Source organism: Haemorhous mexicanus, chromosome 2 (genome assembly GCF_027477595.1).
Source record: "Haemorhous mexicanus isolate bHaeMex1 chromosome 2, bHaeMex1.pri, whole genome shotgun sequence".
Taxonomy (NCBI): Eukaryota; Metazoa; Chordata; class Aves; order Passeriformes; family Fringillidae; genus Haemorhous; species Haemorhous mexicanus.
The window spans coordinates 74,142,927-74,215,015 of NC_082342.1; positions in this window are offsets into that span (position 1 = coordinate 74,142,927).

The window sequence follows — 72,089 nt, forward strand, 5'->3', positions numbered from 1 at the left end:
AACAAAACATCCTGAAATCATTGATCCTCTGTGGAGGGATGAAGTAAGCAAGGTATCTGTCTTCCAAAACCTCTTTCACAAGCCCTCTTTGTATACTCAGAAAGTGTATAGTAATACAGTAGGTATAGATGAAGACTCAGTTTGTAGCAGTAAAACAGAGAACACAGAAAGGCAAAAAATAAAGCAAACCACAAAGAAAGAGATAAAAGGTAGGAGCAGTTTTTTAGGTCCTCTCTTCATGTCTAGAGCAGAAAAATATATGTCACATTTCTTTTGTGCTGATGTTTTGGCCAGGGGGGAGAATGGTGGAGATAGAGAGACTTTTTTTGTATTTCAATATTCTAAGAAAAGCAGTTTTGAATAAAACTATGGGAAGCTGTTTTATTTCTGTAGACTGGTAAATGTATGTTGCTATTAGTTGTAGCAGGTCAGAGGTTTGTATTTAGCTGCAGGTTCTGAAAAAAATTATCAGCTGTGATTTGCCAAATTTGTGAAATAGCCTGGCGTTCTTTTTATTTTTTTCTTCTTATCTTTAAGGCCAATTTCTTACCAACAGAAGACTAAGGATTTTTGTTTAAATGGTTTTGGTTTTGCTTAGCTTTGAGTTACTGTTTGGTGTAGCACAGTGTTATATACTTTTGATATAGTTATGTAATAAATTGATAGAGAAACATGACTCTTCTGTGTAGTGCAGATTGACCTCAGGATAACGATGTACAGGACTGCAATCACAGAATAACTGCAGAGGCTTCACAAGAATGGTGTAGGATGACAACAGAGATTCCAGGGCTATTAACTAATTGACAACAGTCAATTATTTTTTTAAAGGAACGCAACTCCAGGACCTGGGTAAATTTAGTCCTTTTACAAAGGACAAAGGAAAAATAAAGAAACAGCATAAAATGCAACATGGAAATTCTGGTGTGACATGGAACGGCAGGCCAGTGAATAAAAAAGTGTGTAGTAGATGCTAAAAAGTATGAACAATTATGCTAAAAAGACCATAGGATGAGGAAGAAAACTTCACCATCACTATCATCGTCATTCTCTTGGTGAAGAGCTCCAAAAGCTGATGACTCACCCTAACCTTCCTTCTTGTTGAGGAAGAGTGCAATCATCAATCTTAGATGAGCTGAAACTAGAGGGGTACTTAAAGGAAGAGAACAAAAATAGATACAAGAATAAATACAATTTTGCCCATCCTGATCAAGAACTCCGTTCATTACAAAACTGGCAGTTCCTTTTCCACAGAACATTGAAACAAAATAAAAAAAAAAAAAAATAGTTTTCCAAGGCTCTTAAAAACAAAAGTATTTGCAATACTCCTGGAATGAGGCCAGTAGAGGTCTAAAAGTTTATAGGAAAAGATGTTTAGGGGAGGCAGTGGGGGAGCACCTCTCTTATGAGAGCTCAGCCCTGAGAAGACTGAAAGGGGACCTTGACAATGTCTACAAGTATTTGAAGGGAGATTTCCAAAAGGGTGGAGCCAGGCTCTTCCTGGTGCTACCAAGCAATAGGACAAGGGGTAATGGGCAGAAACTGATACACAGGAAGTTCCATCTGAATATGAGAAAGAGCTTCCTTGCTCTAAATGTGGAAGTACACTGACCAGATTGCTCAGTGATGTGGATTTTCCCTCACTGGAGATAATTCAAGACCCATCTGGTCTCAAACTTCTGCAATGTACTCAAGCAGGATACCCTCCCTGAGCAAGGGGAGTGGACCAGATGACCCACTGTAGTACCTCCCAGCTTTATGCATTCTCTTGGTCACCTTTTGCTTATACGCTATGTCTTCAGAACAACCACAAAGAACTTTAAAAAAACCCTTGGAAATTTCTCTCTGTACCCTCATTGTACATATTTACTTCCAAGTTTTTCATCTAAACAATTTTTTTAATCAATAGGAAGAAGGAGAAACATCTAATCTGTGATCTGTCTCATATCTTAAATCGATCAATTATATTGCACCAGGAAAATGTCTACTTTTTATTAACAAAAATTTCATAAAAATACAACCAAACAAAACTCCCAGGTATTTTGGTATTGCAGACAATTACAGTGATGAGACATGACTTAACCAGTGTTTGTGCACTGTGAACATGAGCAAGCCATAAGGGTCATAAATATTGTATCATTACAGACAGCCGGGGGCAGTTTGCATGTAGTGCTTTAATTTGAAGGCTTGGAAGTTTGTAGCTGTAGAGAGAGGTTTCAATTTTATTGTTCTAGCCTAAATGTATATATTAAATAACCTCTAAGTATATACATATATTAACTGGATTCTTAGATTCCCAAAGGAGTTCCTTTCTTGAGTAGATTTAGTCTTTATAAACCCAAAGCCCCTTTGTACAGATTGGTGAGGTGCCAGGGAACAACAAATTAAAAATCAGAGAGAAAAACCTCGCCCATAGAATTTTAGAGTGCAGACATCTACAGCTGAATTAGTGATTCTAGGTGGTCTTTGGAGACAATGGAAAGAAATAGGTGCTTTTAGGCTTCTTCTTATTCTAAAGTATATGTTTAAAATAAGTGAATTGAATCTTAGTCCACAAGACATATTTAATTCCTCTTTAAACTACAAAGAATATGTAATGTGACCACTGAGAAGTGGAAACTTGCATTGTAGATGGCTGAAGCCATTTGAGATGAATCCTGTTGCTCTCCACTAGTAATCAATTCCCAAATCTTTTCCACGATTTCTCCAGTGAAGAAATAAATATCATCTTGTTAGGCTGTGCTAACATATGATAGTTTTTCACTTGCTACCTTCATTTGTGTGCCTTTTTCAAAAGCTAGGTTTAGAACCCCAGCTTTCACTATGAATATGTTCTACTATAAAATCAGTCTAATTTAGAAAATTTCAAACTAACAAATTATTAAGGAGGAAAATAGTGCATTAAAATATTCTTTGTTGATTTTATAAAGAAGGAAAGATTGAAATTAACTGCTGTAAACAAAGAATCCAGTTATAATCAGAGTACTACAAATTATTCTACTTTAAAAAATGATTATCTGATACTTATAAAACTATGTTATAAAAAATCCCCTAACATTACTGAAAAAGTTATATGTTCAAGAAAGTAAATATTATGAAAAATTATAATTTCCCTTTTAAATATTTTTATTAATTTACAATCATAGCAATTTTAACGACAATAAAAAACAATAAGAATTTTTTTTTGAAATATGAAAGCACAGAAATATAAAGTACAGTAAGGTAGAACATAAGAATGGAATACTCTTTCAGAAACATGAATGGTCTGAATTAGTATCCTATTTCTAACAGTGACTGTAGATGGATGCCGTGGAAGAGGAAGAGCAGGGCAAATACTTCTTCGAGGAAAACGTCTCCTAGGAATGTTCCAGGTTTTATCTAATTTCACCTCAACTGATTTCTGCAGCTGATTTCACCTCAACTGGTACTACCAGCTCAGTAGGAGAGTAAAAGTTTATTTGTTCTGAACCTGGTTTGTATTACCTCCATTTGACAGGCCATATTTCTATATTCTTTCTCTGGAGGTGGCTTCTGGCTTCTCTGAGATAGTCAGGTTAGCAAAACTGTTAAAAAAAGAAGAAGCATGCATTTAAAAATTCTGACCATAATTATTTTGCAGCTGATCACCAGAAAGGCTGCCTAATATAAGTGATGTGGAGGCAGAGAGCGGAACTGTGAAACATGTAGGGGCAAAAACATTTGGTATTGTGTGTATTGGAGAAGGGGTTACAATACCTGAAAATTCCTGTGTGCCATAGTGCCTGTCGTTTTTCTTCAAGGACCATGGATTTTTTATTCAGTAGTTGGCAGTTTTGTTAGTAACAGAGGTTTTATAAACCAAGATTTTATTCCTGCAATAGCTGCGTCTTTCAGGCACAGGACAAATTAACAGAGATATAACATCTCACAGATTTCAATCTCTCCATGTGTGTTTTAACAAACTAAATTTCTCTTCTGGGGCCCTCCCAGAAAACTACTGATATTTGGAGGCTCTGCAGCATTTTCAGACTAAAGCTTTGCTTTGATAGATTGCTGCCTGAGGGAAGGTGGAAAGATAATGAGCCAGAGAAAAGAGTGATCTGAGGGAAAGAATGCAAGAGAGGAAAGCTGACAGTAAGTCTTAATTTAAGGCTAAAATCTGAGAAAAAATTTAGGTTCAAACTATTTCTTTATGGCAACTGAGACCACCAGTCAACCTTGACTGTTCTTGTGTTTCTGCCAGGATGATTTCAGTGTCTGTGTTTCCACTAAGGGCATGAGCTACACTGTTCAATTTATTCCTGATATAATCCAAACACTGCTTCACAAACTGGAAATTGGCCTTTACTGATCACACCTGCAGGATTGTAACTCACATATTCCAGACTGATCCTACTAAACAAGCTAGGTGTGAAAGATCCCAAATGCACTATAAGATATTTTGTTATGCTTCACATCAGGAAGTTATCTATCTTTTTTAAAAGCTGTCACTCTTATTCTTCCCAAATTCCCACAACAGAGCAATGTGAACCCAGAGGTCTGGATTTACCTTGCTATGAGACTATAAGCACCAGCCTTTGTCTATTGAGAGGATCTGTTGCAAATGAAAAGAGAGGAGAGAGTGAAACTAGTAAAGAATGTTTTTTGATTTTCCAGCTTGATGAAAATAAATGTGTCTATGAGAAGTTAAATAGTGGATGAATATTAGGGAGAAAATAAACTGATCCTCAGAATTAAATTTACTCCATATTGGAACTGTTTTAATAAACAATGTTAGTATCCTCTCCAGTCGGTGAGACAAGAAGGTTTAGGAGATGTCCTTTGTGAGTCTATACTATATAGGAGGGCATGATCTTTTATGATTCATAAAAGATCACCCTCACTTCATAAAAGATCACCACTCACTGGTCCTCTGGACTTTAGATTTTATAAGAAAAATCCCTGTTCCTTGTCTAAGAGCTAATTTAGGAATGTTCAAATGTGCTCTGAATTTAATGTAATAAACTGGAACTTCAAATTTTATTTCATGTAGTAATCTTTTATCATAATTCATTTATTTAAACTGTAAAAAATCCAGCAATAAGCATTTCTGAAATTATTAGAACTGATTTTATTGAACATGGATATGTCAAAGATTATGAACTTCATTTTGAGGCTGAAAGAATGGAGAATTTTTCAGTGACACATTTTCCAGCAAATATGCACTTTAAACTGACAATTTAAACTTTTTGTTGTTCTAAAATTGTGATTATATGTACTTGTTTTAAGCTCTTTTTCATCCTTTCACATTACTTAACAGTCCACAATAATAATAAAATTATGGAGTGAGAGAGACAAAACCACTTAAAATTACAGTTTGATAAGCAGCAAAGGAAGTGAAAGGAAATAATGGAAGATGGGAGACATATGCCATCATATTATGAAACATCTTGTGTAACAGCTGCAGATTTGCTTTAAAACTGAAGAAAAAATTGTCCACTAAATATGTGTATAGATTATATAAAATGTACAACCAATAGTTGTAGGTGAGGTTTTCCTGTACACAGAGTATCTAGTCTTTAGAGGATTTAATACCACAATGAAATGAGTTGCTGCGAATAGAACTGCAATGTAAATGACTAATTTTCAATATATATCAGTTTAAAATGCTGTCACAGTTAAATAACTGCCTGAAACTATGACAGTATCTCTCCAGCTGTCTCTTCATATGATACTGGTGCTCATGTAAGACTGTCTTAGCTTCTTAAACACTACATGACTTCAAAAATATTTCAGTTTATCCTTTGAACATACCTGGCTCCTAGAAACACATTTTTGAAACCCATGATAAGCTGCAGAGACCATTTTATAAAGACCAGGAAAGCAAATGGTGGGGCTTAAATGTAATTTTTAGGTAGAAGGTACTAAACTTGAAATCTGACAACGTATTTCTTTGCAGTTGCTCACTGGACATATTGAACTTGGTACATACTAAAATGCACATAAGACATCTGTGAACAGACTGGAATTTTAGGCAGGTTGTTTTATTCCTGACACAAATATATGATGGAAAAACTTACAAAGAATGACTGTGAAATGCAAAAGAATTTACTAATACCTAGAGAGGCTGTTAGTGGGCCTCTCTTCATAGAACTGTGTGTTGGACAAGGAATGCATCAGGGCATGGTAAATTGGTGCACACAATGACTTAATGTGCTTGAAAAAACCCTACAGTCTTGTACAAGTAAAATTCTTTTTTTTACAATTCATAGCCTATACTAAATTTGTAAAAAAAAATTAATAAGACTCAAAGAAGAATTGAGTCTCTATATTTTGATTAAACAACGCTTTTAATTTTTTTTTATAAAACAAAGAGACCATGCTGCTCTGTACATTACAGTTTTCTGGGATATTTTCAGTTGTTTAAGTGCCTTATAATAGTACTTTTCTTACATTGCTAGCATGCAAAATAAGAGAGTGCAAAAACAGAACGATAATGAAATCTATCTGTAAGTGTTAATTTAAAAAAAAGAAAGCAAAAATTACTGTATTCTAAAATTTGTATTCTTCATTGTCATAATCCCCTTGTTACAAGCATCTTTCTATTTTTTTTTTTTTCAATCCTTAAAATCAAGACTATAGTAAGACATGTCAAAGTTTGAGTTGTCATTTTATTTTCTGGAGCGCAGATGCATATGGACTTCAAAGGGGATTTAACTATAACATTAATTTCCTATTTAAAGTGTCTTATTTACAGTAAGAGACTATTGCTAAGGAAAAAAAATAGGGAAAATGTTCTTGAAAAACAATTTCTGGGAACTGGTATGGTGTGCACACTCATTTTTATTGGGTAGCAGTACAACAGTACTCCCAAGCAAAGCTGACAATTGGTCTCCAGCATGGATCTATAACACTAGTTATCCATCAAGACTTTCACTGAGAGACTCCTCTTATGATTTCACTGGTGAGATTCTGTATTCTATTTGCTTTGAAGTCAGTTTATTTCCCTACTTGACTATCCCTGGTCCTCACCAAAACTTTAGGCTGTCATTTGTCAAAGCTTCCTAAGTCTGGCCAAAGAAGAACCAGTTGATAGCAAAATTTTATCTCAGTAGAAGTTCATGTGAATTGCTACTGCATGTGTCAAAAATACTTGCTATAAATATGATTATTCACACTTTTATTCCATACAAATCCGTAACTCTCTTCCAACTCTCTTATAAGTTTCCAGGACGTTGACCAGAAGGAATGATGGAAAAAAACCTGACACAAAAATTTAGGAGAGCACTAATGAAGGGAAAAACCTGTGGCCTCTATTGCGCACTGGGAACCTTTTATAAAAACAAACAAACAAACAAAAAAACCACAAAAATAGAGAAAGCTCAGCATGTCTTAAGTGCCTCCCACCTCTGATGTTATTGCTCCAAGACTGAAGTGAGTAGTCCATAACATTGAAGTCATTTGAGAAGACTTATATTGCATACTTAATTCACCATGAACGAGAAGAAATCAATCAGAACTGCTATTATATAATGATACTTAGGTCTGAAAATAAATTTGCTTGCACTCTAGATCACTTGAGGACTCTGGGTACCTCCAGAGTGGTTTTTGACAAACTCTCCATATGTCTCTACACTCCCGAAAGGACTGACAAAACATTGCAAACAGGTTTGTAAAAATAGTCCTTCAGAGGAGATGTTGACAACAGGACTAAACACCTACAGTGGTAAATGTCCCAGTGCAGTAGTGTGATTTACATCTTCACTGTGAAAGTAGAATGGTCTTGTCAAAATTCCATACCCTTGGCAGATGCAAGTCCACGCTGTTTTCTGAACCACATTTTGAGGTGGTCCAGGAAAGTAACATGGCAGTCAAAAATCACATTGTGAGGGAGGTTTAATAATTAAATAGTGAGGTCCCTGGCTTGCTATGGATACCTTGAGGAAGATAAAAAGAATGTGAGCATTGTCAAAATAACCCACATCATCTGATATTTACTAGCTGTATGAGTTTAACAGGGATTTACTGGTCTCTTCATATTTAATGCCACCATATAGTTTTCTCTGTAATATTGTTCAAACCTTTTTTCAAATGGTTTTAGTTTTCAGTGTCCACAGCTACCACAGCAAGCCTAACTCCACATTGAATGAAAAAGTCCTGTCTGTTGAACCAGTGATCTGTCCATATCATCTGGTTCACTCCGTTCCTGATGCTAGAGAATTGAACGAGTTCTAGAGAATTTTCCCTGTGGCACTGTGCAGCTCCCATGGGTTGGATCTGATTTCAGCCAACAGGGTGGCTGTTAAGGGTAAATGATCAGGGAGAGATCTAGAAGAGACCCCCAGAGAGCCTGCAGAGAGAACAGAGGGGACTCCACACCTGGCCCCAGGCCCACACGTGGTACCCTGGTGCTGTCCTGCCTGACCATGTTGTCAGCCTTAAAGGGCAGAGGAGTCAACTCCCTCCTGAACACCGAACTTACCTGTGACTAAGTGTTTGGTATCTGAGCATTGTAGTACTCACACTACCAATTTAGCTCAAAACTGTGGCTGGGATGCAGGATTTAGAGTCCCTTTTGTAGGCCACTTCAGTCATCTGTCTTCCATGCTGAACTACCCTAGTCTAATGTTGTTTTACTTATATGAAAACATTATAGCTCATAGATCATTCTTTATGATTTCTTTATACCTCTTCCATCTCTACCTTATTTTGAGAAATACTCATGGGTCATCACAGAGGTACACAATGGTTTGCTTTCTATTCTTTTACTAATAATCATATATTTTTGTTATTTCTTTTTTGAATTGGGTCAATAATTCACAAAATTATCTGTAACAGCCCTACAATAAGCTTACTTTCAACAAGTTCAGAGACAAATATTTATAAGATTGAGATTTATTTTTTGTAGGTGTTTGCTTTGCATCTATTTATGCATCTGTTTATTTATGTTTTTCTTTATGTCTCTACAGAAACCTATGAATATCTCTGTGAATTTTATCACTTTTTTCACCATTTCCTTTTCCATCAACATAAAGAGAAATTATTCTACTACACAGAGATAATACTCCTGTAACAAGAGTAAAGCAACAACTGCAAAACCTGGAAGTGTGGTAAATTCTAGGTTACATTCTGGAAGTATACACACTCTAAAATGTGGTATGTTATCAGACCTTAAAACATATAGTGATGTGTTGAAAGGTTTAGTTTTGTGGCCACTGTCACTACAAAAATGTAGATAGATTTGGATCCTCAATGTAAACTAGGAAATTACCTTCCCCATGAAATGAGCAGTCATTAATGTTCTGATGCTCTGGACTATTACTTTCACTAATATGGTAGAACATAGCCAAGGTCATGCTTAATAACCAGATTGATGAGGCAGTAGTGTAAGCAAAAGGTGTTCTTTTGTATAACCAGAAATCTGGAGCATTTAAAAGAGTAGAGGCAGGTAAGATTTAGTAATCTAATTGTCACAGATTTGGAAGGGATTAGAAATGAAGAAGAATAAGATTACCTAAGTATATGGAATTTCTTATTCATAGCTAGATTGTGGGTTGACAATAAAATTTAATCAATGGTGACCTCAATTTGATTTATATTCATACAGTAAAGAAGGGTTTTGAAAAAAATCCTTCTTTACTTAAATAAAATTTGCACTACTGTAACCTACACATTCTATTAAAAATCTCCCCTATCTATTTCATAGGTAATTCCTTTTCATAATTGCTGTTTAAACTAGAAAATTCCTTGTTTTAATCAGCTTTAACTAATTGTTAAGTTTACATTATATCTGTTATCAGTTACATCATGTAGTCTTTACTAAAAATGTCTTTTTTTGTATAACTCAATAGGAACAAGTAGAGCTTTAAGAATAAAATTGGAAGTTATGTCCCTACTCAGAGAAGCTTAAAGTCTAAATGAGATAGAAACCCAATGAGAAGTGGCAGAATAGAGGGAATGAATAAACAAAATGGAACTGAAGCAGGAAACTGTCCTTGGGAATGATATTTAGGAATATAGAAGTAGTTCTTATTATTTTTTAAACATTTTTTCACCTTATTTTTTTGTTGTTGTTTCAGTTATTGTAAACATGTAAATTCAGACAAAAGGGTCTCACAGTATCATTGGAACATTCCCCCTCCTTCCCCATGCATCCCAATTATCTCACCTGTTTGAAGGATTTATTCTTAATATTAGAAGAATGGAAATAAAGTTCCAGAATTCCCACAATGAGTAAAAAATACATAACTATAAAGATAAAAAAATGCAGTAAGGCAAAAGAAGAAGGCAAGAAAACTGCTTAGAACTATGGTGTCTCAACTTCAGGCCACTGCACTGAATTCTCAAGATTCCCGTCAGGAAAAAATTCCTTGCAGGTTGTTTTCAGTCTGGAGGAAGAATACCAGGTTCTCCTTTCCCATCTGGGGTGCCAGAATAACTGTCCCCATTTTCCCAACCTGGAAATGAAACTTGAGATAATTTTAGTAAGGAGATGGTATAAAAGGGGATCTTTATTTGAAGGCCTTCATGGGAAGTTATGGAAACGTGTCCACGAAAGCCCACCCCTATACGGATGAATACATATTTGTAGTATATATACCTACAATACCTACAATATAGGTATTGTAGGTATATTTTTGTCAATTATGCTAATTTCTTAATTTTAGGATATTAGCATAATTGACAAAAAGCACCAATTAGGAGGACAAGTGGTGTTGCAATTCCTCCCCAGGTCAGGCTCCTTCCCTGGAGCCCACACTTCAGCAGTAGCTGTACTTTGTCCATGAGAATTTATATCTCCAAGAGTTGTTCTTGGCTTTGGTTCCCAGGAAGAACCAAGATAGCACTGGGGCCTTGTACCCCCCAGGGTCTGAAGCTCTGGAATTTGTTTTGTCTTTCTGCCTAGGGGAAAGGCATGGAAAAGTGCTGGGAAATCTAGTCACTAGTACAATAGGTGACAGAGTTACAAATATATGTGTCAAGAATACAGAGAACATATAAAGGAAAAAGGCAAAATCCAAATGGCATCAGTCCTTCGATGGAAATGCAGAGGTTCATGTATATGGTACACATTACATGATTCCGTCCTGTGTCAAACTGACTGCTTCAGCCATATTCATTACGTCTTGTTTTTCAAAGGCATAAGATATGGCAATTCTAGAAATAATAATAAAAAACAATTTTGGCATCAGTATTCGCCTAATATGTTAAAATATTACAATAAAGAACAAGCAAAAATCCTCTTCAGGAAGCAATAATTTTACTCTTCATATACTGTGTTGTTCATTTTGTAGTTACATAAAATATGAAATTTCTTCCGTTCAAGTATGAAACCCTTTTATTTTTCTATTATAATAGATATATTTTTAATATTAGTTCTATTCTATAATTTCCTGCATTTTTTCAATAATTATTTTTTCCTGACTGACATATTTTTATCCAGGAAGAAAAATGTAAGGAGAGATTACTCATTACTCCTCTTCCAGCGTGTTGCGGTATGGCCAGTTGAGTCTACTCAGTGTAACATATTTATATGCCATACAGGCACCTAAATAAGGTAAAAAGAAATAAAAAATTAATTATCCGGTAAACAGGACATATGTTGAACATTCAAGGTCATTAGCCATCTTTTTTTTTTTTTTCTATTAATATACATAAAGGTCCCTTACATTAATCAAAAGTATAGCAAACCTCATCAGCATTGATAAACTAGGATCATTTTTTAAACTGAAATGAGAAAAATACATTATGAATTAAAATTTATGCTTAAAAATAAAATCATACTTATAATAGCTGAATAAATATGTGTACTCTGTACATAGACCACTGTCAAAACATATCAAGCCATAAACAAAATTGTAGGAAAATAGAAGCTGATATCAAGCAGTTCATTCAAGTATTTCTGAAGATATTTAAAGATAGAAAAAAAGGGTTCCTCTAGTTTTCTGCCTATTTATATACAATTATTCATCATTTAAACTTTGAAACCTTTCATTCCTTTCCTGATTCCTCTAAAAAAAGGAGCTGTACTATTTTTTACTGTGGAGGGATAGAATGTAAGAAAATAAAGATAGTGCAAAAGACAATCTCATACCTGAGGAGTTTCAGCTGTACTAATCACCAAAGATCAGGAACAGGCCTGCCCTTAATGGGCCACAGCTCTGTCCAATAAGAAGAGTGTTACAAAAGAGTGGGTTAGCTGGTTGAGGGGAGAGATGGAGTTTGTTGGCTGTGCTGTGAGGAAGAAGGAGTCAGTGCTACAAGGAGCTGCTCATGAGAAATCACCAAGGTCTGGAACTTTTGCAATATGATGACAACATTTTACTGGATGCTGTCACAAAATGAGGTTGGCAACATCAGATGGACGTTGACTGAATGAGGAAATATAGTAACTTTTCAAATATTTCTAAGTCCAGCTGTGAAACTATTAGGTTAGCCCCTTTTCTGGTGCTTCTTTTAAATATCTAGCCAGGAATGAGTGTAGGCACTGTTCTCAGTTCTTCAGAGATGCAGCATCTACACCAACTTTGTTTTATGGGACTGCAATCAGAACACAAGTTAATTTGAAGCCTTGTAAATGATGAAAAATGTGTTAAATCAAAGAAAATACAGGGGAAAAAGGTGAACCAAACATAAGAATCATTCAAATAAATATTGTCTTGAAAGAAAATACAGTATTATCAAGCAAATAATAATAAAATTATAAAAAATATACTGTTTTATATATACTAGTTTGGTTAATTTTTTCTTCTCCTTTCTAAACATAAAGTATGAAATCAGTCATAATCTGTTGAGATATATAATATTTTCTATTAGTTTGACATGTGTGTCTTAAAAAGAAAACCCCAGCCACCAGAACACTTTGCATTAAAATTCTTGTTTATATTAATGAAACACTATTATATTTTATTAATGCTGAATAGATGCAGACAACGTAAAGAAATCTTTTCTGGTAGGGAGAAGTGTCTTCATACCAGTTGTGATAAACTGATGGTCTGGGAATACCTCCATGGAAAAGTGTGAATAAAATGTTGGCTGTGATCTCTTTTCAAATCGAGGTTTCTGGACTTACTGAAGTAGAACTCAGGAAAGCCCTCTGTACTTCTTGCTCCCAGAGATGAACAGTGACTTGCAGACCCCACTGGAGCACTAGAGGTCAAGATTATTCCCTCAGTTGCCTTCACAGAATCATAGATACCTCTACTCTATCTTCACTAACAACAGGGAATGCCTCACAGTGCTCCCAGAGCCAGGTGGTATGGATAGGCTCTCTTTTCAACTCACAGCTTTCCTGTAGATTATCCTCTGTCATAAAATCAAGTTTTACTGCTAAACAACCCAGCTCATTTTACTCTGAGTGTAAATTAATGCACATACTGCCAACTCCAAGAATCATGAGCTGGAATGAACTGGGAGGCAAAGCCACATTGTCAGTTTGAATATGCCAATAGGAAGTACATCTAATTTTCAAAACTGCACAGAAACTTTTCCACTCCTAATGCTGAGTTGAGAGTTAGCTTCATCATTAGCTGATAAGCACAGCTTTTATTAAGGATTTGATGTTTGAGTCATTTGAAGGCTCCAAAGCTGATTTTAGAAAGAGTTTGGAGACACTAAGCAATATTGTATAAAAAAATTACTGTCTAATTCGTAACACTGTATTTCTTACTTGAAAGCCAGCTTCCCAGGATTTTAAAAAAGCAATTATGTTGCACTTGCTGAGTATTCAAAACTTAAAAATTTTAACTGGATAAGTATAGACACATAATGGTTACATTGGTTTTATTTAAAATTAAGTGAATTTCCAGATTTCAAGCTTTATAACAATGAAATTATAGACAAGGGTTGTTCAAGTTCTTCAAGCAATGTCATTAACACATAGAAATTAAAAATCTTATAACAAACACATACATTTATAAATTATTATTAAGTAAGATTATGTTGATAATAAACAATACCCATAAATCCATAATATTTACTTTACAGTATTTTATTTTGGTTCATTATATTGGCTTGTTAATTTAGCAAAGCATAGCCCATCACAGAGCTGTTGGCACTCTGGAGCTGGCACAAAGACAGCTGTGTTCAAGCTCAACTTCTCAATCAAGCAAAACAACACTTAAAGCATCCAATAAATGAAGTGCCATACTTGCAATAGTTTAGTGATATAAGCCTGATATTTGCAACCAAAGTTGTATTTTCATCTGTCTTCTGACAAAGGCTTTGTCAAAACTATCATACTTTTCTGTACTAGATTTCAATTTGAATTTCATGCTAATTAAAATGACGACAGCTTTTGCTAGCTTTAGCTGGCTCTTAATGTACAATTAAGACAGAAGCAAATTAGTGTTATACTACTGAGGGACACAGAGAAATACCCTGATATTAAGGCCAGGCTGGATGGGGTTTTGAGCAACCTGGTCTAGTGGAAGGTGCTCGTGACAGGGCAGCCGGAACTAAATCACTAAGAACCCTTCCAACACAAACCATTCTATGATTCCATAATTCTATTTTAATAGTCTAGAAAGTAAGCAGTTCCCTTTTTAAAAATTATTTTTTAAATTAGAACTAGAGAGCGAACAGTAATGAGTAGTGTACCTCAATACTCTATACTGGGACCAACACTATTTAAGATCTCCATCAATGACATGGACAGTGGGATTGAGAACACCCTCAAAAAGTTTGCAGATAACCCCAAAAGTGATATGGTTGATCCTCTAGGGGGACAGGATGTTATCCAGTGGGAACTTGACAGAATTGAGGAGTGGGACCATGTAAACCTCATGAAGGTCAACAAGGCCAAGTACATGGTCCTCTGCCTGAGCCAAAGCAATATTCAGTACCAACAAAAACTGAGGGAGGAATGGATTGAGAGCATCCCTGCCAAGAAAGACTTGCGGGTGCTCGATGAAAAGCTGGATATGACCCATCAGTGCGCACTCACTTCCCACAAAGCCAGCTGTATCCTGGACTTCAAAAGAGGTATGGCCAGTAGATCAAAGGATGTGATTCTTGCCCTTGACTTCACCTTCAGTACTGCATTCACTTCTGGGGCCTCCAATACTGCAAAGAACTGATATGTTAGAGTGGGTCCAGAGGTGAGTCATGAGGAAGATCAAAGGTCCAGAGCATTTCTCCTATGAAGAAGGGCTTTGAGAGCAGGGTCTCTTCACAAGACAAAGCTGTCAGGAGAGACTTTATTGTGGTCTTTCTATACCTACAAAGGTCTTGTGAGAAAGATGGAGAGAGATTTTTTTACCACTAATGGAATCATAGAATGGTATTCCTGCTTTTTCGTCTTCTTCACTGGCATATCTCTTCAGAATTACGAAACACATGGATGAAATAGTAATTCTAAATTGCAGTGGCAATACAAAATGTCTTTGAAAGATCTAAATCTCATTCATTTAAACACAGACTCAGGAGTCATTAGTATATTCAGGAGTTCTTTGGATGACAGGACTGAAATTAATTTCAAGATGGTGACATTTAAATTTAGGTGTCTGCTTCCATTATCGTCAGCAGAGATCAGAGGAGTCCACAGAACAAACACAATGTGAGGGCCAAGTCAGTCAGCTGTCCAGACATAACTCATAATACCTTTTGAGAGGCACCAGGATTTATTAGAGATCCACACAGAGATGGCAGATATGACACTCAGGAGACCAACTTTACTTCTGAATGGCAGCTGGAAGACAGCCAGTATTTGCGATGGTATCACTCATCTTCCTGGACAGCTCTGTTGAGGCATTTGAGCAGAGTCCAGTGTATCTGTTAAATGTCTTCATGGAAGGCCAGGGAAGAATTACAGTTGGCAAAGCTGAACTTCAAAATTAATTTAGTGGTTCATTTGCAGTTTATAGCCAATTCTCTTAATGAAAGGTTTTTACTGATCAGCATGACTGGACATCAGAAAGGCATGAAACAGAACAGAGACATACAGAAAAAATTAAATGCATAAAAACCTTACTTGAACAGAATAATCCAAAATTGTATTCTTTGTACTGGTTCACATCTTCAAAAGTCCAAGATTTTTCATTCCTGCTTGACTAAAATAATCTAGAAGAAAGTGTATGAATATGGTGATGCAGCATTATGATGCAAAAGATAGTGTACTAAATTCAGATACCAAACACTTTCAAAAATGTGGCCAAATCCAAATGTCTGCTGATGCAAGCAGATCCTTAGAGAGACATAAATAAATCTTAGACTTGTTAAAAAGATTTTATCCCTGAAGTAGTTTAACATTCTGCCACCCTACTGAAAAAAATCCCAACAAAATCAATATTTTAATTTTTAATATTGGTAGAGGATAAAATTCTGGAATTCCATATATATTTTACAACATTCATGAAATTGCAATATTAATTTCTTATCTACAGTTTCATTTTTCTCAGCATAGCCACTAGACAAATATGCCACCAGGAGCAAGTGTGATTTTTTGTGGAGATGATGTATCGGCAATTTTATATAACTTTTTCATTTTTCATGATAACACAAAAATGAAGAACACATTTCTGACTATAGCTTTGACACAGATATAGTTAGATATGTATAAAAGATTTTCTGTTAATTTGTTCTGTTGCTCAGATATTTTACTCTAAAGATACTGCCAAAATGTGTTTCTCATTACTTTGAAACAAAATGAGTCCCTCTGATTTCTAGTTTATTGTCAATGGTTATCATTAAAATGAAGATCATCTTTCAATACATTGTTATTTATTACCTCTAGAATATTTGATTTCTGAAATTTTATTCTGTGTATTTATCTAGAGAGAATTACACTTATTTTTCTTTTAATTAATTCCTGGATGAAGGTTTGGGTTAAGAGCTCCAAGAATTACTCTCAAAATGCAATCTGAACAAGACTGCATCAGCTTCCTCTATCCTACACAATTATTCAGCGTGTTCTGAAAGCTACTCACCTTAAGACAACTCTCTAAAATTCTCTTTAGACAACAGTTTTCCACAAAATATTAAACTTGTCGTATCCATGATGTAGTTCTAGTTCTATAACATCATGCTACCAATTAAATTCTTCATTGCTCTTGGTATTCTAGGAGTTCCTTTTGAACAACAAATATATTTGAAGTTTCTAATCAATTCCGTTATTGAGTCATTCTGAATCTCAGTCATTCTTTAGACTAACATTTGCTTATCTTTTATGTCTGATTGTGTTACACATTATTTTCGTAGGGTCTCTTCCTGGATCCATTCTGTGGGATTTATGGCATGCTTACCATAATTACAAGTTTTTCTGGTGTGTATTCTAATTTTGTATCAAAGATTTCCAGTACTGGAAAGTCCTGGGAAAACTCTTTACACTGAGAGTATGCTAACTTTTAAGATAGAGATTTCCATATTTTGTTTTGTATACCTTCATGGAAGACAAGAAAAAATAAATAGTAGTTAAGACTAATGAAAGGCCTCACATAACTTTTCAGAGGTACTTAAAAATGGATAAACTGTAGCTCAGAAATAAATCATACCATAAGGAGTTCTATTTTTTTTAAAGTTTTTGATCAATACTATTACAAGCATGATAACTGAACTGAAGTTTGGGAATTCATGTCATGAAAAACAAAGTAGATGTTTTTATTACTATTTCTATTTAGAAATTGGACAATTGCAGCTATTGAATTGGCAGAACAAGAATTTCTGTAAGGCCTACTGCAGAAATTGCTAGAAATGTCACCTTAGGTACTTTCAACTTCTAATTTACTCATTACAGAAGAAATGGAAGTGAAGAATTTAAGTAACTGCAGGCAGAGCAGTTTTACCACTCTTAAGGAACGAAGAAAAAAGTTAAGGATGTCATGTGTCTGAAGGTCTGTTCAGAGATGATAGCTTGACTACTGAGATCCAGTACTGTCTGTAGATATCTCTGTAGACTGACAGACTTATTCCATATGTTACTTTTCATTTGCCTCACTGACACTGGGTTCTGTAGTTAGGTGCTGGCACAATTACGTGTCTGTTAGGACAGACCATGGGCTTTTGTTCTGCTCAAAAAGGCAGATTTACTTTCTTCTTAGTCTTTAGGAATGTACACATTAACTTAATTTTTTTAAGATTACTGTTTTCAGGTAAATCTGGGTGGATGGATCTCCACATCTTAGGATAAAGGGAGAAGAGAACTATTCCTTTTTCTATCTTTATCCACTGGCCAATTCTCTGTTCTGAAATAGCTGTGCAGACTGTCACCAGAGACGTTTCCATGAACATCCAGGGCATATTAAAATTACAGTACAAATGTAAGCCATGTCTCTTGAAAATATCACTTCAGTTAAAATAGCAGCAAATTTTTATTATCATGTCTAGTCCTTAGACATAGCTTGTGATGGAATTTCCTGTTGATGATATTAGAAAGTTTATTTTGAAGGTTAATAAAAACTAATAGCTAAAATAATCAACTTGATTTTATATTATATATATGTATTATTAAAATTAATTATTATTTTAAATAGTAAAATAGGTTTTATATTTAATTGTCTTTGTGGAGATTAACACAAAAATTGACCATTTTCTGCTTTCTGAGAGTAGAATATGAGACAATAAATTGTAACTTTTTTCCTCAAGTTTAAATGAACTGATCTAACATGATATAACCATACCAGTCTTGATATCTTTGACATACTGGAGGTGTCCATTATTTCCATAATTTTCACTGTCTACACGTCTACAGTATTATAATACAATGACCTGTCTCTAGCAAGAAATTACTATAGTGATTTATTAGGAAACAAGCAATTACACAATAAGACAGAGAAAAGGTCATAAAATGGAAGAATAACTGTTTTTCTAATCAAATGCATTTGCTTTGAAAACCAAGATGTAGGATTCATTTTCATGTCTTCTGGGGAAATAATTTAATTTAATTATCTATTCTCTTAGCCTTGAAATTCAAATTATTCATTATGCACCTGATAAAAAGAAAGACAAATATGACAGCAACGCAGACAATTATTTTAGTTTGTAGTGCTGAGTAAATAATAGTAGAATGCAATGCATAACTATTGCTTTATCAAACAGCTGGTTATTTAAACTGAAAGATAGCTGAAGAAATTTCTGCACTGCAGTGTACACATTATGTTCAGAGGTGACTGTTCTTTAAAATATTATCAGACTGTCTTCATAGCATAACTGGGTAAAATTACTAATCATTTTTATAAAAATAAAAGAAAACATTCCTTGATGTCGTATTTCTAAAATGGAAGACTTAACTTTTTTTTTTGATGTATTGTTATAATTAAAAAATAACTAGACCAGATTTCATGCTGTAGGTCAGGTGGACACTTAATAAAAGGTTTTGTAAGTCCATTGACCTCACCAAGAAAAATGTTTTACTGAACTAGTAGAAAAGAGAAGAAAAAAGCAATACAACTCTTCCTGTTCTTTATTTGTCCAGGTGAATGCAGCAATAAATGACAAACATACACACACATTTTAATTACTTATTATTCAATTTCCATTATGCATTTGTGAATTATGGAGGTATTGCATCTTAATTAGAGGGCAGGACAGATGGTGAAATCTTAGTCTGTGTTAAAATAACCTCAGGTGCCAGCTGACTATGCACTTCAAGCAATATTTCATAATAACAAAGCTAATTGTCCAGCAAAAATACAAAAGATGTTCTATGTAAATATTTAGTACAAAAAGTCATTGAAACCATGTGTCTTCTTCATTTTTATTCCTTCTGTTTTCATATTGGCGGATAATTTTGTCTAATCTTTTACCTATAGGCTAGATAAGCATTAGGTTGTTGAGTTTAAAGAATGAAGGCAGAAATTTAGTTTGTGCTTGAAAGAAATTTCACCTCCATTACATACACGTACTTTAGCCAACATAATGTTCAATACCTTAAACTCTTTATGGCTATGATGCTCTACTGGAGCAACACAGACAGAAATGTGCATCTTCTAACCAGAGTCTCCTCTATGACAAAAAGTTGAAATTTTTTTCTCCTCTTACCTACCATTTCCCAGGACACAGCATCAACAAAGGTATGGGGAAAACATAACAATAGGAAATGGCAATTTAAAAATAATTATTTATGGGCCAATTTTATCCATGGTCCTGTTTCATTTTTCTGTGGCACACCGAAGCCTTGACATCCTTCCTCTAGATATGAGATAGCAAATTCCATGTTTTCTGCCTGGAGGAGTCCATTATGTTAATGCAGTATAAACTCTTCAAAGCAAAAACATAGTCCATCCATAAGAGTGCAAAAGGAACAGTGCCAAGCACTATTGTAAAAGTGTGCATTCATGCACATAGAGTTTATAATTTCATGCAAAAATAGTTTTGTCTTGAATGTATATGGATAGACTGAATCTGTGTCGGGCTAGTAATGGTTCTCTCTTCTAATCGGGGAATTGGTGAATGAACCTGTGGAGGAATGGATTTGGAAAATAACAGCACCAAAACCACTACAGTAGAAAACCTTTCTCTGGTCCATTGAAATACTAAGTGCAAAGTGTGCTATAACTCCATCAAGAGTGAGACAGAGAAATGTTATTTAGCTCCCATATCTGGGTGAAATTTTTTACTATGCATGTCACAGCAGCTGTGAAGGAGATATCTATATGGCATTGTTATCCAAGTGTAATGGGTTCCTGCCAGAAGAAAAATTCTATATATGAGCTAGAAGGGCCTGCAAAGTATTTTGATAACTCAGTCCAGATGACAGCAAGATACACTGTGATATTCACCCACCTCAGCAATATAGGACTTGGTTTTAGATCAGTTTCACCATGTTTCAAAAGTATGTTTCTATTATTTCCATATTCTTACACTGCTATATTTTAACATTTGAATTTTTAATTATGGGAAAATAATTATAACAATTCATAAGAACAAGTCTTCTGAGGGTTCTTATGCGTTTGTGTGCTTACTTCCAATCCAAGATATTCTATGATTCTATGGTAACTGAACCACACACTAAAGCAAGTTTTGAAATAGCAGCTGTGATCCAGATCACTTCAGCAAAATACCGACTGATGTATTTTTCAAGAAATTTAGTCTAGGCTTCAATTATTCAAATAGTTTATACACAGTATACAATGAAACATGTTGCTCCAGTGGGGGCCAAACCCCACGATGAACAGTAAAAAAATCAAAGCAGGTATAAAAGAAGAAGATAACAATGGTCTATCAGTAATGATTAAGCTTGCAAGTCAATAAACCTTTCATGCCTCTTTGTTGAGCAGGCAAAAGTTATTTTAGCATTTTCTGCACGTTGAACATATGCTGTGCTTTTGGAAGGTTTGTGCTAATTTCAATAACTGACAAGCAGCATTTTTCAAATACACTTCTGAGCACAATATTCTCCACTTTATTTTCTAAGGAAAATGGGTTTGCAAATGTAAGTTCAGAACGGCAAAATTAATATAACAGCATTTATCACCAAGCAATTAGAGGAGATTCAAATATGCATATTTGCTAATGTACATTTCCCATAAAAATAACAGAAAGCTTTTACTAATTACTTCCCTCCACTGCTTTTTTTTTTTTTTTCCTTTTTTTTTTTATTGGAAATATCTACTTTTCCCAACAGAGTTTCTTGTTTTCTTTCATCTACAGGAAACCTTATTGACCAAATTCTCTTCAAGTCCAAACACGTGCAGTAATGCTGAAATGTGTAGGGTGCTGGGGAAAAGAAACACAAAAAACTCAAGAAGGAACCCAAAAGAAAACAGTTATAACAAGAACATAATTCTCCTGAAATTGCTGCTAAATTAAAAGATTTATTATTGTTATCTTTACCTCCTTAGCACCTAGTGATATGAGACAGACTGGTAGTGAGTGAGCACAATTAGCTGCAGGCAGGCACATCCTTTAAACATGGTTTTGTGATAATTATTCCACAGTGAGAATGGATCCCTGTTGCTTATAAATTTGTTCATAAGGTGGATAAATTAAATTACAGAAGCAGGGGTAGTAACTGAAAGGAACACATGAAATTCAGAGCAAAGTACAAATGACAGAATACCAAACTCAGATATGCAGGGAACACTATGCTATTTGGATTCAGCTCAGTGAGGAGATCATGATGCTGTTTTATGGCTGCTGGAAAAACTGCAGATTAGCTGAGCAGTCAACATACACTTCCTCATTCTCTCTGCAAAGGGTTTTTTCTGGGGATGATGCAGCATCAGCTTTAAGTATAATTGGTAGAGTTAAACTGATATGCATATTGCTAGGGAAATTACTAGAAACAGTGGTCTATATCAAGTCAGGGATGTTTTTCTGTGGAATGCTGGCTGTTTAGTTACTGTGTATGTATAGAGTTAGTAAGTCCTTGAATGACTAAACAAAGGTATTCTTTACAAATTTAGAAATATCTCACCCTGATGAAACAAATGCTTACTGTCACCTGATGTCAAAATAGAGGGTTTTGCTTGTGCAATCCAGCCTTCCATAGTTATGCTAATGCCATGCCTATCATTGGTATGAACAATTTCAAATTGTAGAATCATTTGGATTGGAACAGACCTTTAAGGTCACTGAGTTCAGCCATAAACCTAGCCCTGCCAAGACCACTAATTAAAAAATGAATTGAACTGAAATTCAGCATAAAGCAGATAGAGTATGTCCTGACACTGACACAAACAAAAAGGTAAAGGCTGTACATATTAGAAATCACTGATTACCAAAAGACCATGCTCCTAAGATAGACTACTACACAGAATGACATTAATCTAACCAGAAGAAATATGCTATGTTAAAGTAAACCACATGAGTTTTGATCCTAAATTAATTTCAACGTGTTAATTAATAATTTTTCTTAAAATTTACAGAATTCAAGCACAGTAAGATTGTCAAAGCATGCCAGTTCTAGCTGACACGGCTCAAAGTTGATGACTAACAGGTGGTGATGAGCAAATTCTGAAAATAGCTTTCAGCTGTTTCTGACTATGTAACTAGTTCTAGTTTCCAATGCTCAGAACCAGAAACTTTCACAGGTTTTTTCTTCCTCCCCCCCCTCACCATTTATAGACTATTTGATGAGCTCACAGTTATGTGACAGAAGTTAGGGTTACTTTTTTTCAGCTAGGGTTGCTTGCTTGAACACCATTATTCATATGAATAAAAGGAATATTTAGGAACTGACAATTTTAAAACCATATGCATCAGGGCAGGTATGAAGGTAGGAGGAAAGGTTGGTAGGCAAATGAGATAGGGGCAGGAATATATCTACATCTTAGCTAGTATTATAACTGTTAAAACCTTATTCATGCTCTTGTATGAAATTAGAGCAAGTGATTACTGATTTACTGTTTTCATTATAATATTCTCTTTTATCTTTAAAAGACCCTCTCTCTCTCTTACTTTAAACTAGCTTTTTATTCTTAAATTTTCACATTGCTTATGCATTTGATAGTCTTCTCCAACCTTAGGATGCTAAATTAAAAGATCACAGCTCTTCATATGAGTATGAATGAAGAATATTAGCAGGATTTAAAAATATTTTTTATTGAGCTGCAAGTTATTCTTACAAGGCAAGACTCAGAATGTTTGGTTAAAATTATTATTCATCCTAGCCCAATGGGACTATTCAGTAAATTAATGTCTGTCTCACAGTACTGTCTAGGACTAGCTCTTTACACAGGTGTGCAGTGCATCTGCTTAGCTAGTTTATCTCCCTGACATTTTTACAATATTTGTACATAACTGTTTGAGAACATATGCATAAAGTTTTGGAGCAAAAGTTGCTTTCTTTTTTTTTTTTTTTGGTTTTTCAGTTTTTGCTAAAAAATCATTTATTTTGTCTAAAGGCCACCGAATCTTACCTGTTAGTATGAATTTTTTGTGTTACAACATGGCAATAGCTGGAAAACAGAGCATGACTTTTTTTTTAGAAAAAGAAGACTGTCTTATAAACAAATTGAAGATCTGCTTAATTATTATAATAAAAGTAAATTTAAGTTATTTTTTGGTGTGGATTTGAGGTGGGATGTGATGTCTCCCTTGCATTTGAATTTACTTCCACTTCAACAGAAACAAAATCACCTCTTTTTTTTAATTTTTTTTTTTGTTTTTTCTTTATTTTTTTAATTTTTGGTTTTGGGGGTGTTTTAGTTTTTGTGGTTTTTTGTGTTTTGGCTTCTTTTGCTAAGTGAAATTAACCCATTTGAATAGAACATCAAAAGTTCATAAGAATGTTTTAAGTCTTGGGGAAATCAGCAGTACATTGGTTTCAGAGAAAACTTGTGGATATTTTTATGATCAAGATTTACTGCGTCAGTACAGACATGAAATCTTGTGCATCAACAGATTCACATGGTCACAAGCCAATGAATAGTTATGAAGATTCATGATCCACACCAAATCCAAAAGCAGGGTTTAGATATATAATAATAATAAAACATACAGCTTTTCTATGTTCACAAAAGCGAGCATAAGAAAATATATGTCTACTAAGAGAAAGAAGAATGGGTTAAAAAACACTCAAACCAATAAAAGCCTAAACAAACCAGGAGAAAGCCTATAGATTTACTTCTTGCTAAAATACATTTTCATAGGCTTGGTTGGTTCAGCAGTTATTCACTTGAGTTTCTAAGAATAAATGGATTTATTGCTTACTGTCTTATACCAAAGCACCACACATATTAAAAAATAAGTTCAATGCTCTTTAAAATTACTTTCTAAGGACCTATTTCATTCGGATGGATGAAATTTCCAGGTCACATGATGTTCCTTCTGTGTCTCCACACACCAATTTTTAATCTTATTATTCCATTCATGCCATTCAATTTAAGTCCTGATTATAATATTTTTTCAATTTTTATGTCATTTTCATTGCCAGTTCTGCAAAACAGAAGAAAGCCCATGGTAAAACACTCTCCCTCAATTAGTTCTTTATTTTATTGCTACCTTTCCTGCTCACCCCACATGTAATTAATGGAAGCAAAGACAGTAAAATCCAGTAATAATTTATAGTCTTCCTTTTTATTATTTTATCTGGTGCATACCAGTCCAATATTTCTCTTTCACATAGTCCATAATTCTCAAAGATTAGTCAGTGCACAATACTGCCAACTGTGTAATATTTTATATTAATTTCTACCCAACCTGCTACAATAATTTATAGTTTAACTCCTAGCATCTGGACAGAGTCCCATCTTCTATATTTAGTCCTTATATCAATATTATTATCTACTTTTCAATGCATTTCACGTAAAAGACATGATCCCAATTTCATAAATAACATAAAAACCACATAAATAACTTTTATTCATCACCACATTTTTGACAAAATACTTCTAGGTTACCATTAGGTTAGGGAATTTTCCCCCCAAAATATTCTAACCCATTTATTTTGTGTTCTTCTTGAATGGCTTGCTATCACCATCTGCTTAAGGTCCAAAACATCCCTGAGTTCTTGGAATCCTGCTACTTCCTGGTTCTTTCTAGATCTCCTGTTCAACTTCCTATGACTAATCTTTTTAAGGTTACTCCTGCAGCTGAATACTATAAAAGAGAGAGTTAGATGCTGATTATATTAGTTAACTGAACTTTGATTTGAAGAGATTTATTAATCTCTTCACTGTTTGTGTTTGTCTGTTTGGGGATTTTTTACCTTTATCTTTTCCTTGTGTTTTCATCCTAAGCTGTTTTATTTTGAAAACTACTTGTGTAATTTCAATGGTTGTCATTATTTCTAGGACTATTGTTTCATTATCCAATATTAGTAAGAGACAGATTTCATTTTAGTTCTGCTGCTACATCCAGCTTTGTGCCTATGAATGAGACATTAGGTTGCCTTTCCTTTTAGTTATCAGACATTTAGTCATGTAGATATTTCTAATTGTTAGCATTGGGTGCACTTGAAGCCTGATATAACAGTGAAGATAATAAAGAATCACCTATAGAAACATCATTCTTATTTAGAATGTTTTAGACATTTTTCTTTACATCTTGCTGTGTTTCTCATTAAGATCCTTCATTTATGAGTTGGTTTTTGTTTGTCTTTTTTTTTTTTCATCTGCCAGGAATCTGATTACAGTTTGTGCTTGTAATGAGGACTGATAATTCATTATATCTGCTAAGTGGAGCAGTAGCCATAACCTGCAGTTTCTAATTCTATATGTTCAGAGCTGTCCATTCAATGAAGGGCAAAATTTTTAATATCCAGACTAGACATTTCATATCAGCAGTATATGTTTGGGGTTGCTAAAGTCATTCCCTAGTAGTTCTTCATCAATCTCTTTAATTTTTAAGATAGTCTAGGTCAACGCAAGCAACCATTACTTTGCTTTGAGAATAGAAAGTTTAATCTCATATAAAATTAAGGAGGAAATATTTTCCTATAATTAGAAAATATACGATGTATAAGTTTGCATTCACTTAAATAGTTACTTATTCTTTCCTGTAGTACCTAACAGATAAAAGAGTTAAGTACCTAAAAAACAAAATGAAGTTTTAATGAATACTAATATGATGAAACTTACATCTCTGAGGGACCAAAATTTTAATACATTTCACTGTAACATGATGATAAGTCTTAAGTAAATGCACAGTAAATGGGAATTGGAAATTGTTTCCTTTTTCATTACAAGGCATTTTTGTTCAAAGATTATTACAAGGAACATGAAATGCAAAGCTAAACAGTAAAAACTCTGAAAGAAAATTATTGGTAATATCATAGAACAGTATTGGTTGAATTTAAAGTGAGTTTCACTGCTCTTGATTTTTTATCTCTCTTTCAAATTTCTTTTGTATTCCAAATGAACTCAATTTCAAGTCCAGCAGAATATATTCCAGCCTTTTCTAGAGATCCACAAGATTAGTTACACAGTTAATCCTATGGAAATTGCAGATTTACTTATTTATTCATTTATGTTCTAATTCAGCTGAAATTTGCACAGATCCTTGCCCTTTTTTCCTTTTTTTTCTATTGTCTCACAGCTCGAGATATAACTGTAGGCTTTCATCTTTATTAAAAGGGAAAAGAGGAAAATACAAAATCTTGCATGCTAATTCTTATAACCCTCCCAAAGAATTAAATGGAAAACTGATTATTCAGCAGTGTATCTATAAACAAAGGATATCATAGACGAAACAAATGTGGAATATTATGGTTTTATGTAGTGAGTCCAGTAAAATTGTTAGTATGTTAAAATATTGGTGAAAGAGCCTCTAGGATTCACCTAATTTCCAAACATTTTACCAGAAATATGATCTGTTATATTCAAGGCTCAAATAGCATGCAGCTGAAAAATGCTCCAGAAATTGTCAGATTATATCTACATCTATAATAGGTAAACAATTCCACGCAGCTAAACTTCAAATTCAACTAAAGCTGACATCCTACCCTGTGGTTCACTCCACTTCATGAATATAAATATGTGAGTGTTCCTTGCTGGCTAGCTTTGCTGAGAAGGATTGGTCTGTATAAAATATGTAGCACTCTTCAAGTCTTGGCCATTAGCAGCTGGAAAGCAGGTATGCAATATCTGGTATCCTTCAGCAACACTTCAGCCCATATTGATTTTCATCAAATTAAAAAGAAGAAAAAGAGTGCTTCATGGCACAACTTTTACACAGAAATCCTGTGGAATTTTATTAATGTTTAAACTCATATGAGCTATATTCATATATTCATATGCTATATTCATATGAGCATCTTTTCCTGCCAGCATTTTTGGATGTTTAATTTAACTTATCAACATACACTTGAAGGTTAGATGAGATATCAAAATGCACCCGAAGTTTCAGTAACTGAATTTCATCCTGGATACTCATTGACTATAGCTGGGATATAAAGTCACAGAGCTTAATTCAACTACATAGTTGAAGTAAAAGACTTAAGGCACAAGACCTAGGGATCTGAAGAACAACCTAACTTTTCTGAATGAAAAACTAGAAGCCACACTGGGTGACCCTAGCAATCACAAATTATCTTACATAAATCTGACTGTACCTTTTGTCAAGCCTGTAGGTCAGAAGTAGATTTCTTTATGTAGGAATTTAGAAGTAGGAATTACAGTCTTGAGCTGGAACCTGCCCTGAGTTCTGAACTAACAAGAACTTAGCATGCCGGAATATTTTTCTCCTGTATTTACATTCATGTTAAATGCTTTTACTAACTTGAGAGAAATGTGACCTTTATTCAGGTCTGATCTATATGAGAATTTTGCAGACAGTGGATCCAGATGTTAATAGATCCCTAAATGTGTCTCAACCGTGATCATCTTCTGTGAAACTAAATAGCTGGTGTCAGAGTCAAAAAGGTGCCATCAGCCTTGAACCCTACATAGAGACATTGTTTAGCAGTGCCTATCAGAATGAAAATTAAATAAACCTGCCTGTAATCCGCTACTTGTTCAGAGCAGAGACATAAAACCAATCTGGTAATATCACTGTCATTTTTATAATAAATTAGTGGCTAAATATGTCTCAGAAAGTGTCCTATCTTTAATGCCTCTTTTGGCTTAATCTCAAATGTTCTCCAACCCCAGGAGAGTGTCTTTACCATTTAATCTGGTTTCCTTTTTCTCCGTGTGTCACTACATGGGCTAACTCAAGTGGGAAGAGAATATAGGAAGACTCTAGTCTGTCTTCCTTCTTGACACAGGACACCTCTGGGGTTCAAAGACATTTCTGTCCAGCTGAGTCCTGAATCTCCCAAGGTACAATCTCTCTGGGAAACCTTCTACACTGCACAGTGGTCTTCAAGACATCAAGCCCTGGTCCCTCAGTTGCCCCTCAAAGGACAAGTGTTCCATTCTGTTCTGATGGCCTTCTGCTGAGCTCACTCCCCTTTACTGATGTCAATCCTATTCTGAGGACCACAAAAATGGATGTTGTAATATTGGTGTGACTTAACAAATGTGGAGTAAAGGGGATGAGAATCAGTTCCTTGGACCTGCTCTCTGTGCTGCTGTTGACATAATTCTGTATGTTGTTGCTATTTCTGCTGCCAGGACACATTGCTGACTCCAGTCACTATCTTCAGGGACTTTTTTCCCAAAGCTGTTCCCTGGGTTGTCTGTATCACTGTTGAATTTCCTGATGTTCCTGTTGGCTATTCCTAGAGTCTGTCACAATTTCTGTGGCTGACAGGGGCCCCAGCCTCATATTGCCTAGTCTCTCCATTTTACAGTCAAAAGAAAGCTTTGTGAGAAGTGAATTGTGTCTTCTCCAGGTACTTGACAAAGATTTTGAACAAGATAGATTGATGTTTCCCAAAACACTGCTAGAGCTAAGTGTTAGTATTCTAAAATATTTTGCAAATAGATGGAATTACTTTGTGTAAAGCAGTCTACTTTCATGCACAGTGAGGTCTGAAATTTATAAATATGCACATGTTTAAATGAAAAATCCCTAATATAATTTAATGAATCATAACATTTTGATTAGGAGCATACAAACATAAGTAGCTTAATTCAAACTAAGAAAACTATGAAAAGCATGCTAAGGATTCCTAAGAGATGTTCAGAATGTAATGATGCACCATTCAGACAAGTCAGCATTAAAGCTCAAGTCTTTGAAATGAAAATCTGGAAAAGCATTTTGGGTTGTTTGTAAAGATTCTTTACATATTACACAGCTGTTATAATTTCCCAGCTTTAATGGCAATATGCTGTTGAAAGGAAAATAATTTTTAAGAAGAACCAAGAAGAGAAGGAAACAAGACATGAATAACATAATTCTTCAGTTTAATCCAAGAATGAAATTTTATTCCTCCTACTTACTACCCTCTAGATTCCCGAAACTTTGACAGCATGAGGTCATCAGCTGTGTAATTACATCTCACTGCATGGACTGCATGGACTGGCACTGGCACCATTAAATCATAATAAATCTTTGAAAGACTTATTTTTTTTTTCCAGATGGAAAATATACACTACTCTTGGTAGATTTCCTTTATTTAAATCTGACACTTCAGCATCTTTAAATTATTCTTTGAATATCTGAACATCTTTTTGTTGATGTAGTCAATCAGCATATTCTTACTGTGTTGCCAGAAGGCAATATAGGCATCAACATTAAGGCATCAACTAAATCCTGCTACATCAGAGAGCCATAAAATATCTAAATAATATTCAGTTCCACACAACACTCCAAAATCATTGAGGAGTTTTTGGATTTCTAATGTAGAACAATTAAAAAAAACCCTCTGTAAATCAGGAAGTATGAAATGATTCATTATTTTTACATAGAAAATGAGGGTCTTAAGCTACTGAATATTCTAGTTTGATCTGCAAGGTTGTACTTCTGAATTTGCAGAGCTTTTCAAATGTATTTTTATTTTTTAAAAAATATATTTACACTAGATACTTGAGTTTAGATTTCTCTGCTTAGCTACATACTTCTCTTCATAAATTGGTCCCTTTAGGCTCCCTTTGAAAATAGTGAGATGATTCATTATTTTATTATTCTTATATCTGGTTTTAAAGTAATCTTTCTTACATAATGAGTGGTTCAGAAACACTTATTTTCTTTTCAATGACTACAAATAACATTTGTTTAGTCAGATATAGACTTCTTCACTACACCTGTCTAAAGCTAGGTGAGATGAATCCCACCTCAGCTTAAGAAATCAATGAAAATTTTATTGTAGTCATGCCTTGTGTCCTTCTGGAGCCGGAGTAGGAATTGCTAGAAATAAATTAATGAATAATATAGTAAATAAACACATGTATACATAACTTACAAATTTAATAGGTATTAGCTCTACAGTCTGTTGCTAGAATTTATTAAACCTTCTGCAACAAGCACAATTCCTTTGGATTCTTTCCCATTCATTTTATTTCATTCACTATTTGAAGAAAAAAGTATTATTTCAAAATCTCCTGGAACTTTCTGTGAAAACAATACCTAAATTTTAAGAACATTTTATTCCAGCATTTTCATCTCCACTTTCAATATATAGTATTCAGAGGTGGCAATGAGCAAGAAATCAGATCTATGATATATCTTTAGTAAAGATCAAATGTTTCAGTAAGATAAAATGAAAGCTAATGTGTGGAAATATAATGGTTACAGGTATCAAGTTGCTAATACCAGCTTTTTCGAGTATAAAATAATTGGCTGAACCCAGAACATGTTACACAGTGTTACATTTCTAAAAGCACCAGTTGTCCTTGCATAAGCACACCTTGACTGCAGATGTTATCATTCTTCTCGATACACAGTGTTTAAAATAATTAGTGATCTACTATATCTAAATAAGCAAAACATTCAAAATACAGAGGTAAATTAATTATCTTTCAAAATTTTTAATACCAATATTAACATCTAATTAAAAATTTTCTTCTTCATTTATCAGTTTAGCTCCTGCTGTATTTCAATATTTTATTCCATCCAATTCACTTTCCTAAATTATTGACTTATATCCTAAGCCATTTAAAATCTCACTTCTCTTTGAAGTCAACAGACTTCAAGAGTGGGAATACTAGCTAGAAAGAAGTCCTTAAGTTTATTCATTAAGAGTCAGGCACAAGTCCAAAAGATGGAGAAGAGTACTGACATAGAGTTCTTTATACTTGACTATTCATCATTTGGAAGTAGAGATTTTGATAAATTTTGATACTTTACAGTAGCTAGCTAACACATTTGCTGGTTATTCAAATGTAAATGCAATAGAAGTAAGATGGAAATAAAGTCATTGATATCACCATATAGGAAGTGACACGGAGTGACATCAGTGAAGATTGTGTGACTTAATGCTCCTGTGCAAAGTGATGATTGAAAGTAATGCATGCAGAGTTAGCCAAACTGAGTCCTACTTACCCAAATTCCTGTTTGTGCTCACTCAGGAGTAAGTAACTATCAGGTGGATTAAAAGTGGATATAGACACAATATCAGCCTAGGGCTCACAGATAAGACCTACTTTTCTGGAAACAAAACTGCATGCCAGATACGGAATCTCTGGTAGCACTAAATACCTGTCTTTAGGCAACTGTCATATGAAACCTACCTTAAATGTCATTGATATTGCCAGGAGAGTCTTTATACTTAGCAGTTATGACATCTATATAAGAAATTCTATAAATTAGCAATGAGTATATTTTTGGCTAAGTTACACCTAACATTTCAAAATGTGCTTCATACATATTTCCAGTTACAAAGCAAACTTGAGAAAACATAGCCATAGATTTTTACTAATAGGTTTGACTGGAAAAGATTTTGATTTTCTGAAAATCAAAGCCTTAAACTTGTATCCACTAATTCCTAATGAAAAGCATTTAGTTTCTTCTTGAGTGAAAACTGGATGAAAAAATACCTAATCTTGTTTTTTAGAAGTATTTTATTTCAGTTTTTAAATATATTGAATATCTTGCCTATTTTTTTTTCACTTTTAAAAACCAAGCTAATTATTTTAACGTGGCCTCACTGAACTAGAAATCTGAAGTGTGTGAGATGTTTCAATTTTAAATGGACAGTGCTATTACCTTTTGAAATGTAGCAAACGTGCTCTTGATCTGATGTCTGCTATGAGACACAATGCAGAAGGTCTCCAAAATCAAGCTATGTTATTTCTTTCTTCGTTGTTATCTTAACAAGCACATTACATCAAGTCATCCTCTGGCACTATGAATGCATTAGTTCTAAACTATATTACTTTGCAGCTTTTCTGCTAATTCTTTATTTTATTTTTCTGATCAACCAAGAAGCTTTGACAGATATAAGGGAAAGGAAAATATAGCATTTTCTGTACAAATATGTTTCTTTTTTGATATAGCAAGTGAAAATGGAGTGTCCACTTGAGAAGATCGAGGTTCAGTGCAAGACTGAGTTTTCAAAAGACTAAACATTTCCCTCTAGACTACAGAGAGAAGCAGACAAGTATAGCAAGCTTAGCAATGTCAAAATTACTTCTCAGTCAGCTAGAAAACCCGAATCTAATTTGGATCAAGTTACTCAGATGAACCCAAGGTCTTATTTCCTGCATTAGGTTTATCCAGTCTCAAATGTAGAACAGGTCTGATGCTGATGAATCATTCCATCATTTACTATGAGAGGTTTTGAGGACTATTCCTTCTAGGAAAAAAAGAACCCAACCAAAAATCCACCATAAAACCATACCCACAGTACTTTGTATTGATTTTCTTTTTTTTTTTTTTTTGCCATCATGACTCTATGTGAAAATGTACTTTTTCATTATTATTGGGATCCCCTTCTGTGTTACTTAGTTAAGTCCTGGCCAATGTACTAGTGTTTAAACACTGCCACTAATAAGAATACTATTTAAAATGTGATGAGACAAATGAAACTGCACAAAGTAGCACATGTGTTTAACAAATGTATGACAGACTTCATTTTAAAGGTAACAATGAAAAAATATGATTGGAAGTTTCAGGATAGAAACTTGGACACATTATGTGCCATTTTATTATTTTTATTTCATTATATTTGTGAGAGATAGAACCCCAATTAGATGCTGAACAATGTGTTGTACACATCTGGAACCTGCACAACAAACAGCTTTCCAAATAGTTTGATTCAGTTATGGTAAGCAAAGTGTGTTGAATGTTCTAAGATATGTCCTCCATAAAAATAGAAAGTGTCAAGTAAGAAGTCAGGATTCTATTAAACACTGGTTTCAAGGGAGATTTTCTATGAGCACATTTATTTTACAGACTGTTGTGGATTTTTTTACATTTATGATTTTAAGCTTTCTTTGTAAGCTTTTAAATACTTCACAAAAGTAATTTCATATTACAATCTTTAGTTCTGAAAACTTGTTTCTAGATTTCTATGAAATGAAAGAACCTGTGTGTCTGTCCACTAATGCTTTTCTTTTGTGCTCCTGTCACAGAACAGACAACCCCCATCAAACAGCAGCACTGCTCCTGCCTTTCAGTCTGGGAGCTGTCCACCTGACACAGCTGGTTATCTCAATGGCCATCCACATCTGCCATATGGGATTTGTAGGTGAGAGTTTTGTGCCGCTGTGGGGAAACACAGGCCCAGCTTCAAGTCCGTACTGCAACCCCAGAGGGACTGTGTGGTCTGAGCAGTAATTGTGCCTCCTGGCTGCTGTGAGGAGCTACAGTCTCAACTGCAGTTCATGCCAAGGCAGACTGAGCCAGACAAATTTTACGGGGATGTGGTAGATATAAGCGATGCTCAGAAGCAGTCATCATCCTTGTAGGAGCTGGGCAAGGTGGGAAGAAGATTTACACCATTTTAGAGTCTAATGCTTGCAGGTAGCAAGTAAAACTTTTGTATTACCCTAAAAATAGAACTAAAGAGCATTTGTCTGCCATTACTTTGATTACTTTGCTTATTCTACTCCAACTTGCCAGATAATGCATTTCAATGCATTTAAAATTCCTTTAATGAAACCTTTCTCTCACCCCTAAAGATAAGTACCTTTTAGACTGTAAGCTTTTCAGGGCAATTTTATTGTGTATGATTGTGGGGCTTTTTACACCATGAGCCCTCTGTGAAAATTGACTTTAATCAGCAATAATAGTACTGCACAAACTCTTAAAATTTAGCTTTACTGGAAAGTTCCTACTGCAAAGAAAATGACAAGTGAAACTTGCTCTGATGAATAACAGCAACACAGAAAAGCATCAGAATAATTGTAATGGCTAAGTTCTGCTGGCTTCTGTGTAATGTAATGAAGTCAGTGCCTGCTGTGGCCAGATAAATCAAGTATTGCTTTATAGTTTGCAGCTGGACTTTTTAGTCAGATTGCTCACAATGGTGCTGCTCCCATTATAGCCATTATGAACAGCACATTCAAAAAATAAATAAATACACAATATGCTAATGTAATCTTGTGATGATTTAGTAGCAGCATGCAAAATGTGCCCAGTTGCTGCTGGGGTAGGCAGAGGAAATTTTACTGCTTGCCAGAACAAGATGATCTATCAATCCTAATACTTCAGTTACCCAAGGTCAAAACAAGAATCTTATCAGATTTTTTTTCTTCTTCTGTGATTTTTGGGACAAATACCCAGGGGTAGAAGATATTTGCTGATGTTTATAGTGCAAGTGAAAAAATGCTTTAGGTGCAGTAGGAAGACTTCAATCACTTTACCACACACAGAGGCTTTCAGCACATTTAGAATAAGCAAAGCCTTTCTACGGATTTCTCAGGGCACAGTTTCCTCTAAGGTAAATGCCCTCTGAATGTGAATTCAACAGCTACTTGCAGGTAAATTTCATGAGAGGACTACAACTCTAAATTATATGGAATTCGTACAAACTTTATGCCACTGTAGCTGAACACCAACATTTTCTATTCATGTAGCTGTTTCTCAGCTTATTACCAAACAGGCAGCACCCAGATGGCCGGGCAGTGCCTGCTCAGGCTGGTACAGGCATGCCTTCAAACTATTCACATGACATATTTTCATTTGTTCAGAAAGGGGACATAAAAAGAAATATTTTGTGTTTTTCAGTTTTTAAAAGAGACACTTCTTGACATCTAAGCCAGATTCAAGGGTCCTTTATATTTAATCCTGCATAGCATACTGTTACTAATCCTGTGCAAATTTAGATAAAGCTAATTTCAATAATATAGATTATTTGTAGATTCCTTTGCTGAGTTCTGTAAAGTGATAGAGGCCTGAACTTTTGTAACCTCTTACCTAGGATCTAAAGAGAAAACACTGGTGTAGTGTAAACGGTTGCTATTTCTAATAGTAGCATTGTTTTTTGTGTCAGTTTTCTTTTACCTAGATAAAGAACAAGAGCTGGTTCTCCTCCTGTGTTCACCCTTGCAGGAACAGGATCTCTATTCTAATATTATTTTTTTAAAATTAACAAACTTGAGTAGTCCTAAACCACTTTCAAATACCTAGAACAACTACATTCTTCCCTCAGAGAAGAAAGAAGGCTAGAGCCCATACTTACTAGAACTGTCCATATTGGAGAGAGTCAATGTTTTGATGGGAATAGAAGAAAAAAGAGAGTGTTGATTGAGAAAATTCGAACAAAGATATGCTTATGCTTGTATCAGTGGTTCTCACAGGATGAAAAAGCATTCTGAGAGGCAGGCTTCTGTTTGTTGAAACTCTCATAGCTTCTCTTTCTGCTGAATTTGAGTTTCATTTAATACCTAGGCCTAGCAAAATGCTGGTTTACATAGATAGTCTTTCTTGATCTTCAGAAGGTATTTTTTTTGCTGCAATCCTGTACTGCTGCTGCACTTCATGGGCTCTTTCTCTGCAGCCATTTCTTCTGGATCACCAGGTGATTTACAGTCCTCTCTGTGATTGTGAAGTTTAAGTCTGACCTCCATGAGGCTTACTTGGTCAAAGTGATTTTATCTTTCAGGCTCTGAATAAAAGCACATTAGAACTTTCTATCTCCAGAGTTCACTAAGATCTGTCATTGATACATGAATTTTTATCAGCAACAGTCCAGTTCTGAATGTTGTCTATATTTCAGCAGGGTCAAACTGATTTTTAGAGCCAGAGTTGGAAGTAGGTCAGTGAAGCAATAAGAATTATCAGAAACTGAAAACTGTCAACAGAATGTGGCAGTATATACGGGGCACTGCAGAGGTGTCAAGGACCATTATCAGTTGGCAGAAATAGAGGTAGAGGGGTTATTCTGAATAAACAGAGGAACTGTTACTGATAGTGGGAATAACACATTTTCATCAAGTCCAGCAAAATGTTGAAGAAAAAGGATTTTTCCAGGTCTTGAGAAAAGCTCACTTAGGAAATAAAAAGCTAAGAACTCAGTGCTATGTCTAGCTTCCTAGAAAAAAGCTTTTGTTATGTGTGAAGTTTGTTTGGAGAGAATTTTCCTGGAGAAATGGTGAAATGTGCCAGATAACATTACTTTCTGCAATGTGCTTGGATTTGCTACCTTTGACTATGCCTCCACAATTTACATTGCATCTCCATTATGTACAGCAGTAAACAGATGACAGTTCATGTCTGCCTATAAAATTCTGAAAATAAGAGCTCAAAACAACTGCACCTCAAACATGTCTGAGAAGAAAATGACAGAACTTGCACTCCACAGATGTTATTCCTGCCTTTAATGCACTGCTGCTCAGATGCAGTAGCGATGAGCACCATATAAAACCTTGCAGAGAATGCAGTTAGGATATTCTCAAGCGGAGTACAATCCCATTCAAAATGCAAAACAAAACCCATGCTCCATTTAACCTCCAGTAAAACCCTTAGAATGTGACTGAAGTGGAGCTTGAATGATATACATGAAAGTCTTTTGGCTCTCTGTAGCAGACTGAATTTTACCCATGCTGATTCAATGACAGGCCTAGTCTATTGTCATTCATAGTAAAGTGACTAATGATTGCTTCATAACAGTTCCACTTGTAAATTGAAGTGCCTATCACTCACAATGATAAATAGCAAATCATAATCAGTCATGTATTTCCACATAAAGAATATACATTTTAACTTGGCTATTCTTTTTTTTATGGCTGTGAAGAATAGCCATCTTATACACAACCGTGCCATGACTGCTTGATATATTTTCATTTATTGTGATGTTGATCATTGTTTTTTACTCTGGCTACTACTGAAAATAATTAAAAACAAAACAAAACAAAAACAAACCAAATCAAAACAAGACAAAAAAAGAAGACAGAGAAAACCTTGAAAATAAAGCATCTATACTTCTGGTGATTTTGACAACCTTGACAAATCACAATGAGAAAAGATATATTAAACTGTCATGCTGAAGTTTGCCCAAGGAATAAGGAAGAAAATTCAATGGGGAATAAGACCGTTTCTTTTCTCCTTCACTTGTTTTCATAAAATCAAACAGAATATTGAGGACAGCATACAAAAATTAGTATTCAAAAATACTTTCTCAATGACCTTTTGCACGTGACTATATCCTGTCCTGGATTTTTGACCTATTTTTTCTGCTTTTGGTTCCAGCTAATGAAAGAGTCAGTAACACAAATCAGAAAGCTTTAAAAGACTGATTAAACTTTAAATTATTTTACTGTTTTCAGTAATATAATCATACTTAATACCTGGAAATTTATTGATTAAAAAAAAAAAGTGAAGGAAAAAAATGGAAATAGCTTAAATGGTGAAGCTATACTTAAACCTGTCAGGGTCTTATTATAACCATTTTGAATGTCTGTTTCTCATTTTAAGAATCAAAAGGAATCTTTTTGACTCTTTAGGTGTAATTAAAACCTGCTAAAACAGCTAAAAGATTTCAAAGTTCTATTAAATTTTCAAAAGAACCATGTCATGAAGAGTGGTGTATATTTGAATCTGACCAAACATTGCAGAAGATAGTTATAGGTAAGCTGCCTTGATTTGCTTCAGCAACAATTTTGACCATGGCTATGGTCCATCTCACTTTCTACTCAAAGATCTAAAGAGCTCTTCTTCATATTTATCTTTGCTTCAATTTTTATATATTTCCTTCTTTACTCACATTATTTTTAATTTCTTTTTTAATTACAATTTTTATTCTTACTATAAAAAATAATACATTAGAAAGCAAGAGTGAGGGGTTGGACTACAACTCTTATTAATTGTTTTTGATAATTTAGAGGGTATTTAGCACTCATTTCAGTTGCCCAAACAAAAACACATGCTGTGTGTTTAAATACTTCTGGTTAACCTGCCTGTGCTTCAAGCCGTAAAAAATGAGCACATAATTCCTGGTGGGCCCTACTTGGTGCCTACAAGGTTTGTCTCACATAATGAGACATCATCTTAAATGAAGATAGTTGCCTGGCTGTAGACAATTAAAACCCATCTCTAAATCCATATGAGCTTAACTTTCTACAAAATGCTGGTGTAAGATAATCTTCAACAATACCTTAAAATCAAAGAAAAAAAAACCTCCACTTTCCACAGACTGTGCAAAGAGACAGGAAATATCCAGAGAGCAGTAAATCAGATGTGGTCTATAACCACTTAAGCCCTCTACAGCTTTTGAAATATTTCACTAGTAATAATTTCAGCAGTGGGTCAAAGGATGTCCTCATTTATTATATCTTGGCTGTTGACAAGCTATACCATAGTTTTAACATTGTTCTGCCTTTTCTGCTTGCAGTATTGTTTAATGCCCATAAATATAGAGGCTCTCTTGATACGAAAAAAAATCACTCTCTAATCTCTTTTTTGTATCATTATATACAAGCAATAAAAGTTAAAACTAAAAATGATGGTTAAAAGTCAGCATCAATTGATAAATTTTGCTCACAAGATAGATCTTTAAACAATTTATGATAATTTCTGTATGGTCATAAATTATGGCAGTCTCCTCCCTACTAATACTTTACCACATGAAGCCAATACAAATATATTCTGCTTTTCATTCCATTTTATTTTTCCACAAAAAAAGAACACTTTAAAATAGCCCTAGAATTTCTAGTTTCAAGTTCCAAAAAGTGAAAATGGACCTGAGATAGATGAAACAATGTTAGTGTTGGTACTGTTGATTGCATACAAATGTGTGAGATATATATAGAGATTCTTTTTTTCAACTTTACATGCAGGTCTAGAAATTAAAAAAAAACAATCAGAAGCAAACTAATGCTTTTAGTTTTGCAATCACCTCTCTCTGCATGAAAAATGTCATCATGTTAGATAGGCTCTCTAAGTCTCTTTAACCTGTAAATTTCTTGAGTTCCACAAGAAGATGGAAACATTTTTCGCAACTTTTTCTCTAGCTTATCCTTAGTTCTTAAGATAGTTTTATTCCAGAATTTAAACAATAAAATCAAAACACATTTGAAAGAGAGCTGTATCAGGCCCTTCCTTCCTTGATTTCATTACATTGCACATAAGGAGTGTTGTGTGAGGCTTGTATTATTAATGGGAGAAAACATGGATAAAAATAATTCAGTAGTGCCAGTAAGGATAAATATAAGAATAATGAAGACAACAACACAGGTTTCTAAGAAACAATCATGGTTGCTTCACTGTGGGATATACTAATAATTTTCTATTGAAATAATTAATTTAGTAACCAATGCAAGAGACAAACTCAAAACAACATTAACAAAAGAACAAAAAAATTGTAAACAGCTCCTTTCAAAAAAATTGTAAACAACTCCTTTCTTTTAAATAGAAGAATAAAACTATTTCTAGCATCATTAGGGACAAAACCATTCTAAGCAAATTTTTTGCAGTTACTTCAGATTAGCAGGCACAATGGCAATGACTGATATGTATACTTTCAACTCAGTGTCACAATCCAAGTTGAAAAGGGCCTGTCAGTATCATCACATCCAACTCCTGGCCCTGTGCAGATGTCCTAGGTTACAATATAAAGACGGATTCTATTCCCATCCTCAAAAGCTGTTGAAACCAGGAGGGGCATTGTTTTTTCCTTATCTCCAGTTAATGGGCCCACCAAAGCCTTGCCACATGACCCAGAGATAACTCCCTCTGGGAGCCATTTCTGTTTAATGGGCAGTCAAGGACCCACCCGATGACTCTGAACGATATCAGCCCATTGTGAGATGCTCCACCCAGGGGGGAGGAGCTAAGCATCCCCACCTGGATAGAATCTGGGGTTTGAGACAGAGCACGCAGCTCTTACCCACTGGTTTCCATAGGACAAGAGCTACCAGATCTTCTCTATGGGACCACCACTTCAACAAGACTATTTCATCTGGACTGCTGCCACCTCCCTGACTAGTAGGGTGTCAGGTTGTATACTGACTCTGTCAGTGGTTTTTCTTTTGTATTATTGAATGTATTTGGTGTTTTTTCCACATTTCCTAGTAAATTGTATTTCTGACTTGGAGTCTCTCACCGGTTTTTCTTTCAAACCAGAACAGCAGGGCACTCCAAGAATCATGCCACGTGCCTGAGAGCATTGTCCAAACACTTCTTGAGCTCAGGCAGGCTTAGTGCTGTGACCATTTCTCTGGGGAGTGGTCTCTCAGAAACCTCTATATTTGCTGCTAAGTCTCCCCATTCATGACAGAATGAAAAGCTTAGCAAATCACACAAATTATCTATAAACTCTCTTTAGACTACTTAGGGTCACTTTAACTCTTAGCCTATAATAAGAAATGAGAAATCTGTTTTTTTTATTTTTCCTCTTATAGAGTAATTCTTATTAAAAGGACATGAGCTGAGCATTCATAATGAAAAAGAAAAAAGATTCAAAGTAGTCTTTTACTTTCCTGAAAACTGGTTAATCACTAGTTACAGCTGTGTAACTGCTTGGTTTTGGAGTTTGTCCACTTCTTGAAAGTCATTTATTATTCATTTAAATTATCTGCTGGAGTAGACATGAGAGATAATATAGAAATTAAAGATATAATTAGATTGGTCCCATTATTAATAAATATTTGGCTTGGATAATTATTACGCTAGAAGTGGTTTTGCTTCTGCTAATGATTAGAGAATTTTTGGCATTTTTCTGTCCTTTCAAATTTAACATAATTCATATGTAAATACACTGAGAAAAAAAACCCAAAAAACAACTCTGCCTGAATTTTTTTTCAGTGAAGGTTTAAAAACTAACCACAATCAACACAGAACAAAAATACTTTGTACTCACTCAAACATCAAACTGCAGGGTCATATTTTCTCAGAAGATGAGAACTCACACAGAACACAGGTTTAGGCCATTAGAAACAATAATATTCTGATTAAATAATTATTTTCATTAAGGGGCTTGTTTAGAAGAGCAACCAGATCAACTTTTAATGTCCCCAATGTGTCACAACAGCACCTCTTTCCCTCTACCATAAGACTTCATAAGATCACCACTTACACTAGAGAGGAGTTTTTTTGTGTCACTTCCTAACAGAATGTTAACAGATTGCAAATTATAAGACATAGTTTACGGTCACCCATATAAATTACTATACAGAAGATCTATTACTTAACATAATTTCACTATTTAGGCAGAAGACTGATTTCTATGTGAAAAGCAAAAAAAAAGTGTAACTTACTGCGTTATATCTTGCCATAGCAGAAAAATGTTCATATGTGTGTAATAACAGGAAAACATATTAAATGGTAATCAAAATATTTATGTGAGTTGAAATGATCTAACACAGTAAAACTAGGTATTCAAACATATTTCCTTGTAAAATAATTTAGTGATTTATACTGCTCAATAGATTTAAGAGATTCAATGTGTAGGCAGTCAGTGTAATCCATATTTGAAGCCTTAATACATCCTTTTTTTCTTAACTGCAAACTATAAAATACATTATAATACATTAAAGCAGTTTTGTATTTGAAAACGATTATTCGTTTCAAATAATGACAATTTCTAAATTAGCACTAAGTAAATGTATAGTCAATACATATATAGACAAATATTACTAGTATTACATAAAAATGCACACAGAAAGGATGAAAACAGAAAAAAAAAAAAAAAAAAAACCTAAAAAACCAAGACCACAATAGTTTGGAAAGTTAATTTGATTCTGATATTCAAAAATGCATTTCTTTAAAAATGTCTACTGAAAACATAGTAGTGTCTTTGTATCTTGATGTTGAACCTTTTGCTTCTTAATGAAATTTTCATCCTCTCTGTATTATATTTATTTACTATTTTGCTATATTTACTACTTACACTTGGTAACTATTTCCTGTTCACTGAAATCCTTCTCCCTTCAAGTTAGGCCAAGGTTTCAACTACATCATCTTTTGTCACTAATTTTTATGGATGTAACTCTTCTGTGGAAGAGTTATTATTTATTAATTTATGAAGTAGCCAAAGCAGAGCCCTGGTGCAACTACAAAATAATGTGCAAATATTAAGTAAGTTGTTAAAATATTTACTTTAGACCCAGGCACAGACATGCTGAAATAATGTAATGGAAGCAGTGCACAATAATTTTGTAACATGCTAGCAATACTAATAACATAATTATTACTCACGAATGTATTAATATTTTATGAGAAAATTAAGCATAGTGAGAGAAATATTTTGTGTTGCCATGAAGGGGCAAATGGAGATTTGTGGTATTGCTGTAGAAATAGGAATACAGAAAAAGGTGCAAGGAGCAAGATCTATCAGATCAGAATGAAGGTTGTAGAAGAGCCAGGCAAGATGACTGTTGAAACCAGAACTGACAAGTTGCATGGCGAAACCAGAATAAGTCCAGCTCCCCATAAAAACATAAAATATGTCAGGCTATATGAGATAACCACCCCTTATCTTGAGGAGAGAGATGAGGAACATAAATCACTGCTGATGGTAAGGGACAATCAGGAGTGAAAGAAGGGACCACTTGATTCTAGCTTCCCTCCTCAAACCGCTCTTAAGCCTTACCACCTCAACCTCAGCAACTAATGACCATCATGGACTAAAGACATCAGTGTTGACTGCATAGGATGAACACAACAACAGCAGAAAAAGAAGGATGACTAAGCAAGATATAAGGATCCCCCTCATATTGCAAGCAGCTTCCCATTTAAGTTTGTGAACATGAACATTTTACTTTCATATATGAGATATATGAGCATCTGGTTCAAGTTCCTCACATTGCAACAGAAAAATGTGTTAGGGGGCAAATGACTCTATATAGCAAACATGGAGTCATTGGTTTTTGTAAAAGACCACAGGTGAAAAACAGACATAAGAGATTTTGGGATTTTTTACTATCTTCCTAGATTTTTATTTGCCTTCCTTAAGTCACTCAGTCATTCCGCAGAGTTGTGGAGACCCTGGGGGGCATCTTCTAGGTTAGGGAGACAGAAGAAGCATCCCTCAAAAAGCTCTGAAGACCCCATTGACTCCTTCCCCTGTTTCTATATCCCTGAGCCACTCTCTCCCTATTCCCTGATTGGCCCTCATCTTGGTACTGCCCTGAGACCAGGGTCACCCCTGGCCCCTTGGGACAGAGAAGCCTAGACTCCCTACATGAATGGCCTTGGGACCCTGGACATCTTACTGATCAGCAGGATTAAACATCTGTGGAAATTATGCGAAGGCCCTTTTTGCTTCCTTACTCTGGACCTTACTAGCAGCAATTCAGGCTGCAACAGAGTAACAAAGAGTTGGGGGAGAGAATTGAAAGAGTAACAGTGGAAAACCAATGGACTGAGGTGAAGGCAGTTTTACAGAGAGAGCAAATATTGCTTGTTCAAGCAAAGCAAAATAAGGAATTAATTCACTATTGTTCAGTTCTTTTTCATTAAATGAGTCATCTATGACTTCAGAATCAGAATTAAGTGTTGCACAATATACACCTGATGTGACATCAAGGGTCTTGAAAACACAAAGAGAACACAACAGGCCTCAAGGCTATAAGAATTTAGAAGTAGTTATTTGGTGTTCATTGAAGTAGTATAACCTTGCCAGGTGTTTAATGCTGGTGTTAAAGACATAAAATAACTGGGATTAAACCCCTGTTTTTCAAAACATATAAATACCTGGTACTTTGTAAATTAGAATGCAAGATGGTATGAGAGAGTAGTTAAGAACAAGGTGTAGAGTGGATTAGCAAGCATAAAAAAGTGACTTCAAGGTGATCTATGATTTAAGATGAAATATCAACATGACAATCCTTCTTCTCCTAGGGATTGATGCCAATGACTAACCATAATCCATCCACCTATCCTTCCTTCCTTCCTTCCTTCCTTCCTTCCTTCCTTCCTTCCTTCCGCCACTTCCGCCACTTCCGCCACTTCCGCCACTTCCTTCCTTCCTTCCGCCACTTCCTTCCTTCTGCCACTTCCTTCTGCCACTTCCTTTCTTCCGTCCTTCCGTCCTTCTTTCCTTCCGTCCTTCCTTCCTTCCGCCACTTCCTTCCTTCCTTCTGCCCCTTCCTTCCTTCTGCCACTTCTTCCCTTCCACCACTTCCTTCCTTTTGCCACTTCCTTCCTTCCATTTATTCCTTATTACTCTTTGGACAACCACCATATAAAGAAGGTAACAAAGCATTGACTAAGTCACATATCGGTACTCCTCTGAATGGAAAGGATAAAGAGAGAGGTAATCTATTAAGGAATAAAACCAAGGGAAAAAAAATCCACAAAATGCAGCTCATGTCAATGCATAATATACCTGGATAGGTGATATGTGAAACTAATGACAATATTACTAATAATGTTGCTACTAATAATATTGCTTTAGAACAAAGTAAGAATTGAAGTTATTTCTAGGGAACTTCCTCTATTATGATGCTTTCTGATGATAAACAAGTAAAAAACTATGTAATTATATCCTGGATGGTAGTTATGCAACTTCTAAAAATCTTTTTTAAATTGTCAAGGCTTCATCTGACCAAAGATTTAAGGTGTTTTTTATATTCTGGAAATACTAGTAAAGTTTTAGGTTTTGCAGATTAATATTTCAAAACTGGAAGGCAGGGGGTGGGGAGGGAGAGGGGAAGTATGAAGAAGATTAAATGAGTAATGTTTTTCTTCTCAAAATTCCATCCTGCTCTTTCTGTTACACCACAATGCACTTTAATAAGACAAGTACCATGAGTTGCTGATGGGAGTTACTGAGTTTCTCTCCTAGTAACTTTTTAAGAGAATTTTATCTGGGTTGAATAAGGTGTTGTTTCATGTGTAGATCAATCAAAAAAGAATATTCCCATTGCAGCTTTGAGAGAGGTAAAGCAGAACAAAAATATAAAGAATTCATAACACACTTTTTATTTGGGAAAACTTTGATAGACTTGAAGCTATGAACCCAACTCAACTGTGCATGAAAGATATTTAAAATCTTCCTTAAATTAATTTTCTATCTCAAAAGATATGAAACAATTTTAAACTTACATTACTTAGTTCAAACTGAAAGTACTCTTTAACGTTTTCTCTGATTTATAAATAAAATGTAGTATCCTCACTTCAAGCCAGAAATAAGATAAAAGAAAGGTACTATTTTTTTTCACACAAGAAAAATAATCTTCCAATTTAGAGAGAGAAAATATTTATCCAGTCATTCTACCCACACAGGTAGTATATTAATAGAAATTACTAATCACAAAGATAGAATTAAAAAAAATAAAATATAAACCACCCCAATTATTTGAGATTTAGACACTCATCAAAGCATTAATTATGGCTCTCTGGGGATCTGAGCCTGTCTTCCCTCTGATCATCACACACACACCAGTGAAGAAGGAACTTGGATAAAACTGAAAGAGAGCAGCAATATTGCAATCAGGACTGACTCTAATGTGCAACAATCCAATAGTCATACCATTGTTCCTGCTTGAAAGATTTTACCAGGGATGAAAGCCAGAGTCATGGATTATATGGTGGGAAGGAGAGTCTGGCATCGGTCAGTGTATGGTGAGAAATTGTTTTGTGAATCACTTGTTTTTCCCTTTTTAGTGTCTTTAATAGTATCATTATTGGTATCATTATTATTTACCATTATTGCTGCATTTTATTTATTTTCAATTAATTAACTCTTCTTATCTAAACATGCAAGTTATACTTTTGTTCTCCTCCCCATTCCTCTAGGGTGGGGAGGGAGACAGGGAGGCTGAGTGAGTGGCAGCATGGAGCTTAATTTCCAGCTGGGCTTAAACCACAAAGGCTAAAAAATCCATGTCCTTCTGTTTTAGAGACAAAAATTTGTGAGAATGGTATAAATCTTTTTACTTCTAGACTCTTTGATCTATAGGAAACTGCCAAAATTCTTTCAAGATTTAGCTATACTTAATAAGACAAACATAATACGGGAAAGATGATGTCTCCATCTTTGAATGCTTCTTCTTATTAAGAACTATGAAATACGTATCTGAAGTATCTTTGTATAAAATAATTTTCTTTACTTCTCTATAGCAGTTTCTAAGAAAATATCTCTGAAAGTATACTTTCATCCTTTTTCTTATAAATGAAATTGTAATAAAGTATCCATAAACCAGCAATGTTATAAAAATACACATTATAAGAGTGGGCAAAATGTAGCCAGAAAAACCATTGTTCATAATGCTCTTCTTTTATTTTTTATTTTTTTTTTAATTCTGACAGAAATTATAGCAAAATTGTTTGGTGTATAATAAACCACTCCCTAAAGTCTTTTTTTGAAATGAGAAGTGAAAGTAATTAAGGATGATGTCCTCTGAAGACAGCACTGACAGCAAAAAATCCATTAACAGAATATAAAAGGACTAACAACTAATGCATTTTTTTTCATGATTTTGCAGGCTATGAAAAATGTTGAAACTATTGATTTACCATTAAGTGAAATTATGCTTGATTATTTTTTTAACCTTGTAAATTTTTTTTGAGTAAGCTGTGGATGGATCTATAGATAAGATTTAGATAAAGCTTCATCTATAACTCATAGCTAAACTTCTCTGTAGTCTTTTGATCAATTAAGATATTCTAAATTCCCCAGTATAACCTCACAGTGTTGGAATTTTTAGATTTTATTCAAACAGAAGTCATACTTAGTAGTTGAAATTCATTCTGGTATTTCAAAACAAATTGTGTATTTAATGCAAATTTCTGACATTCTGTATGAACTCATGTTGTTTTTTGGTCAGAATATGTCACATTGTGTCATGTCACAATCTGTCCTGAATGGTACTACTGTAACAGGCCATGACAAACCAATGAGACACTCATAAAGAAATGAAGTATTTTTAAGACTATTTTGCAATCACTGGAATCACAAGTATCCAGTTTGAATATTACACTTCGAACAGATGAGTGTAATTTTAGCTGCATTTTTGCCTAACTTTCAAGTTAAATCTCCTTTCTTTATACAGAATTATCCTCCATGTATGAGCAGGTATAGATATATGAATACACGTGTATGTATATAAATTTTGGTCTATATAACTTGTTAAATGTAGCATTTTGTAGTGAATCTAAATGTGGTAGCAAGGTGCCCCCACTCTGTCCCTGCATCAATGTTAAAAAACACTGCTAATGAGTTAATTCTAATGGGTAGAGTTATGTCCATAGCAGACCTGCTGTGTGATGGTGCATCTAATCCCATGCTTGTAGTACTGTCCTGTGGTCTTCATGATTTCTTTTCAGGGACAAGGACAAAAGGACTTATTTAAAAGCTTCCTTTCAACCACAAGTAAGTGACAGTTACTATAGTGTTCTACCCTGCAGGGAACATTTTAAAGAGAATGACTGTCACACTCATGATAACTTATCTAAAAAGACTGGTCAGGAGTTCTGATCAGCCTGTAACAAGTGTTTTGATGGTTTTCAGCAGAATTGACATGAGAAATTTTTTTTAAAGATGCATTTTCATGGGTATCCAAGGAAATATTGCTTCAGAAAAATTAATAAAGACTATGAAAGACTTAAAAAATTTAGATTCTCTTGAGAGTGTACGTCACAAGTGGGAGTTTTTGATCTGCCTCTTCTCAAGTATCACAATTTCAAACCCTAACAGGAAGAAAATGTTTTCTTATAACATTGTCAGAAGCCATCACATTAACCATGTCCAAGACAATTAGTTCTTTCCCAGAGAAATCTGCTTTAGAAGGAAATATCTGAAAGTCTTGGAGACATGAAAAGCTGTATCGGTACACCTCAGGGTCCCTGATTGCCTTTGACTTTCATATATTTAGTATAATAGACATATTCAGTGGAATCCCATCATTATTTTTAATTAATTACCATATAATTTATTTATCAAAATCAAAACTGCTATCATCTTGGCTCTTTTTAATTTATTGTACACTCTTTCCATAGAGAAGAACAGAATTTTTAAAAGTTAGGCACTAAAAATTATGCAAATTATAGTAATTATTGTTTGGTTTCAGTGCACCTGCATGAAGCTGATGGATGTAACTCAGTTTAGTGCAGTGGATGAGACTCTAAGCTTTAAACAGTGAGAGAAGTGAGGCACTAGAATTGTTTGCCCAGAGCAGTGGTGGATGCCCTATTCCTTAAAGTGTTCCAGGCCAAGCTGGACAGGGGCCTCATCAACTTGGTCTCGTGGAAAGTGCCCCTTGACCATGGCAGGGGGGCTAGAACTAGATGATCTTTAAGATCTTCTTCAAACCCTACCATTTTATGATTTTATGATTCTATAAATAGACAGTAGTTAAAATATACCCAAATATGACTCTGTAGAGTGTTGTTTACTTTTGTTCTCTTTTCAAGTTATACTCCATATGTAATGCATAGATGAGATCAGAAATAAATTACGGCCCTAGATTTAAAGCCATAATTTTTCTGCTGGCTATATGCACACAGTGATCTAATAGTTCTTGGTCTTGCAGCTAGATCTCCAGAAATCTTGAGTTTAGCTGATAAAGAACAGCATTTGGCCAACAATATAAATAACATCATAATCATAACATCATAAAACCATTAGGCAAATGCCTTCTTGGAGATAAACACTGACTAATGTAATCCACACCATCTAGGGAATCAAGCACGTACTGATTCTTGAGTCAGAAGTTGTCTGAGTAAAATTTGTGATTTTCTTCAGACCAGCATCATGCGTTTTGCTTCAGTGCCTATAAGGAGGCCTCTGGGACTTACTAACTTTTATGGGAAAAGTCATTTATAACATATTACCTGTTCTAGAGGGCTTTCTTTAGCTTCCTGTAAAATTTAATGGAGGATAGAAGTGCTATAAAATTCTACAGGAGATGTGACATCCTACAGGAGAACGACAATTCTCATTCAGTTCCCTAGATAAAACTTCTACAGTATTACTTCCCTATATCACAGAATCACAGGATCAATTAACTTGGAAAAGACCTCTGACACCACTGAGTTCAACCTATGACTGAACATCTCCTTGTCAACTATGCCATGGCACTAAATGTAACATCCACTCTTTCCTTAAACCCCTCCAGGGATGGTGACTCCACTCCCTCCCTGGGCAGCCCATTCCACTATGAAACATGAGGTGCAATTTCCAGCTCATTTATATTTTGTCCTTTTCAGTTTTGTTAATTTGTGTTTTATATGTATATGAAAAACTTGTATTTTCTTCAAGCATACAGATAATTATTATAGTGTGTGCTTCTTAGCGCATTAGATTCCTAAAAAACCCCACCAGACATAGTTGTAGATGCTGTTAGAGAAATAATATATTACATTCCACATTTTTTAAATTCAGTCGTTTTTGTACGTTGATTTCTTCCAAAAATTTTTAGTGAAAAATTAAGCTCCCTCAGCTGGTTACCAGTGCTCACTCTTTTTAAAGTGTAATAAGAATAAGCTTAATAAGTTGACTCTGCAGTTTTTTTTTTTTTATTATGATACTTTAATGAAAACCCATTTTTCTAACTTTTTGTTAAACAATTCAATTGACTTCCATTCAAATAAGTCAGATGAATGTCTGTACATTGTCAAGTACAGCCATGGAAAGACATGTTCATAAAAGAATCCATGCTTTTCTCATGCACACCTGCTGAAGACATATATTTTCTAGCATGAAGTCAGGAGAATTGGGGAAAAAATGGCAAAGCTGTTTTGAAAATGTTTTAAAAGGTTTAAACTGAATTTCTTATCCATTAGTTCAAGGTGAAAATGTGCATATGTTTTCCCATAAATGATCAATTATTTTTTTAAATGGAATTTTATATCATAAAAATATTAGCATTTCATACAGAATCAGAATTCAGGTTAAATTAAGATGTTCATGCTGTGAGGCATATTAGGCTAATCATCTCAAGGTCATTCTGTGTAAGGCTGGAGCATTGGATCTCAAAGGGACTGCATTTGCCTTGGGGCATGTATTTTCTGTAGTGCACTCCCTAAGTCTTGATTCCCTGTGCACATCCTGCTTAGACCAAGACTGCATTACCCAGAGAGCAAATGATGACGTTGTACTAGGCACTTAAATTTTTTTTCAAAATAAACTCATAATACAAAAATATCTGTAGTTCTTTGCCATAGCAGTATGTTTAGGGAATTGTTCATAAGTACATTGTCCCTGCAGCTCAAGTCTGTCATTAATGATCAAAGACTAGAAAAGGAGTATTCTGCAGTTTATCTGATAAGCCTGGCAGTAAAGCCCGGAGTTCCTTACCTGAAACCCTGGAACACGGGCTGTTTCCAAAAAAAGCTAGCCCATCTTTGAGCAATGTGCCAGGCCCCAGAGATGCAAGAGAGAAGGTACAAAGAAACAAATTCAGGACAGATATTCAAGTTTGTCCATTTTAGCCACACTGAGCTGACAGACAGAAATGAGATCAAAGCAAGAGTGGTATCTTAAGGACTGTTTTCAGGAGATGTTTACTAGGATGGAAGTGGTTGGGTAAGGCATAATTTATAATTTTCTTTGAAAGCTACTTCCATCTTACTTCACGAGCTATGTCCTAACAATACTTAAGGTCTCAAAAGATAGTTGGAGAGAGACTTTTTACAGGTGTCTCTAGTGAGAGGACAAGGGACAAGTTTTACATTGAAAAACAATAGCCTTACATTGCACATAAGGAATAATTTTATTACAGAGAGGGACGTGAGGCTCTGGAACAGGTTGACCAGAGGAGCTGTGAATGTCCCATCCCTGGAAGAGTTCAAGGCCGAGTTGGATGGTGCCCTGAATAACCTGACCTAGTGGAAGATGTCTCAGGCCACTGCAAGGAGGTACTTGGTGATGTTTAAGGTCCCTTCCAATGCAAATCATTCTACGATTCTATGTGTCTCTTAGTGAATGGTGAGAAAATGTTTAGAGTCTCTTATGTGAAAGATCCAGAGTAAAAAGTTCAATAAATAACGTGACTTACATTTTTATAACTTACCCTCCTGATAAGACCCAACATACTGCATAGCTTACACACATCCTCGCTTATTTCACCACTGAGTTGCACAGATACGTGGCTGGAAACTCCAAAGCAGTACTACAGCCCACAACACCAAAAGATGGAAGTTCCCCTTTTCAGCTACCTTGAGCAGAAACTGCTATTAAATTCTGTAATTTTGATTTTTCTACTGGTCAAGAAAAATGGAAACGCAACAATCAGTTTAATTACAAAATGAGATATTTCAAAAATGCATTAAGGCTGAGAATACAGATAGCAAATATTTTTAGGTAAATTAAACAACAAAAAAAAATCAAATAACCCCCAAAAAAATAAATCTGTTTCACACAGAACAATCTGTATTTCAATTGTGTGTTTTCCTATATACAGAAAATTCAATGACAAAAGTTTGTATAATGGCAATAACTTTTTAATGACTACTAAAATTTTATTTTATTTTCTTTTGAGTAGCTATACAATCCTGTAAACTTAAGTTTCATTTATATAAAACATCAAATGATGAATGCAGAATTTTTATACAATCTGATCCTGATACCCTAAATAATCCTGTTATGTTATGTATAAGATCCTTACTGGGATAAATCAAAACCACACCTGCCTCCATTAACTAGAAAAAAACATTCTTCCTAAAAGATAGTTTTCTAAAAGCAGAATTATTAAAAGAAGTGAATAGTAGGCCGATTGTGAAATGACTATAAGACCACAGAGATGTACAGATGTATAAATGAAGTACTAAATTTTATGAGCAGACTTTGTGGAGCCATTTTGTTGGATTTGAGTCAGAAAGAGCCATTTCAGTGCATTCAAGAGACAGGAAAAGAAACCTCCATCAACCCAAAGGCTAGCAGAAAATTTTCTTCAGGGAAACGTATCCACTTCTCATGTCTCCCATTTTAGTATTTAGTTTAATGCACATCATGTATTTGGCTTCTGTCTGTGGTTTTCTCTCCCAGCATAATTTTTGCAGCAGATTTGCCCTGAAGCATTAACTACCCTTGATAGTTTTCTCTCTTACTGTGTGATTACTTGCTTAGCATAATGACATTTTTGCTTCTTTAAATTAGCATGGTGTCACAGGAACTACTGTCAAAAAGTTGACTTTAATGCAATGTAATAATATCAGTAATGGTAAGAACATATAGAATGTTAATGTAGCTACATTTCAGGTGTCCTGAGTAACCTTTCAGAATTTCCATGCTTTATTTTGGAAGAAAATTTTGAAAAGGCATTTACAAAAATCAGACCTGTAATGTGAATATAACAAAACATAGCTGAACAAAATCTCCCAACAGAACAATTTATTCTCTTTAGAATGAATTGTACAAAAATCTCCAATATCTCATTAAAAATTACTAATTTCATTTGTGTTCTCTTAATGCTAACCTGCTTTACAATGATATCAAATTATTATTATCTTCGTTCATAATCTGTATACTAATATACATTTTATTTCAGCAACATATTTCCTCCTGTAGTCTTCATTATGCTTTTATTATAGAGTATGCATTATGTTCCATATTTTAAAAACTGAATTATTTTATATTATCAGCTTACATATTTTCAAGAGACTCTTGAGATTAGGTCACTTCTTTTATTTATTGGCAAATTCTTTATTTTTAGCTCAAACACACAATGCATTAGTTTTATTAACTGGCATTTGAGGTGACCTAAATTCAAATAGCTGACCATTTATTATGTGACTTTGTAGCACAATAATATTGAACATTGCTCTACCACCACTTTGATTTTATTAATGTACTAAAACCATGAAAGAATTCTGGAGCACGGATAATTTTTGAATCAATAACTACAATTGACAGTAAAGAAGTTTTAGGTTTTTACTGTTCTGGGCAGTGAAAAGTTTCAGCAACATTACAGCAAAAATAAACCAGCATAATACTTATATTCTTTTCTTCACTATTAAATCATGTTAAAAATAATTCAGTGAGGAAGGTACTAAAGGACAGGAAGGCAGTCTTTTCTTTAAAAAACACTGAGCAGTTAAATTGTTTAATCCCACTAAATGTTTTGAGTAAATCTTTATATAAATTCAAGGATTAAGTGAGTAACAAATGAATTTATGACCATTTTTTATTCTCTTGTCAGTAGAAAATATTTCCTCAACACATGCTACACAAATACAGAAAGAGTGCTTCTCATAAACAAGCCATTGAAATTCTGTTCTTTTGCATAATAGAGCTGGATTAGTTCTGTTCTGCTTAGTCTCCAGGCCCAGGGAAATGCAAATGCACATGTGGGTGTCTAGCTCATAAGCTATACTTAACTGTATTTAAGAGGTCATATAAATGTTATGTTAAAATTTCATCAGCTTTCACCATTTAATACCACATTATTCATATGAACGCTGATATTCTCACATTTTCCCCAATATCAGAAAGAAACCAAACACATTTGTATACATTAATCAAATATTTCAGTGTTAAACTGGTTAATGTGGTTCAGCTTGATTGAAATTATTACTAACTTTCAAAAAAATGGAATGTTGAATATGATAATTATAATGCCTTGAAAGAAGTTTGGAACAGCCTATGATCTCAAAGAAAAATAAAATCCACTCCTAAAATAACTAACCTTAACAAGGTTTTTATACTTGGTAAGGATAATGAGGTTCTCAGTATATACTATCTACTTTATTAATTATGGAAAATTTCATGGTTTGGTTTTTTTTAAAGGTTATTAAACTGGAATATAATTAAAAATATAATAGCTGAGAACAAATGCAAATTTTTCTGGAAGTAAGAGATTAATAACTCTGGCATAAATTTATCATTGTGTGGAATATATTGGTATATTTTTCACATACAGCTTTGCCACCACACTTCATTTTTGATCTACAAGATCACTTCTATTCAGCACTTGTGTCTCAGCCAATTAGTGAGTGGTAACTGTGTCATGTTTGTGAACAGAGTCAAATAGTTGCTTCAGGTATTAAGCAAATATTCTCTAGCTTTAAATTATTTAAAGTCTTGACCCAGGAATTCTGAGGTAATCACAGTGTTCTTGGGGCTTCTGTCTCTCTTTTTGTCAGCAAAAAAATGGAGATAGTCAAATGCTGGTTTTATATTTTTCTGGTGTCTGGATGATTTATACAAATGCATTCCTGTATTTTCCTTATCGTCCTTCTGCTAACTAATTTGAATATTCCTCTTTAATTTTTCATTATATAAATCTTAGTGAAGAAATATGGGTGCTTTAAGGCTTTTATACACCTCATAAAAATCCTTCAATTATTTTTCACAGTATAACATCCAGAAATCTCCAGCACACCCCGCGGCTGGATCTGCATTTCAGTACATCCTGCTCTAGGCAGATTGGACTTGTTGGCCTCATTTCATTTGGAAAGAAAATATGCTTCAATTATCTCCATGAAGAGACCTGCTAGAACATATTTTTTGATTTTCCCCCTGTGGAAGGAAATTTGCATGTGCAGTGGAGTGGTGAGCTAGCACAGTTCCCCCAACATGGAGCTGTGACTGAAGCAAAATACACTTTGTGCCAGAAATGAAGGATGCAGTGCAGGGCATCCTCAGTTCAGAGGCATAGCCTTTTACTCCATAATATATATTGTATAGTTACATGTCACCATCCTGCCATATTTTTTCATGTCTCATCCTCATGGACTACAACATTACTAATAAATTAATTGAGTTTGAGTCATGAGGTAAACAGACACAAAATGATAAAACTCACAAAACCCCCAAAACAAAGAAAAAAATTGTTCCTAAAATTAATTTATTTGATTTTTTAAAGCATGTAAATATCTAGAATTATTTACCTCTGGTCAGTGTTAATGCTCAAATAATAATTTGGAGTTTTCTGAGAGAAAACCAGCTATTCCAGGCTAAATTGTTCAAAATATCATTGCAGCAATTTAACAGTATAGTCGATTGAATTCCAGTGCCAAGGTAGTTTCCCTGTTCATGTATAACTTTGCAATAGAAGTGTAGCCGCTACATATTTTTATATGTAACATAATATGGGATGCTGAGCTCAGAAATAGATGAAAAATAACCAACATAACGTAACAAGATTTCTCACACTTCAGTTGATGAGGCAGTTTTTTAACTTACCATTCAGGACCACCAAGACAGGTGGAGAGGACACAGAGAAGGGGCAGAGCACAAGCAGTCAAACACATGTCAGGAGGACTTGTCTCCTGACCAGAACCTGTTCCTCAGCAGTTCACAGTCTATATATACCAGTTTGATTTCACAACTTTTTAAAACACGGAAAAAATTGGCTCTTTTTGTTGTATTTCCCCCCCTTTTTTTTTTTTTAGGAGGTTTAGGTGAATAAAGATATTTAATTCCCCAAATTAATATATCTGATAGGTCACAGAAGTACAAATAGAATTATCCATATATTAGTATAATTCAAGTAATTTGCAATTCAGCTGAGACATTGTAGACCTTCAGCAATTAACTGTTGAAATTATTTATCCATGAGGAATTTATAAACATTTTCACCTCATATGGACACAGGGAGTTTGGAGCATATTTACAGAAGACTCATGGACAGCTGCCTTTTTTAGTAATGCTTATTAACTGCTGTGGTAGGATAAGTTAAGCCTAGTTATCATAACTGCTACCATAAGCCCATGAAATTTACCAACTGTTTCTATAAATAGTCAGTAGATTACCAGCCTCTAGTTATGAATGGCAGAGTGAACCTTGAATATAGGAAATGGACAGCAAAACTATACAAGCTGATCATCAAAAATGGCAGCAGGTCCAGAACCATTTTCTTTTGACAGCCAGAACAGCAACACCAAGTCAGATACCACTGCCTTCTGTTCTTTTGTTCTGTATCACTATAAAGATCTAACTCCATTTTCTGTATTGCCACATTTTTGAGCCCTGAAGGAAGAAAGTAGCTTTCTCCTTAGATTTCCCACGCCTTCATTCCTCTCCCCTTCCTCTCCATGTTTTCTGTTCTGTATTTATTCAGTTCATCCTCTAGTTGAACTTTTACAAATACAGAAACAAATAAATGAGAAATTCAATTGGAGATTCCTGTCTCAGAAGAGAGAACTGGGGATCATCTGGTTTTATCTAGGATAATTTTCTCAGTTGCTGATACAGTGCTGTGCTTTTGGATGTAGTATGAGAATAATGTTGTTAATACATTGTTTTAGTTATTACTGAGCAGTGCTTACCCTAAATCGAAGCCCTTTCTGTTTCCCAAGCTCTGACAGTGAGGAGTTGCACAGCAAGATAGGAAAGAGAATAGCCTGGACAGCTGACCCAAAGGGATATTCCATGCTACAGAAAGTCATGCTCACTATATAAACTGGGGAGAGCTGGTTATGAGACAGGAGATGAAATAAATTTCTACAGCCTTTCAAAATATATGTAAAAAGTGTCTCATGATATTGCCTGAAAATTCCTACGTGGTTGATTAGCTATGACAAACTCTCCACTCAATAACTTTTTCAACAATTTATGCTTAAAACACTTGAAATGTAGTCCCACAAAAATTATTTCTTGCCAACTATGTAATTAAATAAATTTTCAGGCAGTTTAATTTTGTGAAGGCACTTATTCTTGGATCCTATTTTTATGAATCGTCACTCTAGTATATATAGATTGCTCAGTCTAATGCTCTGTTGTTCTCCACTTAGTCTATATAGGAAAAATTCAAAATTTTTCTAAAATTTACAGTAAAAAGTTTAAAGCTTTTTCAACCTAACCCAACTACTCTGATTTTTTAAGTTAAACTATGCATCTTATCCAAACTGCTTACTAATTTATGGGAGAATTTCAAGTTGACTTCTCAAAAAATTTTTTTTTTTGGAGAGAAAAGAAAGAAAGAGGAAGAGTGATCTTGTGGAGCATAGAAATAGGTCTTAAGTCCCTTTTAATATTTTAATAACCTAACATAAAAAAATGCATGGTGCCCCATCATTCTGAAAGATGGATAATTAGAAATAATATTAAAAATGTAGTTTGAAATAATACAAATAAACTGCGTCCAGATGCAAGAATTTCCTCTTTTCCTGCAGTCACTTAAACTACTAATTATCTGGGGGAAAAAAAAAAACAAAACTCTGTGTAATCCTATTACTATTCAGTAAAGTTTTCACTGAGGGAAAGATAATGGTATACACTACTGTGAGAAATTATATCTGATCCAATGAGCCTGAACCTCTGCTGTATAGAAACCTAATTCAGTTGCACAGAGTTATGCAGAAATAGGGGGATATGGAGGAAATCAGACGTTTCATCCAACAGAGCTGCTTCCACTAGGGGGAGATGAAACTGCATGTGAATATCAGACACTGTGATCATGTTAAAATGCTTTATTGAATAATGTACCACTACTTTCCCTGCTCTTCTTTGGAATTCACAACGTAATAGATCTCTAATGCCCCAATACTATCTCCTGATGGTATTTTTTGCTAAGGTTTTCACCCTTTAACAAATATTTTGCCTCTTGCTAGGCAAAAGATAGCATAGAGAAAATAGTCAATATTTATGTATACAATCAACATACATGTATATATATATATATATATATAGTCAGTAATGTGCAACTTCAGTGACATTATATCAAGCAGTAGCACCAAATATTTTTTCTTGTTTAAAATCCTACCTGTTCATGATTCTTACAAATATAGAAAAAAATTTTATGAAAGTATTAATTATTACCAATCCATAGGTCACTTTTAATAGTTCAAGTTATGCACCATACAGCTACTTCTACACGATCATTTGTGTGAAAGTGAGTAAAAAGAGTTTTATTGCAGACTTGTAACTACTTAGAGTATCAATGAACAGTACTGGATTTTTAACTTCTTGGTTTGTATTCTAGAAGAAGATACTAGCTCTAGAAAATGCCAGACTATCTTTGTAGACAGACATGAAACATTATTACTTTGTTTCTAGAATTATTTTGTCCTGCTTTGGCTACTTTTACAAAGTGGGTCTAGAAAGTGGGCTTGTAAAATATTCTGTCTTCCCCTTCCATCCCTTTCCTTCTTCTTCCCCTTAGATTTTGTTGCTAGTCATGACAAAATATGGTCTGAGATATCTCTTTGGTCAGTTTGGGTCAGCTGTTCCAGCTGCGTCCCCTTCCAGCTTCTTGTGGTCCTCCATTCTCCTTGCTGGAGAGGAGGAGAGAACAAGAAAAGCAGGGAGACAAGAGAAGGCCTTGACTCTGTGTAAGCAGTTCTCAGCAATCTTTAAAATATCTGTTTACAAAACTGTTTCCAGCACAAACTCAAAGCTCAGCACCATAAAAGGTGCTATATAAAAGTTTAACTCCATGGCAGCCAAAACTGGTGAGATCTTTGCCCTTAGTTCCATACTGATTCTTTCAAGCTCAGGTCCCACGCTATCTAAAACATCCCCAGTAGGCACCACCTCCTTCATGTCCTTTGATATATTTACAGAGATATAATTCCTTTAGTCTCTGGACCAGCATTACAGAATATCCTATCCAAAATACACCTCAAGAGAGAAGAGGTGGTGTGGTGTATTGCATGGAGCTACTGGCCTCCAAAACCAGCTCAGCTCAGGTCACCACTGCACTTTCTCTAGGATAAGAAAAAATAATTGCTCTCATGATTTACTTCTTTTAAATCTTTCTTAAACTAAAAAGAAGACATACTCTATGCTGTGTTTTCTAGGATTGCTTTTATCAAACAGCTACTTGTCTACAGATAGATCTTCAAACCTGTGCATTGAATGGTATAAATGCTCTAATTTTCTCATTATATTCTTTAAAACACTATGAAACTATTTGGCACCGTTTATCTCTTTTTTATTTCCTTCAATAGTCTAAGTTTAACAAATTTTTTAAACTGCAAGTGTTTATGCTTTGCAGTTTTCAAAAAAGGTATTTTTTGTTCTGCTTTTAATGACTAAGGAAGCAAATTAATTTGTTTCCTCACAAAAATGTATGTTACAGGAAATATTGCCAAGTCATAACAGCAGTTTTATTCATATAGCTTCTAACAAAAACAACTAATTTAAGAAAAGGATGTATTGTCCAAAGACATTTTAAAAAATCTTGATCATAGTTAGGAAAAAAATATTTTTTTATTCCTAAAATTTATAGATTATAGTTTGTTGCAAGTATCCACTCATGGGCACTTGAAACAGAAAGACATATAGCTTTTAATCAAGCTTCCTGACTTTTGAGAAACACTTAAACCCTTTTTTTTCTTTCCATGTAATCAGTGTTCATCTTCAAAATTAAATTCATTATACTCTTTCATTGCTAATCTTGGCAGCAGTATTTAATTCCTGATATTCATTAATTCTTCAATCAATATGTTTTATTCACACAGACATTTAATTATTGGATATCTGATATCTTGGACATGTTTGTGCCTGTGTGTCTGTGAGTACATGCTAGTGTATATAAAATGCATATATTAGGATTCTGTAATATAAAAGTAACAATGAGAGTAATTTTAAAAATATCAGCCAGAAGGTCAAGCTTCAGAAATAATTTCCAGAGGAGATTAAAGTATAGTAGGCTTTGACTACCTTGGGGAAACATTAAAACCTTCCTGCTCTGAAGAAGTTGTTTCACTCTAATCAGAGCGACAGTCACAGCCTACAGACTACTGATCTCCCCCAAATGTTCAAAACTACAGATCAATCTATTTATAAGCTTTCAAAAAAAAAAAAAAATCAAAAGAAAAAAGACAAAAATCCAAACCCACAGCATGACCATGATTCTAACAAACATATATTTTCTGAAAACAGAGTACACCCTTGTCTTGAAAATCCACTAAGGAGCTGAAAGTCACCAGTATTTATTACACAGGAGGAGCAAGAATTGAGTAGCAGAAAAAGCAAAATAAACAAAAAACAAGCAGATAGCCTTGCCTTTGGAGCTGGATTACTCATGTGTAAATTAAGCACATATATAAATGAGAATTTTCAGGTCTAGGACCCTAGGCTACCATTTGTGATGTCTGATTTACAAGAAAATTATTTTCTTCACTGTGCCAATTACTTTTTACTCAACTTACAATAGCTTCAAAATAGATCATTAGCCAAATAGCAATTACCTTGGGCAAAGAACACCTCTTAACAATGCCCAAATTATTTGGCTCATGGAAGCAGTGCTACTTGTGAAATTAAACTGCAGCTAAAAAGGAGAGTTTTAACGAGGAGCTTACAATTTTAAATAATTTCAAATGCAATTTTTTTCAAGAGTAATATTTAGTTCCGGGCATGTATAATTTCAGTATTAGCCAAATGAGATTTACATTAGTACTGAATCATTTGTTTTGGAAAAATCTGCTATCCTGTAAACGGAATGTACCAGCTGCTGGCTACCTGCAGTTTTGTTTTAATAAGATCATTAATTATAAAACAAGGCAAGTGCTAAAAATTCATAATCTTAAACTAAAAATGGAATAATCAATAGAACTGCTGCACCTACACCTGCCATATTCATTTAAATTTATGAATGCTTTACCAGTCAAGTTTGGGCATTTATTACATAAAATAATGCTACAAGTCCAAATAACAAATTCTACAAAAGAATGAGCAGCAAAATTTAAAGTGTAAGCTTATAAATTAATGTATAACTTGCAGAAGAATAGAAATTTTTCTGCAATCCAGGGCAAATTCTTTCTGCATTAAAGCTACAGATACTTCACTGTTGAATATAGCCAAGACTAAAATGAAACCAAACTTTTCATAAATAGAACCAGGAGTAAAATATGACAACATTTCTGTTCCTTTATTTTATCATGCAAGCATAGCAAAGAATGTGAATTAGTTTTTAAGGAGCCACTGTCAGTAGCCCTTCCAAACCACTGACCTTAGGGCCAATAGGAGCAATGAAAATGCAATTCCCTTTGATCTAGGAAAACAGATGCTAAACAAACTCATAAACTGGTCACCTGTTAATTAAAAATTGAGAGGAAAAGTCACACTCTCACTTGTACTTTGGGTTCCTCAGCAGAGATTGTGGAAAATAAATTCCTAAGCCTCATTTTTCCTTGTCTTTTCTGGAAGCCAGGAATACTTTCCTTCTAAAATTATTACCAGCCTGTCTCTCTGAGTAGTTCCTGACCCTTCTGCCCTGGCAGATTATGGGATGAAATTATGAAGTGGCACCCTCAAGCTGGGGGAGAAAGAATATGCATTCTCCTGAGGACTTGTCTGCCTGCAGTACTTTAAGCACAAGGCAGTAACCGAAGCCTCTGCCCACCCCAACCCTTCAGGGCTGAGGAGGGAATGCTTGTCTCACAGAGAGGGAAGGAGGGAGGTTGTGAATCATGGGAAGAGAGACTTGGCTATCTGACAGTGGTACATTGAGACTCAGATTTCATTTATTCATATCTGAGGGAACTTATCAGTCCTATCTGAGCCACTTAGGACTTACTGTAATGATGCTTTGAATTCATTTCTTCAACATTGTGTAATTATCACGCATAATATTTAAAATCTGAGTAGAATCTGGGTCATAAAATAGTGTCAGAGTAAGGTTTCTTATTTCTTTTTTTTGCTGTTCTATTGATTTCTAAAAGGTCAAACATTCAAACTTGTTGATTAAAATACTAGTCAATGTTTTATTTTATGTCTTTCCTTCCTTCTATTAGTTCACACAAAGGAAAACATCTCATGCTTGCTTTTGGTTATTCTGATGGTTCTGGTGTCAGCAGAACTTTGCGAAAAAAAAAATCTTTACTTTTTTATTTTAACTTGGACAAAAAAAAGTCATCAAAAGTTGAATGGAAATGCAGACATGTTCTAAAGTGGTTTTTATTTTGAGCAGTTATTTTTGGCAAGTTTTAACTGACTGAAAACATGTCATGACTGTAAATATATATAATCACTATTAAATGATAGATTTATTAAAGAAAGTCTAGAATGATAATTTTCAAATCAATATTTTTGTCCCTACAGATTTTTTTTTAAGAACTGTGACTAACAGAATCTTTTGGGATAAAGCTTATGGTATTCTTAATAAGGTAATTGAAAAGATTAGTGGGGTGAATAGATTAATGGTGTGAATTCTCTTGTCAATAGTAAAATTTGGAAAGGAAAATTTAGGTACTGTTCTGTAAATAAATCTTTGTGCTCAGTTTAGTTCAATACAGTAAGTATAGAACTCATGGGGAATATCACTACTGAATTAACCTGTTTTTTTACTTAAAACATTGACTATATATGAATAATTATCTTTTAAGCAGTGCTGTTTGATTCTTCCTCAGTGCTTTTCACAAGTTCTTTTCACTACTGTCTACCTGTAATACCAGAACTAACATATGGCAAACTGAAAAAAAAAAAAAAAAAAAGTAAAATCAATAAGACACGCAGTTACATTCCCTTTGTTAAATTTTTTTGGTGTAATCAGTTGAAATTAAGTATCAAAATAGTGTAGCAGACTTTGTACCTAGTAAAGAAACCATATGACAAAATAAAAGTGAGACAAAAATTCTAAATTGATATTTTGATAAAAGTAACACTTGTTACATTGAAGATCTGTCTGCTGACTCCCTTTATTATTTTGAAGAGTACCATAGTGTAGTATTTTCATTAGAAATGGTTTTCTAGACAACATGGGGGTTTTTGAACTTGCTTGAGCATTATTGTCAGAAATCTTTATGACCCCAGCTGCACTAACCATCTGCCAATATTGTGATCAGGAACAGCTTGCTGCAGCACAAGCATGGGAATTCCATATTGCTTGGAGAAAACCAGCATGAGTGGAGGATTGCCAGGTCATCTAGAGCAGATGACTGGTGGCACCCTGCCTTGGGGTGGTAGCTTGTGTTCTGCTGAGATTGAACATCCAGTTATTTCTTCCTGTTTCCCCTTCTACGCATCATGTTCTTTATCTTATCTATCCTCCCCTGCTCCTTTAAAATATATTCTACATATTTTCAGTTTTAGTTTTTAAATCCTATGCTTCAGGTGATAGATCACAAAGGCATAAATCTCCCTTTTAGATCCATGCAAGTCTGATGGAGCACTATACTCTTGCTGTCTTTTTTGTTCTCCGAGAACTTTTGTGACAAATTCACCTCAGAATGAGTAGGAGGAAAGGATTTGAGGCATGATTCTGAGGGCAAAAATGGTATAGTAATATTTTGTTTCTTCTTGGTGCCATGAAAATAATTTGGGGAGTTTCCTCATGTTATGAAGATTTTTACCTCTCTCATACATAAATAAATGTCTGCCACTAACCAGCTCATGCTGTGAGCCAGATCCCTCTATAATGTCTGCCTGTATTATCTGCCTGCTTCTTTCTGGCCTGGACATTTGCTTTTTCTTACTCCTCTCCCTGAACTGCAAGTTCATAAAGCTGTCTTTAGGTTTGTCTCATTTCATGAAGCTCAGGGTTTGGGCCATCATCTGACCACTTGTCATGTGCTTGAAGGCTGTCAGGACAAATGTGTGGGATTGGGATACTGGTCGGGACCCAGCTTCTGGAGCACGGGTGAGGAATATGCCCTGCAGCACGTGACTCCTGACTGCAGGAAGCTTCCTTGGCTGCATTGTTTCTTCTTAGCTCTTTCTTTTTTTTTTTTTTTTTGTAGTAATTGATGGGTAGATACCCAACCTGCTGGAAAAGTGCAACCTGGAATGGAAAAGGGGCAGTGACTTAATGCTGTGAGTAAGCTGATAAAGTGATACCTGGTGGGCAGGCAATGAATATCAAACTGGGCATATGAACTGTGCTCAGATTCAGGAACGTGACAGACAAGTCAATATTCAACTCTCTGCATCTGGGTCTGGTATACAGGCACAAAGCATACTTGATAGACAGACATATAGGTCTTTTGCCAAAAAAACTTTCTGCCTGCCTTCTCTCTGGAGCAGCTATATAATATGACTTATTAGTGCTGTATTTGCCATTTGAGACCATGATATCCAAAAAAAAAAATGTATATAGCTGAGCAGGGGGACCTTATGGGTGCACGGAAGCAAGTAGCTGACTTATTATGCTAGGTGCTAACTTAACATAGTTAATTATTTCCTGAATAGTTTTCAGATATTTTTGTAGCAATTTCTATCTCTTAAAAAAAAAAAAAAAGATTCCCAGCTGTTTGGGTTACTGTAGATAAGAAATATATGCTGAAATATGTCTGCAGGCTTCTAACACAAGAGCTCATTCAATATGTGTCAACAAGCAAAACTTTCAGAGCAATAATTAATTCAGTCAATACAGCTATTTCTGGCTTTTAAATCCACATTTGCTATTCACTTACATTCCTAAGGAGATTTGACATTAATTAACAACTGTTAGACTATGTACCTCAGACTGGTAAATTCTGCATAATCTGAAGTGTTTACTACATATAAATACAGGTTGTGTGTCAACTATTTCAAGAATTTAATAGCCAACAGCAAGGTAGTATGAAGAGTATGCTCAAATTAGATATTGTAAGAAGAAAATCACAAAAATATGACTTCATGTGGATTGCACATTGTCTTTTCTTCAGGTTTCAGGATTTATTTGCTGCTTAAAAAGGTAAGAATTATAGAATACACAGCTATCTTACTTTCAGAAGAAGCATGCGAGGAAAATACAAAATTAGCAGTCATGGAGTTGAGACCTTAATGGGTGCACAATAAAGACCCCCTTCCCCCCACCAAAAAAAAAAAAATTGGCAGATAGGTATTACATCAATTCATAAGCTATGTTTGTTTTTATACTGCTTTATCTGTATTATAAATTATTTACAAAAAGAGAAGATACTTAAATACATCAATATATATCTTCAATAATTTGTAATATTTGCAAAGTTTGTGATTCCTTTGTTCCCCGTGCACGCTGTAGTCTTTGCTATTATTTTTTAAGTAACCAAGTAATTTTATTGCTAACAAGATAATAATACCTAAATTAAAATGTCCATTTCATATACAATGAAGTTATCATATCCATTAGCAATTTAGATAACTGTGTATGCTGCTAGGGCAAGACTAGCAGCACTAAGACAACTTTGAAATAATGTGCCAGAAATTTTTCTGAACATTGTAAACTTTAACAGGCTATCTTCAGCATATCAAGGCATCAGCATTTTTTTTGTTTGTTTGTTTTCTTCCTAGAAGATTCGACTATGAGGCAAAAAGAAAGAAATTGGCGAAATGAATAGATACATTCAGTCTACTGTGAGGAAAAATCATCTATGTTCAATAATTTAGGCTTCATACAAATATATTGGATTGCATAGACATTGGTCTAATATATGTTTGAGTTCTTACTACTTTTCAAAATAAATTTTCAGTTTCAAATATATACTGTTATTTTCGTTCGAGAAATTTTTTTTTTTTTGAGACACTGCCTATATTATTTTATTCTCACCCATTTTTTTTATTGGTGTCTGAAATCAGGGCTGTTAATTAAAATGTATTAGGAAAAAAAAATAAAACTCCCTAAGGAATAAAACTACCTTCTGAAAGAGATACACACAAATATACTATGGCTTAAGGTTGTTAAGATTTCAACCGACCCTGGTGCACTTCATTAAGATGATGTGTGCCTACTTTTCCTGCTCTGATATTGTTTACTAAGAAACAAAAATTTAAAAAAAAGTCTAAAAGTGCGTGATAAGTATAAATGTTGACATTAGTAAAAGGAATAAAAAGTAAAAAAGGTAACTAATAAAGATATTTAAATCAGCAATCAAGTATGTGTGAAAATCATGCTAAAATGTAAATGATCAAAGCACAAGCACCTGCTTAAATTTCAATGAGGAAATTATAGCTGTGAAAATTAAAGCCAAGCACACCATTACTTTCCAAGTTCATCTTTTTAATTAGACAAAATCAACACAGGAGTGTTGCACATAATGACTATGAACTGAGGCAGGACTACATTCCTTAAATTACTTGAAAGATTCCTACAAGTATGTGAAAAATTCCATGACTTTTGTGGGAGCTGCTTGTTTGTTTTCTTGTTGCTGAGTCTCATGCTAATTTCTGACAAAATTTAAATCCTTGTTCAGTGTTAGTGTTTTTTTTCCAGGAGTATTTTTTTTCTAGGGAGAAAATTCCCTTTTCTTCATTTAATGAACTTAATTTAAGCATTCATACAAATAACAAATCATTATCATACATTACAATATATGTAAATGTCTAGCGAAAGATGAAACAGGAGAAATTTTCTGATATGTTACATATTTTCTTTAAAAAATACTTGAACAAAAAATAGTATGTTTTAAAATAATTCTCTTTGGAATTCACGATTTGAAATTAATATTGAAATTTAAATAAAATATTCCCAGTGCTCTGAATGCACAATAAACATAGAGTAAGAGTTTATCCGTAATTTCCTGTTTTTTTAAAAAATTTAATTTCTCTCTGATATTTTTGAGCAATGTTTTTCATAATAAATAAACTAAAAAAAGTCTCAAAAGGCCAAAATTAACATACTTTTCATGTTAATATTGAAGAAAATAAGTTGCAGTAGATTAGAGTTTTATATTCCTGAATGGTTTTGAATGACCTCTGCCTGGTATTGGAATGTGGTCAGCTCAAGAACGATACAGCAAGGAAGTCACCTTCAACTTCTACAGTATTTGATCAACAGTCTTGAGTTTTTTCTGAGTAGCAAAATTTGGGGAAATTTGCTAAAGTAGATCTGTTAAAAACTGTGAACACAGCAAAAACACTTACGAGTATATTAGCACCAGGATTTGCTAAGAATGCAAAAGTTGTATTTTACAGTTCCTCTGAAAAGACGTGCTTGTGATCTCTCATATCAAAAATGGTTGTGGAACATTACAGGACTACTATAGGTTTTTATTCTAATCAGTCTAATGGAAATGTCTGTAGATCAGGAAACTTGATTCATGGCAAAAATGTTCAAATCAGCATGCACTTTATTCTAAGATGTGATATATTATATGAAGAGTAATTTGACAACTGTCCTTGGAAATTTGGACATAATGACTTCATCTCTATGGAACAAATCCAAAGATTTGTGAGGTTTAATGACTAATTTTTGGGGCATTTTGAAATACTTTATGTTCTTTTTAAATAACATTAAAAAATTGACAAATTAACAAGAGGAAATGATTTGAATTATTTCCTTTCTCTGCTTATAAAAGTATACTCTGACAGACACTAACAAGACAGTAGTTTCAATCTCTGGGCTTTATTTTGTGCACAGAGACATAGGCATAAAATACTGTAAAAACCAGAAATTATTAAATAATTTCTTAGGATCTTGTGAAAGTTTTGTATTTGAATATTTGTCTCGACAGCTTTAGGAATGTTGTGTTTGAATAATACCATGACCAAATCAATGGGGTATAGAAAACTGTCCATCTTAACAGCCAATTTTCCTTTATTGTCTGTAAAGGGAATTTCAATCTGTAATGCATTACAGAGACTGGCACAGAGAGTCCTGGGTCTGTTTATTTTAGTCTGCATGCCCAGATGAAGCCAAAACCACTAGCAGTAAGTCTTTCATGACAGGCCCTAGACAGATAGATATATATATATATATATATATATATATACACAAAATGTCCCAGCTTTGTACATCACTTCCAACAACTGATAAAAAATTATTTTAAAAGTGTCTGTTACCTTTTTGCTAAAAAATCAATGTAGTTACGGGAGGAAATTCAACCATTAATGAAACAACAGTTTATGTAATTGGATCAAAAAATCACATCTATAATTATTTTTATGACCTTCTTCCCTAAATATAGAAATTATATAACTATCTGAGGATGATATATTATATGGAAATTTCAAGTTATCTAGTTTTTTAATCCCTTCACAGATTTTGGACTATTGTTAGCCTTAGGTTTCCATAGATAAAAAAAGTGTAAAAACTTTTGCACTATGTTATGTTGTTTTTCTTTCATCGTTCTGGTTTGATTGCTGTCTTAGGGCATTGGTCGATCAAGAATTCTGTGCTACATTTCTGGGGTTTTTTATATATATATATTTTGTCTGCTTCTGAGGCATTTAACGAGGTTTTCTTAGCCTTTCAGGTTCATTGAGCTTGTGAAAGTTGTGGCAATGTAAGCTTCCAATCTTTTGCTTTGGGAAGCAGAGGGAATTGGAGAGGTCAGGGGCTGCTGGGCAGCAGGCAGCTATTAGAGTATAAAAAGTAATAATAGTCATGGCTCACTAAAGAAGGTAGCAAGAGAACCCAGAACTGAGCTCACAGAAGAACAAAGAAATGCTGACTTTGTAAAAGTAAACAATATAGACAAAATACAGAATCTTTCTAGAACTAGTATAGAGATTAGGTCAGACCTCAACTTATTTACTACAAAACAAATTAACTACACTAAACTATTTCTTTCCTGTACTATTTCAGGATATTAGACTGCAGATAGCTTGTTCTTTGACTCCCTTTCACTATGTTACCTGCACAGTGTTATTTAAATAGCTGAATCATAGTCTGTCTAACAACTGGCACATTAGTTGGGAGACTGCATTTATTTGGTAATTGCTAACAATTAATGTAAGTTTAAAAGTCAGGGAAAAAGTATCAGCAAAATATTTTGGGATGAAACTAGACATATAATCACCCGGAGAAGGCCTGAAAATGATGAAAACATATTTTTTAAATGTTTATTTTTTTAGAATGTGTAGTCGTTTTTATCAAAGATGAACTAGAATTGACTACTCTCTTATCAACTGTTAGAAATGGTCAGAGCATCAAAATGAGGACAGATCACTTACTATAAATGCCTACAAAAACATTGGGCAGAGTCGTAGCTTCTCCATGTAAAAATCTGACACAGCCCTTGGTGTGACACCCAGTATTGCTTTTTTACTAGCAGAAATATTTATACCCTTGTAAAGAACAAGGAAGGAACTTAAAATTATGCATATTTCCTAATTATTTTGCTTATTATATTATTAAAAAACAAAACAAAACAAAAACCAAACCAAACAAACAAAAAACCCTAACATTTTCAATTGTACTTATAGAAATTACTGCCTGTGATACATATGAGGTAAATGGAGCACAGCAAGCCCCAGAACCCTAGTCCAGTGTGTGAAGATATGGAAACCCTTGACCTAAGGAATACAACCTGATGAAGTGATCAGAATTCCAGTTTCTATTCCATGGCTTTACCTGCTCCCAGAATTCTTGAGAAGTATACAAATTTTGACTGAAAGGTAAAAAAAATAATTAAATGTTAAGTAAATTTAAATACTCAAAATGGGATTCATAATGTAAGAAGCCCATCTCTACTTAAGTTAATTATTTCAGAATAAGCATGTGTTAGTAGTTATAGGAAATTAATTAATTAAATTATTATTTGCAACTCTTCCTATACAGAATTCTTTTGCTGGCTTGGCATCTTAACAGGATAATTTTGATTCAGTGTGTGATTTGGGTAATTTTTGCCAGGGCAGCTTTTATTGTTCAGTGCTTTCAGCTGCTCAGCATCAGCATTCCAGACATGCTGGAATGTTTCACAAGTACAAAAGAGGGCATTTTGAGCTGTAAATTGCAATCTAAATAGTGACCTACTGAGAAAATCACTATTCCTCTATTGTCAGCACCTCTTCTTCCCAACTTTGGGGGCAGTGTTGCTGTAGCCACTCTGCTGAATGCTTGTGTAACAGTGATAATGCTGCACAAGGTGTCAGGATATGACTTACTTTGATAAAAATCTGGTGGTAAAGATGATCTTCCTGTGCCCTGATTTTCCTTTATCTCTGTCTGTTGATTGCTGCAATCTTTTCTTTGATAAAGTATTTTTTCTAATTGTCACGGAGTAACAGCTGGTTATGACAGGCCAGACAAGAAAGGAGACAAATATTGCTATAATTACTTCTGGAAGGCCAGGTGAGAAAATCTCATTTTAGGTAAGTGAGAATGGCAGGTGTATCCTGGTACTACAGACTCTGGGTGTAAGAGTGGTAATTTTGGAACCAGTGATTTACTCGTTTATGTTGACAGATTGTTTTAAACTTCCAAATTGTAATAAGGGATTTTGTGACCCTTGAAAAAAAGACAATTTACTCAGTCAGACCTTACACACAGGTACATTCAAGACATGTGTTCTGAGGGATTAATATTTTTTTTTTTAAACAATAAGAGACAGTCTGTTCTTCTGAAGTAATTTAACATTTATTATATCTTAATCCAAACCCATGATTTTAAGTTATGAAAGATTAAATCTGCATTTAACAAATGTAACTACTAACATGCATACTGGCAATTTTTTCCATGTGGATATCTATTCTGCATGACTTCCCATTTCTTATTTATATTCACTCATATCTTTAATTGTTTGTCTTTGTCTTTGAGTTATTTAACCTGGAGAAAAAACTATATTAATCAGAAAAACCCCAAAAATAAAATGAGCTGTATTGTTCACAGCATACCACCATTACTCTGAATGTTTCCTTTTATTGCAATTTATGTCAATGATAAGTGTGAATGAATGCTTGATTAAGAACCTAACAGTCATCGCAATGAATCTTTTGCTCAAAGTGAAGTCAGCAGACAAAAAAAAAAAAAAAAAAAAAAAGCTTTGCCCTTCTGATTATAAGGGTGGATTTTGAGGTGGGGAGGTGGTTTTCTTTTGGGCTTTTGGTGGGTTTTGTTTGTTTGTTTAGTTTGTTGGTTGTTTTGTTTGTTTGTTTGTATTTGTTTTGCTTTTATTATGGTATTTTGGTTAAAATTAAGATTAAAGATTGCAAAATATTATCTCAAAATCAGCGGAATTTATGAAAAATTGTTCTTTTTCAAAAGACACTTATTTACAATATCATGTCTATGTAAGGTTTTTTTCTGATCAACATATTGTCTTTTCTTCCATTAACTTCTCCTCAACTACTTTCTGCATTCTCCTTAACATGCTAATATGAATTTTTTTTCCTTGAAGGAATGTGTGTTCTCACTCTGTTATAACACCTACAGTACCTTGGCTTCAACATCTCACTTTAATATTCAGTTCCTCTGGAGCTTCCTAGTTTCATACTTAAAGCTGGAAAAGTAATAATTCCTTGTCCCCAACAGTCTATAGTTTTGTGTGGTGGTTTGCTTTTCCAGTTAGTTTTGCTGTTTTGGGCTTTTTTTCAATGAATAGGTGATTAGGTCTTCCTTGCAGCTAAGTCATTGCCAAAAATTGTTTGTTGTTATATTTATGCAATTTCTAATTCAGAAATCAATGAGAAATAGTCTATTTCAAAATGTTTATTGTTTAAGTTTTCCTCTAATGCTGGCCAAATGTGAATTGCAGTACTGCAATTAAAACCCAAGTCTTTATATCTGTACCACTCTGGAGGAAAATAAGCTTCAGTACAATTCTGATCAGTGTGCAGATGTGTTTTCTTAACTATAAAGCATCTAGCTCTCTTTGAAGGGATGAGACACACTGAGACTTATTTTTTATCTTGAGTCCTCATACTGCCTTTTGTCTGAATTATTTTCAGTTTATCCTGCTCATCTAACGAGTTCAGATATTTAATCAAACTTCGGATGCTCGGTCACAGCTTATCTGAATCTCTTGCTTTGGAAATCTGACATAAGTTGTATGCCACTTGAGATTCTCACTACACTTCTGGTTTTGGGCAAGTCAGATATGCTTTTCAACACTGCAGAAAGTGTATCAAACGTACTACAAAAAACCTCAACAGAACTCTTGCAATG